At 37.9% G+C, this 60,948-nt stretch overlaps 3 protein-coding genes across 3 annotated transcripts; 1 reads left to right on the forward strand and 2 right to left on the reverse strand.

The window, feature by feature from the left end:
- Positions 1 to 24,696: 24,696 nt before the first annotated feature.
- On the reverse strand, positions 24,697 to 40,438 carry LOC140230452 (COP9 signalosome complex subunit 2-like). The gene is made up of 12 exons (XM_072310605.1): positions 40,268 to 40,438; positions 38,824 to 38,937; positions 38,039 to 38,116; positions 36,340 to 36,393; positions 35,520 to 35,681; positions 34,486 to 34,563; positions 33,729 to 33,903; positions 32,081 to 32,259; positions 30,379 to 30,529; positions 29,043 to 29,125; positions 28,016 to 28,074; positions 24,697 to 27,004 (listed from the first exon to the last, which is right to left on the reverse strand). Exons 1-12 carry the CDS (start codon positions 40,322 to 40,324, stop codon positions 26,860 to 26,862), a joined length of 1,335 nt encoding a protein of 444 aa, XP_072166706.1. The 5' UTR covers positions 40,325 to 40,438; the 3' UTR covers positions 24,697 to 26,859.
- Positions 40,439 to 40,757: 319 nt separating this feature from the next.
- LOC140230453 (ciliary microtubule associated protein 1A-like) lies at positions 40,758 to 44,120 on the forward strand. The gene is made up of 4 exons (XM_072310606.1): positions 40,758 to 41,085; positions 41,475 to 41,585; positions 42,143 to 42,256; positions 42,598 to 44,120. Exons 1-4 carry the CDS (start codon positions 40,962 to 40,964, stop codon positions 43,077 to 43,079), a joined length of 831 nt encoding a protein of 276 aa, XP_072166707.1. The 5' UTR covers positions 40,758 to 40,961; the 3' UTR covers positions 43,080 to 44,120.
- Positions 44,121 to 45,209: 1,089 nt separating this feature from the next.
- LOC140231008 (cyclin-dependent kinases regulatory subunit-like) lies at positions 45,210 to 57,017 on the reverse strand. The gene is made up of 3 exons (XM_072311159.1): positions 56,774 to 57,017; positions 51,663 to 51,787; positions 45,210 to 48,246 (listed from the first exon to the last, which is right to left on the reverse strand). Exons 1-3 carry the CDS (start codon positions 56,830 to 56,832, stop codon positions 48,185 to 48,187), a joined length of 246 nt encoding a protein of 81 aa, XP_072167260.1. The 5' UTR covers positions 56,833 to 57,017; the 3' UTR covers positions 45,210 to 48,184.
- Between the last annotated feature and the right edge of the window lie 3,931 nt (positions 57,018 to 60,948).

The following is a 60,948-nucleotide window of genomic DNA, read 5'->3' on the forward strand; positions in this document are numbered from 1 at the left end:
ACGAAACAATAAGCCAGTTCGGGGTTCCACTTTGAGCATGAGCAGAAAAAGGTCATCTGTACCAGCAGAGCATGGTGGTTTTTTAAATTCACTGAGATAAGCATCTGTAATGTAATGATTATTCAACTGATCCCTATAAGTGGTGCTTGCCAGCACATCCACATGACAGCAAAAGCGGTGTCTGACAATATCAATAGAAAGAGATTGTTAATACATTCAATGCAAAATAATGAAATGGATGCTTTCCAAAATGTCAATGGAAGGATCATTCTGGTCACCTGGTCTATGCAAGTTCATCCTTTGTTTGAACATGACTGATGAATTCCATAAATTGTTACGTTGGGCAAGCTCATGCCTTCTGTCGCTTGAAACTAGTGGAGTGCCTAATCAACTGAGAAAGAAGAAAGGTCATTTGTACCCATGTGCCCATGAGCTAACCCCGAACTGGCTTATTGACATGGTCTTGAAAGACAATTTTTCAAAGTACAACACCTCCGTCGTCGTCATTACATACTATGATCGGTTTGACAAAGTCAGCCTGCAAAAGTTTGCAGCAGTCGAAGCAATGTGGTCTCCAACACAAAAAAGAGGGATATTGTGTGTGTGTGTGTGTGTGTGTGTGTGTGTGTAGGTGCGTTTATATACGAACTTGACTTCTACATGGACGAATATGTAATACACCATTGAAGAAAAAAAAGTAAAATAGCAAAGTATTTTGTTTCGTGATCTTGTGGGGTTCGAACCCGCACGTATGCAACCTCACTTCTCTGAGACTTCGCCTTTAATCACTCGGCCATACGTCTCGACGAGAAAATATGACGAACGTAAACTTATGTGTGTGAAAGATGAATCAGGAATCGTTTCGTCCACATTCCATTCTCATTTTCAGTTTTAAACTGCAAAATTGTCAACCTGATGAGGAGATTTCAAAGAATAAAATGCATGATTACTGCAGCTTATTGTCTCAGCTACAACATACTTTAGTTTCAGAGGAAACGAAGCAAAATCAGCTGAGATAAAGGTGCTTAAACGTTGTCAAGTCAATGCATGGTTTAAAAGAAAAATCACCTCCCATAGACATAACACGTAAACTTGTCCGATTTTGCGTCTTTACCTCTAATCACAATTTTCAGTGTGATGACGTCGTCAAAGTACAAAACAATGACATGGTCTTGAAAGACAATTGTTCAAAGTACAACACCTCCGTAGTCGTCATTACTTATACTATAATCGGTTTGATAAAGTCAGCCTGCAAAATTTTGCAGCAATCGAAGCAATGTGGTCTCCAACACAAGAAAGAGGGATATTGTGTGTGTGTGTGTATAGGTGCGTTTCTATACGAACGTGATTTCTACATGGACGAATATGCAATACACCACTGAAGAAAAAAAAAAAGTAAAATGGCTAAGTATTTTGTTTCGTGATCTTGTGGGGTTCGAACCCGCATGTGTCATGGTATACCCTACTGTAAAGTCATGTAATGTCGTTGTGTTTCTACTGTCTTGTTCTCTCCTGTCTTTGTGAAAAAAAAAAAAGTTTAATGTATTCACAAGAATCCTTTTGAGTGGTTCACAATTTACAAGCATGCTTTTCAGTGAACCTCTCAGTTCTTTTTTTTTTTTATCCTCCAAACATAACTTTGTATTTTGCCGGTATGCATGTATAATTTCGTATTTGTTAACCATTATCTACCATGTAAAGTCGAATACATGCCTATGTTATATCTTCTGATACATTTCGTGTTATGTTTGACGAAAAAGAAAGAAGGAATGAAATAAATGAAATGAAAATGAAAATGAATGAATGAATGAATGTGTGCAACCTCACGTCTCTGAGACGTCGCCTTTAACCACTCGGCCATACGTCTCGACGAGAAAATATGAGGAACGTAAACTTATGTATGTGAAAGATGAATCAGGAATCGTTTCGTCCACCTTCCATTCTCATTTTCAGTTTTAAGCTGCAAAATTGTCAACCTGATGAGAAGATTTGAAAAAAAATAAAATGTATGATTACTGCAGCTTATTGTCTCAGCTACAACATACTTAAGTTTCAGAGGAAATGAAGCAAAATCAAGTGAGGTAAAAGTGCTTGAGCGTTATCGTCTATGCATGGTTAAAAAAAAAAATCCCCCCATAGACATAACACATAATCTTCGCTGATTTTGATATCTTGCCTTTAATCACAACTTCTAGTATGATGACGTCATCAAATTAGAAAACATCGACATGGACTTGATAGACAATTGTTCAAAGTATAACATATTCAACGTATGTCGTCAGTTTGGTATTGACTGGACGATCAAACACAGGAACATGAGGCAGCGATTAGTAATCTTCGCTGATTTTGATATCTTGCCTTTAATCACAACTTCTAGTATGATGACGTCATCAAATTAGAAAACATCGACATGAACTTGATAGACAATTGAAGGGGTCGATGCAATATAGTGCTAACCCACACAATGTTCATTTTGAGATAATCGCTGTTGAATGTTTGGAAAGTCCATACATTGTATATTGATAAAACATGAATGCATGCATTTTTTACCATCTTATTGGTTGAATTCAAATATGATATTTTCACGGAGGTTAGAGTGAAGGATAAGGATTATGAAAATGCTTAATACCGTGTCATTAATTCCCAATCAATGACATCCCTACTATAGGCATATCATAATTTCTCATCTAAAATCAATGGTCTATAGGATTCATGCACCATTACTTGTATAGTGCATAAACTTTGCTTTTTAAGCTTTGAGTGAAACGTGTCATAGCATAATTCTGTAATTCCATCAGCAGTGATTCAAGTTCAATTTCAAGTTCAATCATAGTTTATTTCCAATCAAAGAAAATCAAAGCGTAATGCAAAGTATACATATCATAAAATGATATTGTCTACACTTTTACAAAAGGTTCATGTAATATACGAAATAAATTATATACATCAACATATGTACAATAATCAGAAGGAACGATGCGTATACATGTATACTTCGCGAGCTTTCAGAAAATAACTTCAATTTTGGAAAATAGCGATCCACAAAAAAGCAAAGCTTGTAGGACGTGGATCCCTAGATAATTGATGAGTAAGCAATATATTATTCAAGTTTGTTTTATTATTTTCTTACAGCATTTATATTAAATATAGATTACTTAAGTCGTTTGTAAAAATATAGCTATACGCTGGCTTCGACAATAATAGGAAATAAGTATCAATGCTAATGCCCAGACGGTGTTCATTGAACTGGTGTACCGGGAAAATATAAGAAGGACGACACACTCGTACAGACATTCAGTTACCCACACCCATATACGACGCGAGACAGTACCGAGAAGAGAGAAGACGGTGACAATACAAGTCTACGAGGAACAAAGACAGGAAGGAAGAGGAAAGAAGAATAAAGAGAGAAGAGAGGTCTGCATACAGAACACGCCAAGTGCTGCGACATCAGGACAGGTGAAACCTCAAGCATAAATTAAAACAATTAATTCAGATTATCTAGAATTATAAGTAGATAACAAATGTTTTCTGAATTTGTATTTAAATGTGAGGAATGAGGGTGAGTCTTTTAAGCTATTATCTAGATTATTCCAAAGTCTGGGTCCGGTATACAGAAATGTATTTTGGGCATGTACTGTTCTCATGAATGGAAGATGGAATTCGTTGGATTGACATAATGAAGAAGAAATATATATCACATTGAACGCTTAGAACCTAACGGGGGGGGGGGGGTATTATAGCATGATACTCGGTTTTTTACTGCCCAGCTAGATGCCAACAACATCCATCACTCACGGCTACGCATAGAGAAACAGCCATGGCGAAAATAAAACTTTGCTTTCTCATAGGCACAATGACACAGAACCCCGTCAAACACACTTTTCTTGGCAGGGATGGACATGAAAAAGTTCATTACTAATACTAAACAGCGTATGCATTCCATTCATGTGGAGCTAGATACCTCTATAGCAACATAAAGCCTGTCTTCAACTCCGTTGATAGAACAATGACAACCTGAAATTTCAAAGAGATGAGCGAGACGCTATATACACCTGGCCTAGAGTTAATTTATTCAGTTCTCATTCCTACTTCAAGTTGGGTTATGTTATTGTAATCATTCCCATCTGCAGTATAACAAAACCAAAGTGAGGGAAAAGGGGAGAGAAAAACGAGAGGTGGCAAAAGGAAAACTGCATGCACAACTGCAATCCATAGCATTGCGTGTGACAAGTGAAACAAATGTTTTAGTTGTTATAGCAGTGTTTTATGAGCATAAACAGACAAATAGACAGACAATGTCAAATTTAAAAACCATCAATTTAATGTCAGAGAAGATGGTAAACAAGATGCATTGAAACCGTAACTAAATCGAACATATTCAGATATAACATTCTTGAATTAAAAACAAGATAAAGAAAAATAATGTCCACGTCAGGATTAAAAAAAAAAAAAACGCTGCACGAACATGCATTATATTCTTGATGCAAAGTTCCAAGGATTGTCTCATTAATTTAAAAGCAATGATTCCCTTACCACCACCAGCACCACACCACAATGACGTCTCTAAAATCAATGGTAGCACATATCATTGTATCTTGCACTGAATTAGCTCCCTTTTCCTAAACTACCAGTGAAACGTGCCATATTATATGGTGTAATTCGATCAGTAGTGATTGACTTTAAAGAAGAAAGATAATGCAACAAATTGAATGCTTACCACATTGCTTATAGGGCTATTCCAGTTTGGTACTGATCTGTTCTATTCTCCCAGATGCCAACAACACATATCACCTATGGCTAAACTAGTGAAACAGCCATGACGAAAATAAACGACAGAGAACCCTGTCAAAATCACTACACTAATTGGAAAGGTATTGCCCGAAATTCCTCATATAATATGAAGCAATATCAAGTCACTTCCTTCCCTGCCTGTCTTTAACTCCGTTTTTGTCAAACAATAACAACCTGGAATTCTAAACAGATAAGCGAGACGCCATACACCTGGACTAGAGTTAATTAATTCAGTTCCCATTCCTGTTAGTTATGTAAACGTACACGTTCCTAAATATCCTGCTACAGTATAACAAGAACAAAATCTAAATGAAGAGAAAAGGAAAGAGAAAAAGAATGGTAGCAAGCGTGGCACTGTTTCAAGGGGCAATTTACAACATTACGCGTGACAAAATTAATGAAGCAAACCCAACCTCCAAACTCCAATACAAAACAAGGGAAATAGAGTAGCTGTGTTCATGACATCAGAGTGAAGCTGAACTGCTGAAAAAAAGAAAAGAAAAAAGAAATAAAAGGAAAAAGTCCTGCGGGACTCGATTAACTTCTCTCCTTCCGGTCGGGCATTATAAACACGCAGCGTGCTAAGCGATTCTGCCACACGGAAGATCCGAAGATCCTGTGCGAAACTTAAATCTATCTATGTATGCTATACACAACACAAATTTACATTGATATTCAGTTTTTTGGCGATATACGTCAAGTGACTGATAGCGCTGTTCAACTTCCCACGAGTGGCCGCGTGGATTCGATCAATATACAGTTACAAAATAAATCGGGAATCGTTTCGACCAGATTCCATTCTCATTTTCAGTGATCGACAACGAAAATAATGTTAAGTAGCGACTTGAAGTATAATATAATATTGAGAAATATTCGTGAAGTCCAATTCTTTATGCAGTCCTACATAATTCAGATGAAATTGTTTCTGTCATGCAACCAATTGAAAATTTCGTGTGGTGTCGGCGTGTCCAAGTAAGTTGATTGGAAAGGATATGTGAATGAATATTTACCAATAGGTCTTTATATTGTAAAAAAAAAAAAATCAAACATGGCCATGCCGTCTTTTAAGAGCCATCTTCACTTTAACATTTGTAATTTCAAGTCCAAGTTGCCAGTCAAAGCAATGTGGTCTCCAACACAAAACAAAGGGATATTGTGTGTGTGTGTGTGTGTGTGTGTGTGTGTGTGTACGTTTACATGAAAACGTGATTTCTACATGGACGAAGGTGAATACTCCATAAAAGAAAAAAAGCAAAAGATGTAAGTATTTTGTTTCGTGTTCTTATGGGGTTCGAACCCGTACGTGTGCAACCTCACGTATCTTGTGACGTCGCCTTTATCCTCTCGGCCATACGTCTCGACGAGAAAATATGAGGAATGTAAACTTATGTATGTGAAAGATGAATCAGGAATCGTTTCGTCCACATTCCATTCGCATTTTCAGTTTTTAGCTGCAAAATTATCAACCTGATGAGGAGATTTGAAAAAATAAAATGCATGATTACTGCAGCTTATTGTCTGAGCTACCACATACTTAAGTTTCAGAGGAAATGGAGCAAAATCAGCTGAAATAAAGGTGGTGAAACGTTGTCAAGTCAATGCATGGTTTAAAAAAAAAATCACCTCCCTTAGACATAACACGTCAACTTGTCTGATTTTGAGTCTTTACCTTTAATCACAATTTGAAGTATGATGGTAAGTCTTCTCGAACTAAGAGTGTGGAACGGAAGCTTCTACGTGAAAGATGAATCATGACGATCACCCGTGACCGACACATCTTTAAAGGGATCAGTTATTAGAGGTGGAAGACCTCGTGCCAAGATATTGTTTCAGCAATTCCAAAGCAATGATACCCTTACATTTAGGTATACCATAATTTCCCTCTGAAATCATTGGTATTATTCATGTACAATTGCTTGCCTTGTCCATAAACTTTGCTTTATAAACTTTCAGTGAAAGGTGTTATAACATAATTCTGTAACGCCATTAGCAGTGATTGACTACATACATAAAGATATATCAAATTGAACGCTTAGCGCGTATAAAAGGGGGATTTTAGCCTGATGTTGTGTTATTCACTGCTCAGATACCAACAACACTCATCACCTACGGTTACGTATAGAGAAATAGCCATGGCGAAAATAAGGTTTTCCTTTTCTTTGGCAGATAGACACACAACCCCTTTGAACACACTATAATTGACATGGAGGGACATGAAAAAGTTCATTACTACTACTAAACAGTGATGCCTTCTACTCATGTGGCACAAGATACCTCTATAGCAGCATAAAACCTGTCTACAATTCCGTTATTGGGTCAAACAATAGCAACCTGGAATTTCAAAGAGACGAGCGAGACGCCATACACCTGTCCTAGAGTTAATTTATTCAGTTGCCATTCCTGCTCCAGTTGAGTTATGTAAATTATTTTCCGACCTGTCTTGTGCAGTGTAACAGGAACAAACGTAGAGAAAAGGAAAGAGAAAACGAAAGGTGGCAAGCGGGGCACTGTATATCAAGGGCAATTTACAACATTACGTATGATAAATGAAGCAAATCCAACCTCCAGCCTCCGACAAAAAGAAAAAAAAAAGGGAACTTGAGTGACTGTGTGTCGTGGGGTAATGACATCGGAATGAGGCTGAACTGCCAAAAGAAAAACAAAGAAAGAGAGAGAGAGAAAAAAAAAATAATAGCGTCCTGCGGGTCCCGAACATCTCGTCCTAAGGTAGTGCATAATGACCATGCAGCGCGCTAAGCGACTATAAAGCCACACGGCTGTCCCGAAGATTGGATGTGAAATTCATATCTTTATATCATTTACAACATGAAAAAGTTCATTACTACTACTAAACAGTGATGCCTTCCATTCATGTGGCACAAGATACCTCTATAGCAACATAAAACCTGTCTACAACTCCGTTATTGGGTCAAACAATAACAACCTGGAATTTCAAAGAGACGAGCGAGACGCCATACACCTGGACTAGAGTTAATCAATTCAGCTCCCATTCCTGCCAGTTATCTAAACGTACATGTTCCTACCTATCCTGTTACAATATTACAAGAACCAATGAAGAGAAAAGGAAAGAGCAAACGAAAGGTGGCAAGCGGGACACTGTAACAAGGGGCAATTTACAACATTAAGTGTGACAAAATTAATGAAGCAAACCCAATCTCCAAACTCCAATACAAAACGAGGGAAATAGAGCAGCCGTGTTCACGGGTTACGTATACTTGGTAAAATAATACGATAAATGACATCGGAGTAAAGCTGAATTGCCGGAAAAAAAAAAAAAAAAAAAGAAAGAGAAAACTTCCGCGGGAGTCGAACTTCTCGCCTTCCGGTATGGCGTTATGAACACCCAGCGCGCTAAGCGATTACGCCATATGGCTGTCCTGGAGATTCTATGCGAAACTTAAATGTATGATTATACTGTCGTGACAGTGCTGACTGAGATGGCGCTATTCAACTTCCCACAAGTGGCCGCGTGGATTCGACCAATATACAGTTGCAAAGAACAATCGGGAATCATTCCGTACAGATTGCATTCTCATTTTCAGTTTTTAACTACAAAATTGTCGACCTGATGAGGAGATTTGAAAATATAAAATGCATGATGACTGCAGCTTATTGTCTCAGCTACAACATATTTATGTTTCAGAGGAAATGGAGCAAAATCAGATGAGGTAAAGGTGCTTAAACGTTGTCAAGTCAATGCATGGTTTGAAAAAAAAATCACCTCCCATAGACATAACACGTAAACTTGTCTGATTTTGAGTCTTTACCTTTAATCACAATTTCTAGTATGATGACGTCATCATATATCAAAACCATCACATGGACTTGAGAGGCAAATGTTCAAAGTACAACATATCTGAATTTGGGATAATATTGAGCTTAAACAACAGAGATACGAGCAAATGAATGTCAGAAACAGTACCTCAAAAAAATCAATTCCACTTTTTTTATATAAAATGACGATTTGATGACGTCATCGCGTTTCTCTGGCAATATTGATACTTGGAATGTTATTTACAATTCATATGCTTTTGTAATATGCTATAGAAATATAGGGTCAACGGACGATTTAAAGAGCTATGACGAAATAAACAAAGACATGTTTTTTCACTATATTTGCAGAAAGACGCGCGTGCGGAATTTCAACTTTGACGCCTGTGCATTCCTTTGTTATGGGTCGAAATCGATCGGAAATCAATGGATACTGTTACTCAAAGTATCAGGAATCCAAATCAGTCAAAAAAATTGCATTTCCATGTTTCTTAAGCGCTCTGCGCGCGAAATTGCGCGGACGGACGCGCACGCGAGAAAATGTTTGAAACGCTTATAATTGTCTGAAACTTCGAGATTTCCCATTGGGAAGTCGTTTTGAGCCTTTTAAAATTTTGACGCGCGCTTACGCGCGCCTAATGATGACCTGGGTAACTAGCGTTAGAAAGTAAGATAGAGCGTGACCTGAACTTTATGTCCAGCGAAAATGATACAGAAATGACATCTAGTTATGAAGTTATGATTGATCATGTGACAAGGTCCGAAAATCACAAAATGGCGCCTAGATGACGTCATAGATATGTTACTGTCATGAAAACCTTATTGTGGCTAGATATTGTTATGAGACATGTTGACTGAAAATGTCATGTCATTCCGTGATGTCATTGTTGAGATATTGACGACACAAAATGTGGCAGAAAGAAAGAAGAATAAAAAAAAGAGAAATTTTGACAATTACAATAGGTGATACGCTGATAGCGTATCACCTAAAAAGAGAAATTTTGACAATTACAATAGGTGATACGCTGATAGCGTATCACCTAAAAAGAGAAATTTTGACAATTACAATAGGTGATACGCTGATAGCGTATCACCTAAAAAGAGAAATTTTGACAATTACAATAGGTGATACGCTGATAGCGTATCACCTAATTATGATTGTTGTTAATAACTAAACTAACTGTTATATATCCTCAGGAAGTGATAATTATGTTTAATGAAACATTTTACAAGATCCCTCCTCTCCATTGCAGTCATCATTAATGTCGATACATTTATGAAACTGCCTTTCTAATGTCCAATTTCGTGTTACATAAAATCCTATGAGCGTTAATTACTCTCCTGATGGAAACAACGTACATCTTCTAAAGAGCTATGTAATCTATTTTAGACGACAGAATCGGTCCGTAGTCGATGGGCATCCCTGTATATTTGTGTGCATAGCGGCAGTTATTGTGGGCCTGTCACTTTTATCACTTTAGATATTATGGTCCCGTGTGATTAATATTGTAGAGAATTAGCTTTCTGAAGAATAAGAAAATATTCTGATCCAGACTCTTACGAGAAAATATATTTTTTCTTTTCTTCACCAGTCAGCATTTTCCCCGGCAGCTATGACCATTATGCCAACGTAAGTGCCACTTCAATATGAAATGTCTGCCATTTCATTTTCTTGGCATATAAAGTAGAAGACAACCATTTCACAACACAACAAGTCACATCCCCGGAGCCAAATCCCATAAAGCTCACACGCCCGGTAAACTGCATTAATTCATCATCATTATTATTATTTCTTCTCTATCATTGGGTGATGGCGGGGGGGGGGGGGGGGTCAAAAGTAATAGAAACACATCGAGGGAAAAAAAAAGACACTTTGGTTTAGACGTTATCAAACGTCATGATCCGTGCATCTGTTACTTCCTTTCCGTTACAATATTAAAGTTCTTCTCCTGCAATCTATACATTAAAAAAAAAAAAAAAACTTCAATGTCAAGTCCTTGGCTGATTACTGCATCCATTCCAGTCAAATATGACGAAATTCTGAGTGTAAATTTGTATAGCGAATTTATACAACCGCTCTTATGCTCTAAGCGTTAGCTTACGGCTCTTTGAATGTTGTGACTGTATTAATGTTATAGAGTACGTTTCTTTGAATGTTGTGACTGTATTAATGTTATAGAGTACGTTTAAGATGAAATATAAACGATATCAAATTGTGGTAATAAGTTTGTTATCCTATGTTAGATCCCTCACTCATGCTTTGAAGATAGGAATTTCATCTCGATCGATTTACCCGTTAAATTCACACATTTTTAACGTTGTTGGATTTTGGGTTTTGTTTTTTTTTTTTTTTTTGTTCTTTTGCTTGTTTTAGTCATTAGAAACAAATTATCTTAAGTCAAATCTGTACGGGAAATGACGTTTCAAAAAATTCGAGTTTGATTATTCGTTAAGCCCGACATTACTAACTATATAGACTGTTGACTCAAGAAACAATCTGTATGGCAGTGTTGTGTTCATCAAGCCGCCCGGACCGGCAGACGGTATTCCTCGGATTTACAGGTTGTGACGTCATCAAAGGGATGTTGTGTTTACGGCTGGTGATGAACTTTCTGACATTCATATAGGAATTATCCAAGTCTTCCCTTTTACCTAGCTCTAATGTCTTTGTTTATGCGTTTGGGGTTTTACAATACGTTCCACAATAAAAATCTTCTGAATTGTGTTTTAAATGTCAAGTGTCTCTGCAGCAACTTTGATTCCATTTCTCATTAGCGGATTGATACAATCTCACATGCTTTGATTTATCATATACCCCTTGCCGTTCTTACGTGATACTCCGCAGTGTCAATTTAGCATAGTTTGTTCGCCTTGTTTTTGCAATTTATCACATTTGGAGCCATTCCGACGATTAATAATCACATCCCTCTCTGCTGAAGCGTCTTCGGCTCGGATTCAAAGTTGTGTATTGATTACTTCTATGTTTGTGTGATTTAATTACTAAACCGCCATTAGAAGCTGGAGAGGCAAAATGATACCCCATGCATTGCTCATTAATCCCCAGACGGAGTGGCGCTGCGCGTGGATGCAGCGTGATGGGTGAACAAATCCAAGAGCCCTGAGGTTTTTTCTTGATGGTTTGTTTCTCTCTTCAAGGGCTCCACATACAAACACCTGATACGTACTCTATGTTCGCAAGCTACATGAGAGTGTAAAAGACTGAAAATTTAACGATTACATCCAGAACAGAGAGGCTCCAGATGGATAAAATCTTTGCATCCATGCAGTCTTCGTGAACGAGATTGAGATAGTAGATGGAACAAATTTACTTTTCAAGTTGTTGGTGTCGTATGTTGTCAGTGCATGTAGTACACAAATATAATGGTCGGTGTTAATATAATCTTTCCCCCTATTCGTAGTAATCATGATTTTAGTTATAGTAATTGTTTTTCTTCGACTATAGATAGCGTTGATAATCCAACTAAACACTATTAATCATTGATGAACTGCTACTATGATCGTTGTTACTATAATCGCCAGTGTCTCGTTTCGTTTCATTATTCGTATGATTTGGTCAGGATGAATACATTAAGAAACCATTATCATCTGTGTCATTGCACAATAAGCTTTAGTATTTCTTTTGTTATCATTATCACCATTCATAATGTTATGATAGATTTTTTCACTATATTGAGGACCATGTTAATGGTTCATACGTAGTTCCCTTTCAGAAATCAGGTGGAATGATATTACCTACATAACATAATAATTATGTAAAGTAGCAAGTCGATGGAATGCGTACTTTTCATATAAACGAATAACATTTTGTGGAATTCTCTTTACATTTTCGTTACATCGTTTTTCTGTCGTGACGTCACAAACTTTTGTAGTCTTATATATAGCGACGAGGGCACCGAAACTTGCCCACTTTTCCTCAAACTTCACTGATTTATTCTTCTAATATTGCTGTATTCACTATATATAAATAAATGAATGAATATATATATACATATATACATATATATACGTGTGTGTGTGTGTGTGTGTGTGTGTGTGTGTGTGTGTGTGTGTGTGTGTGTGTGTGTGTGTGTGTGTGTAGTCGAGACAATGTAATGATGACAAAAGATGTTGCAGGAAGCCGGCTGGTGGGAAGCTTTCGACCTTCGGTCTTCTTCAGCTTTATTGTCTGTTTATGAAATGAAATAGATATTTTGAGCATAACAGATCATATTATTGAGTAATGAACACAATACATCATCGCACTATATATATATATATATATATATCTATATATCTATATATATATATATATATATATATATATATCATATATATGTATATATGAATTCCATATATATGATATATATATATGTGAGATATGAGAAAGGAAGGAGAAAATCGGTGCGTAGCTTTGACATTATTATTCCTCTTACTGTTCCTCCTTTTCGGAAAAGCGTAAGAGTTGAAAAATTGAAGGGGTCGGTGCAATATAGTGCTAACCCACACTTTTGTCAAAATTGAGTTACATGCATTTTCATAATTCTTGTCCTTCACTCTAACCTCCGTGAAAATATCATATTTAAAGTTAACCAATAAGATGGTAAAAAATGCTTGCATTCATGTTTTATTAATGTACAATGTATGGACTTTCCGAACATTCAACAGCGATTATCTCAAAATGACTATTGTGTGGGTTAGCACTATATTGCACCGACCCCTTCAATTGGTCTCCGCCGGGACTCGAACCCGGGTCTTTGGCATGGAACGCCAACGCCTTAACCGCTCGGCCACGGAGACGTCATAGATATATATATATATATATATATATATACACATATATATAATATGTACATAATGATTATGCAAATTTCACGCTAACGTGGGATATCCAAAAAAAGGTCAAACCTGACTCTGAGAAAGAGTGGCCTGTGCAATCTCTGCCTCGATGAGAAGGTCATTATCATCCGAAAAAGAAACGAAAGATCCGAACTTATATCAAAATGTAGACACCGGAACATGCAAACCATCCATGCATCAAGCCGACCCACCGCGCCACATAAACACAGAAGCACATCACTTTGGATGTCAGTCTGCCTGAAGATCGCCACAGCGTGAAACCGCCGGTAACGGACAAGACGCCAAAGCACCGGGTACGCCTAATACGCTCTGCTTTACAGCATCGAGCACTTTTCATCAATCCTCAACAAACTATATATTCTTGACGGATATAAACCCTACGGATATATATATATATATATATATATATATATATATATATATATATATATATACATACATACATATATATATATATAAATATTCCCCTTTTAAGAAAAAAACAATGACGACAGACCATCAAGCGCATGGTGACTGAGAATGCATTCGTAAACAAAGCGTTGTAATGGAGAACATATTGTATAAATGAAAAGAAATCAATGGAAGCTGACTGACTAAATGCGAACGTTAACGGTACAAAAATAAAATATTTAAACAAAGGTTATTGGTCGAAAATGATGGAGTTACAAATCGACAACAAAACAACCAAACCAGGCGGGGAAAAAATAGGTTCGAGTGAATAGTGATCAATGCGACCTGAATGCTCTCGAGAATTTAATCGGAGTGAATCAACTTGTGTATCAAAATTATGGATTGTCTCAGAGGTTAGGGACGACTTCTGCACACAACACGCATCACAGTGTTAACACAGACGTGAGAAATCAATACTTAATCACAGTAATTAATTGCGGTGACCCGATATTCCAAATTGCCTAATTTAGGTCTAATTTGACCCCTTCGCCTACGAAGTGAACTATATTGTGTTCATAATTAATTGCTGCTGGACCACAATGGGGTTTTGTGGAAAGCGCTTTAAGTGCAACAAGGTGGTGGAAAGAATCCCGTGAGTGATCATATTGATACCGGCTCGTAATTCACAATGATAGATCAAGCTCCGGGCTACCAAAAATAGATGATGGGAAACCGCTTTTTAAGAAATGTTTTGGTGGTCCGATGTCGAGAAAAACAACATTTATGTACAGTATAATTATATTGTTTTTATGTGTTTTCCCATGCAGTGAAGTTGTTGTTGTTTTAAAGAAAGAAAGAAGAGAAGGAGCATGATTCGCGGATCAGTACTTGATAACTGCACGGTCAATTTAATTTAGTTGCCGCGCGACCAGGGTTGCAAGATTGAAGCTACAGTCTTTATGGACGAACTCATTGTCTATTTTACGGTCAAATTAGGCCAAACTATTTTTTCTTTTGGCCAAAGTTCACAACGACATTTTGGCTATTCAATTATACATTCGTACCCATATGTTAGATAGAATCATTTTATAAATATATAGTGTCATGGAAATTATGTTTGTGCCAAGATTCAATATTGAATTTGTACACTTTGAAACTTATGTGGCATTTAAAGCCCTTTGCTATTGTTATATACTTGATTAATTTTCACATAAATACCAAGGCTTTATAGTCATTTTATGTTTGACTGAATAATTTCATTAATTTTTTTTCCCACTTTTAGCTATAGTAATACGTAGTATTTGAAGCACTTTATTACACTTGTAAACTTTTTAGTTTATTGTAACATTTCGATGTTTGTCACACAATGTCTTTTTGATTGATTTATCATATTTTTCGGGCCACCACCACCACCACCACCACCACCATCAAAAAAAAAAATAGTGTTGAGCCTTGATTTACAAAATATTTTATATACAAATAGATATCTAAATGATATGATATGATATGATACATACATACATATATATATATATATATATATATATATATATATATATATATATATATATATATATATATATATATATATATAGGCCTCCTACAGTGTATTTCATTGCGAATTACAAGCCGGTATATGAATATGATCGCGCATGTAGTACAGTACGTCTATCGTCTATACTTTAAATATCAATCTGCGTAACATATACAGGGAGGAAGAAAAATGAAATGTATGATTACAGAGTGTAGGGAAGTCTCGAGCGGGATTAAGAACAAGACCTACGTGCCCCTTGGACCCTCTTACATAAACCAGATATTGCAAAGCACCAACGAAATTAATTATGGGCACGTTTGAATTATTGAGAACGCCTGCACGCGGGAGTGTTGGAACTCCCCAGAGGCATAGCCAGTGAGCTTCTCAATGTTTAGAAGAAGACGTTCGCAATAATCGTGTGCATCAGCGTGTGTCTATTATCCTCCCTGTCATTCGGAAGACAATTTTTCCTCTCTATAGTTCACAGTCCCTAACGACTCGTGATTAAAAAACAAAGGGCACCCGATATTCAGCGCCCTCGTATTTGTCATCTTTGAAGCAAAACATGACCAACTGGGTTTAACTGACTGGGTTACGGGCCCGGGTTACGGGGTGACGACAGTCTACCTGAAGAAGAAGATCTACTTAATTCCAATTAGGTTTTTGCGCTCGTACATCCCAAGGCATTGTCAAGGACTGAGTGCTCGCAGATGGCACGTCTACGATTCCCCCTGTGCGATCTAAGAACTGCGATGGAGTGGATAAGATTTCCGTGTCTAAAACGCGAGATCCGGAGTTCGAGTCCTGTCAGCGGTACATGTTCCTTCATGACTGTGAACAAGGTGTTTTACCGGGGTCATCCCACGAGACCGACACCCACGAGTCATGCGGCCTTCGAATTAGACATTGAATAAAAGTTCATGAGTCATACGACCCATATGAGTTCGACATTACATCATGGGGCTTTATGTATCGGTCTCGTGGGCCTTGCTTGCTTAGTGTCGAACTCTTGGGCCTTGTTTGCCTAGGGTGGGACTCGTCCATGGGCCTTATTTGCTTATAGTGTCGAATTTATGGGCTGCATGATTCGGGGTGTCGAACTCATGACGTACATCCGTTTTCTCTACGGTGTCCTACTGACATTGGCATCTGGCCATGATGGATTTATGATAATGAATGAGCTTTTGGAAGAGCGCCATTCACACCATGGATAATGGCCTCCTATTCTGGTCTCATTTTCTGGAATTGCCCACATCTTCATAGCACTTGAGGATGCTGACACTAGAACGATGCTGTCCCTCATAAGGACAACTGTACTGTTCGTGTTTACTTATAAAGTGTAGCCATGCACTATTATTTCAACGTATCTTATAATATTCACATGTATACCGATGATTTGATCCAATTCTGTGCCGTCACGGGTGATTTTTATGTTTGCAACAAACGGGAAAAACAATAAACTCGATTCTTGCATGAGTCAATATTCTAGAAAACTGCTTTTCTCAGGGGATGTTGCAAGAAAGTCAAGATGTAATCAATTGCAACTTTTTTGCAACACCCCCTAAAAGTTACTTCTGACGAAATGTTATTTGCATTTAACATGAAATTTAATGTAGGAAAGATTTTACACGCATTGCTTATCGCTTCTGTGCTTTTTCCTGTATAATTATGTTTTGTGGATTATTTCCTGTTAATGACACCTGGTGACTTACTGATAGGTCGTACAGAAAACTTTAAAAACCGATTCATGAATGTGCTACAAAAAGCACAGGGCACTTTGAACTATGTCCAACCACAAAATAACAAACAATACAAGATAGAGCAGAAACAGCAAAGAAAACTTAGTTTTAATTCCGTTTTAGAAACCGTGGTTGCCTAGAACAACTCTTATAAAACAACAACAACAAACCAATATCCGCGGACTCCCCCGACAACCCCCCCCCCCCCACACACACACACAGAGCTGATATCGTGCACATCTTGTTTATCACTTCTCATAACTACTGTAGCTCACCACCACTCAAGTCAGCAGACATTATCGGAACAACGCATATACATGTAGCTTCGGAGCAGTGGGAGCCAATGTATTTTCGTTTTGAAAGTTCGGATATTTTCGATGAGCGAGGTAACATCAAACAAGCAAATTTAGTATGATGGCTAAAGTAGTGCACGGCATAGTCTCCCGCCATGCACAATATACCCGCAGGGCAATTGCAGGATATTGTATCTCCTGAAAATTGCAGAAATGGTCAGTTCCTTGCCTGGATGTATCCTTTGTGAGATTTCCTTCTTTCCCCCCACCCCCTCCCCCCCCCCCCCCCCCCCATTAAGGTATCGTGGCTTGCACGGCACAAGGGCCCGAGCGTGAAATTTCGACCCAAATCGTATTTTGGTTGGTCACATAATTCGAGAGTTTTGAAAGCTATATCATAATAATTATGATCTAACATTCATTTTTTTTTGGGGGGGGGGGGGGGTTGGCTCATGGCGGGAAGAAAGTTAGTAAAGGGGGATTATGACGATGATGATGATGATGATGATGACGATTATTGCGATGACGACGATGATGACGTGATGATAATAATGATGATGGGGAGGAGGAGGAGAAAAAGAATGGTAAGAAGGAAAAAAGAAGTAGAACAGTAGTATACATGTAAAAACAGTAGTAGTGGTAGAGGTACTCGAAGTATGTGATAGTAGAGGTAGTAGTAGTAGTAGTAGTAGTAGTAGTAGTAGTAGTAGTAGTAGTAGTAGTAGTAGTAGTAGTAGTAGTAGTAGTAATACATAGTAGTCGTAGTTGTCGTAGTGTAGTAATAACTGGTGTTGTATAGTGTAGTAGTAGTTTAGGAAACCAAGGAGTAAAAAGTAGAGAGTGACGAGGAAAGAAAGAACGAAAACGAGAAAGTCATAAGAAATGAAGAACTAGAAAAAAAGAAGGAAAGAAAGACAGAAAATGGAAAAAGGTGAGGACAAAGAAGACGTGGAGAAAATGAGATGAAGCAGAAAGGAAGAAAAAGGCAAATCTTTGGAAATAAGCACGGAATATGTGGTAGAAAGAAGAAGAAAAGATAGAGGTATCTACGGAGAAATCGTCTTGAATGCATCGTCTGCCTAGACACTCTCCTCTGAACAATGGAGAGGTGTAAAATTTCAGCCGATCCGAGTAAGGTTAGGCTGTCCGCACTGGCGCGAAAAACTCAAATCAATGACAATATTTACTTATCAGTTAACTTCAGAAAACCATGGCACTCTTTTTTCTCTTTCTCTCTCCCTCTCTCTTTCCTCGACATAACCCTGGAATTTTTCCGATTACTCTATTCTGAATCATATTGTATTGTGTAATGCATTCACACCCCCCCACCCACCACAACCACCACAAAAACAAAAACACAAACAAACCAAAAAACAACAACAAACAAACAAACAAACAAAACTCGGGACAGTACTGATTTTTACCCGTGGGCTATATGCATTTAATCCTTTCCCCATTTCCTTCCCTCTTCCTCTCAACATTTTTCCGTTTTCCTTTCCTTCTTCATTTTTTTTTTTTTTTTTTGATTCGACATAGTATCAAATTTCAAGTCCGTGCGTAAACTCCATCCTCGGTGCTACTGCCATGATATAATCCCAGCTCTTTCCCGTTTTAACCATGAGGTTTGATTATCTGCCACAACTGCTGAATTAGTTGTGGTCTGGCTCAAAAAAAAAAAAATAGGTAAAATAAATACAGACTGTAAATAAATACCAGAAACATAAAAGGGAGTCCTGTAGTTACTTACCCGTATTCAGGGAGATGAGAACCGAAAGGACGTTGATCCCGCAGTCGGCACTAAACGTCAACTTCACGGCAATCTCTCGTTTTCAGCTGTATAACACCTCCCCTCCCACACATATCCCCCCCTTTTTTTTTTGCCTGAGCCTTTTCTTTTTATCGCTCACTCACTCGATTAACTCGTCCAATACTCCTAGTTTCTCCTCACTGTGCCTTTCCATCCATCCCCTCCAAGTTTCCTCGCTCACTCAATAAAGAAACTCCGTCTTTCTGATCATACATGTATTATTTAGGGCCAACATGATTCTTTTTTATACTGACCATCAAAGAGGAGAAATCAGTCACAGCCAGATGTGGGAGATCTGCTAATCTGCAGCACTTTGCATGGCCCGACAGTTTTGCAAATGTACACAGTAGTAAAAAATCTTTAATGATAAACTATGGACTGTACAGTATTTTGATTTGTTTTGTTTTGTTTTTTGGTTTTTTTGTGGGGGATGACCCTACGATACATTGCAAAACCCGTCACCCACTTTTCATGCATTAGTTATTGCTCATCTGATAAGCATCACATAAGCTGATTCTCATGAATATATCAGTAAAACAATGCAGTGAAACCTCGTGACAGTACAACCGAGTTTGGTTAGCGAGATCCCTGATAACGAGGCAATTCTCATTCCTTTTATATTCTTTGGTTTCATCCCTGATACAGTTGTATAACGAGATAGCCAATATAATGTGGGAACTTCGGGAGTCTAACAGCTCGCTGATAATGAGGTTCTGCTACACACCAGCCCCTTCATCTGTTGTCTTCAATAATGGCACTCTCTACATACTAACATATCACACATAATACATAAATATCTCATCTCAACACATCACAGATAAAAATAAGCCACACACAAAGGTCATTTCTACATGGCATGATACATTTTCTATTACTTCTCCTTTTTTTTTCATTATTTCCTCGATCATGCTGTATCATGTAAACATTTGATCAGATGAAATACAAATGATGTCCAGTCTTATATAATTTCTCTTCATGTATTATATTTATGGACATTTGCAAATTTTTTTAAATCCTAAAAGATCAAAGACATAAAGATCCTACAGAGATTTTTCTTTAACAAATGTTCACACTCATGTTGAGAAGAAAACAAATGCAGGATTCTTCATTTCTTTGTACATGCACATCATAAACCAGATATACACAGAGATTTGAATTATTCATGAACTCTCCTTATATGGATACACATACATATGCATGTTTTCAACAAAAGGGCAGCGTAATTTGCATCTACTCTCTCTCATACATTTCCGGTATTACACTTCACCACAAGAGGGCACTATGCAATGAAAATTCCAGACCGTTACCTTGTTGCTCTTAAATGCAGGACATTCTGCATCCCACTGCAACCAATTTATGTGACCAGGAAATTGGTTAATCACTTAAAATATAAATCATCAAATTAAAACTACTGGCTGCATTCTTATGGGGGGAAAAAAGAGGAAATTCTAGGGTAAAATACATGTGCAATATATGAGCTCTGAATTAATTTCCGTTTCTTAGAAATGTTGGGTTAATCCTACCAGCTCATGTTTTGCCCCGATATTTGAAATATGTTTTGCAGAAATACCATCTCTGACACATTTGAATACAAAACAAAAATGACAATTACAGAAAGAAAATAAATCACGTTACAACCGACAGTAATAAAAAGAAAAGAAGAAAAGTATACTCTTTATCAAGTGCCACCTTCAACGAGAATCAACTGGGTAGATGTGAAAGATGAATATAACCATCGACGTTTCACCAGCAGGGTATCAAATACAACATAATCAGAGTAAAAACTATTTTGCTCCCTTGGCATACAGACATACACAAGTGAAATGTTTTAGGGGGTCAATGTAATAAAGACCATCTTACTGTCCCAGGAGTTGGCAATGGTCAATCTATTGCCAACAGGAAGACCAATGAACACAATGCTTGCCTCCATGTGGTGCATCACAAACTGTTTGGCACCCTGTAGGGAAATGGACGCTGGCCGACACATTTTCTTTCTGTCCTCCGTGGCCACATGAAGTGGCAAATGACAACATGCGTCACCCGACAGTTTCATGAACGGAATAGATCTACTCCCGTCGATACACACAGACTACTGCAAAACAAGATATTTTTGCGGCATGACATTTTCGCAAATTGCCAGTGGCTTCAATGCATATAGCAGGAGGTGTAGACAAGAACTTTCGCATGCATTTTAATTTCGCCAATTTTGGCTCTTGCGAAGTTCAGGGAATTAAGATGCACACGAACATTTCTGGTTTTACAGTACATAGAAATAACATCTTTTGTAATCGTGAACATTATAAACAGTGAGCTATCATTACATAACATTTCTAGGAGGGGAAACTCAATTTTTCTTCACCTAGAGGACCTAAGAGGTATCAAGACGAGCAATACCCAGATTTCACACTAACCCATGTGCAATGCACTCCCTGTTGGTAGCCCGCTCACACACAGAGATCCGACACTTTCCAGCCATACTTCTGTGAAACCCGTTCAGGGCCTGTATTATCTACGGAGATACAAACAGATGCATAGATACACACCACTCTCCCTGAACTGTTCTTCAAGCTTTTAACCTGCTCCATTTGGAGATCACAGCATCCTTCCATCACACTAATTTCTTTTCGATTGTCTGCATGAAAAAAGCTTCACCTCATGAGTCCGGAGTCCTTCCTCGCTCAAAACTGCTCTCAAAGATTACACTCCCAGACTGAAACAAAAGCATCATCACCTTTCATGTACGCTAATTTTACATTTTTCTGTTCACTTGGCACATGAGAGAGAACAGTGAAATTATTTGGACTCTGCAATTTGACAAATAGGACAGCAAATAATGCAAGCTGATACCAGTGGCCCAATTTTGTCCATAACTGCAATCTGACTGCTCAAGCAAAGTGGTGTTTCTTTGTATTTGCATAATTATCTCTTAAATTCAGTTATTTGCTCATAAGGACACCATCTTTCCCTGACTTGAGGATATTCACCCTACATACAAGGAGTATTTTCCCCTCCAAAGAAATTTCAAGACAGTTGCATGAAGGAGTTACAACTCTACATATTGCAAATTAATAGTTTCTGAGACTACTCAGTCAGACCGCAACGTCCTGAAAAGCCTTCACATTTATCGTACGCGTATGCATGGACCTCGCGGACATGAATACGTAATGAGCTGGGAGACCACATGTTTAGAGTGTCTGTAAATCTAAACGACATTATCAATCTTCATGATTTATATATCGACAAAAAGCTGAAGAGTTGTACTTTGATGAAATTCGACCACTTGAAAGGTTATGACATATAAAATATACTGAACAAGGAAATTATAAAACACAAAATTTGCATATTTTTCATTCTTCTTAAGGGATACACTAGACCGACGAAATTAAGGTGGACCAAAATGGAAGAGGTATAAAATGAAAGAGGAAATATCATTCTATGAAAACATAATGACTTTATGTGGACTGATCCTATGAACGGGTCAGGTTGGCGAATAAATCATTGCGTTGTACAGTTAATTTTTGACGAGATTTCAGTTTGCCGCGAATACGCGTTTCTGATTGGTTAATTCCCTCCGAGTGGAGAGTTGAACGCACCTCGCGGAATGACAGTAAACGTGTACTCTACATAACAGTAATACACTGTGTGTAGATGACAGTGTAGGACCCTATATGGTGTGTGTGTGTGCGCGCGCGCACAATGTGTGTATACGCGCTCAGGTTCAGGCAACTGCAGCTGGTGTAAGATCTCCACGTAAACAAAAAGAACAACACTCCACTCTGATCGACAGCTCAACTTCGGCTTGAACTTTTTTCACAACTATATAAGAGCAGAGTGCATTAATAAGTAGCATACAAATCAATAATAAAAGATCTAGCACTGTGTTTGCACACATGAGTTCTTTGGGGCTCTCTTTTTGATATTAGAATAATTATTCCTTATTAATCCACTGTATACATCGCTGAGTAATTTATCTAATGATTCCCTGGGAGCGCATGTATCTCAAATTGCCACACTATGATTTTTACTCGACGAGACTTGCAATTTTTATTGTTTTCTAAGCGAGGGACCAATTCAGTTCTTAGTGTGCTATTATAACAGGTATATCTAAAACGTTGACTATCATTCATGTGGTGATTCAACCTATGAACGGGTCGGGTTGGCAATAAATAGAAAGCCTTGTTCTAATTTGTCTCAGGGTCGTTTGGAAAATATCGATATAATGCAGAGATATGAATAATGATATCATAAGCTCATTTTGTATAATGTAAGCGTTAAAAGGTGTGATTTATTTCAAATATTCACAAACCATGTCAATTAGTCACGGATAGTAGATCTTCATGTCGCCAATAAGTGAATCTCGTAGACCATGCACTTTGTCTCTGAATTATCTCGCAAAATCTCGGGTGCTGAGAAGGACATGCGCAAAAACCTGCGCGTACGATAAATTTTTGATTTGAGCTCATTAACAGCAGCGTTGCGGTCTGACTGTACTAGCTTCCTTCAACCAGAAATGTGGCCAACTAAATATGTGCTGGAAAAATGATCTGATGCAGTCTAATCACACACGTTTCATGTTATGATGTATCAAAAAAAAACATATTTTTGTCGACACAGAATTTGTACAATCTGCATGAAATGCAGCGAGTGCATGGCACATTAAACTTTGTGAGTCCTCCTCTCCTCTCTGTGAATAATTGCAATGCGTGAGTTATAGGGTGTGGCCTTACTTATTAGTCATTCACAAAATGTCATGGCAACAATGTACAGGGAAACCCTCTAATAACAAGATTGCCTGGACCGCCAATTTTACCTTGCTATAGCCAGTACCTCAGCGTAAACATTCTATATATATATAAAAAAAGAGACCAGTTAAATGCAGTAATGGAAAATTGGGACCACTGAATTCATCTCTTTAAAAGCTGCACCTCATAGCAAGAGTTTCCATGTATTTCGTTGTGATCATTGTCACTGTACTTTTTATGATCTTTCATAAAGCACTGTACCTACACAGATCATCTATCCACGTGAGAGTGAATTCTGCTTGATTTCACATGAAAATGAATATGAAGCATCTGTATTATGTATGATATTGAGCCTAAACGGTCACATGTGAGTAACCTGTGCAATTCATAATGAAAGTTTCACCCCCAATAGTCAAAGAAGGGAAGGGGCACCTTAAACATGACTCTCTTGGCACAAGCTGAGCTACTCTTTTAGGAAAGAGGGCAAGCTGCATATGTAAATATGTCTCGAACATTCAACTTCAGAATAAAGGACTACGAATATTGCTGGAGACTTGATATTCCTGACACAAGAAGTTGGTACTTTTCAAGAATGTTTTGAGAACACCTCAAAAACCTTGTGCATCGGTTATCAAATATGTGCATCAAATTGTACGCTCATCAGTAACAGCCAACTCTATTTAAGAGTTTTCAGCTGTGCGAGTACTTACACAGAGATCGGTGATAAAGCTGTACACAAATCGTTAAAAGGATTCTCAGATGTATCCAAGCTGGGCCAGCCTCCCCACTCCATGGTATCCCCACACTACTTGGTCCTTAAGACAAAAATATATGAAGTTCTTGCACTCGAGGAAGATGCGATGTAAGGAGATACTGTTAGTCCCCACTTAAAAATCACTGGGGTGGGATCTAGCACAGCTTTGGGCTTCTCAAATCACTGATGATTACTCAGGAAGTGAGCTTATTATACTTGCAGTTACAAAGTGACAGTTATCTGATAGATTTGTATCATTTCATTGACTGCCGACTGATAAAAGGGTGGCGGGGGTGAATAGAGATATTTTCCCTTTCTGCCACTAAGGCCGCAGGTAGTGAGCTACAATATGGCTCCTACTTTTACGACATCAAATACCCCCTCGCACAAAAATGTATGGTTGTCAATTAGATGTTTCAGAGATGCTTTACAAGATCTACCAAAGAAGGCAAATGTTCCTCAGAATAAGAACATACAAAAATTAATGAAGACGACAAAAATACAAGCAAAACAAAATCGAAGGACAAGTGGCAGCGAAATACCCATTCCTCAATTACAGAACAAAGTACTTCCTTGCTTTGGCAACTAACAAATGTATTCCTGGATTTTCCACTTTGTTTTTCCTACTACTGCTTCACAAATCTTTCAACCTATATGAGATATAAAGTTTCAAATTGATTGTTTCAATGTCACACTGCAACCATGTGTTGAAACGACGTAGCTTTGCAACTAATAGGCACATAATTTCTGTTGAGATGTGTCCTCAGTCCTAATGAGATAGGAATAAAAATAATTGTCTGTGCAATAAAGTGTTGCCACCCAGCTTCGTATGGCTAATGATGAAAGGGTAGAATACTACAGCATGAACAATTCACTCTTGCCTATGACTTTAGACTCACATACTCACTTCTCCAAGTAGGTTCATTCCAAATGAGTTTTCAACCAAGTTCCTCTCAAAGTTTCAAATTGTCTATTGCCACTCCTCGTCGTGCAACAGGGCCCCACTATTACACAGCACTGGCTCATACCGGCATACCTGTCGAGTGCGGCAACCTGTGAAGCTGCAATTCCATGCTGCCATCTGTCAATTCACTGGATTCACAACTCAGCACCACATTGCTTCCCCCTGTGGGAGATATCGTCTATGTAAGCCTAATCGCACGCCCATAAGATAGTTCAATATGATTCAAGCAAAGTATATGCTATGGGATTACAAATATTTCATACTTGGAAGCTAAGGAAAAATCCATGATCAGAATTTATTCTCCAAATCACTCAGTATTCCAGGTTTTTGTCATAGCTAGAAGCATACTGCACACAATACATAAGCATATGTGGGAATTGTGTTTGGAATGATCGCCTATTGCAATCACACTGTTTTGCATATTCCTCTGCTAGCTTTCTTCAACACTACATCCACCATTGACGTACATCTCATTAAATTTACTGCAAATTACCCTGTGACATTTTATATTATAAAATACTGCAGAGAGCTGTCCATGTAGCAAGGGAGCTTGAGTTCGTTGTTTAGTTTTGTAAGGCTGTTAATAGCTAGCTTCCTCTAAAAGTGACATGTAAAAAATGTGTGGTGTGTTTTAGAGGAGGAAAGGGGGATCACTCATTTACTATTGAGATTCAAGCTTGTAGAAAGGCCCAGGGGCTTGCATTATCTGAAGTAGAGAACTGAAGTTGTGTGTGTATAATTCTTCAGTGAACCAGGGGAGAATCTGATCGCAGGAAAAAAAAAATCTCATTACATGTTCCTTCTGTGCATACGAAAGAACAGCAGACAGCAATATCATCACATATAACTAAAGTCTTTTCCTCAGCCTGATTCACAACACCATCCTTTCCGTGCAGGCAAATTCTCTAGGAGACATCTAAAGGAGAAGAGATGACACAGCCCATCTGTGTTCTATCCTTCTCATTGTCCACCACCTTGCAGTTGGGATGATGCCCAAAGTCATCCAGGCTACATGCTTAAAAACTCTCTGTGCACCGAATAATGTCCTGCTTGAATCCTTCTTCGTATTTCTTTCTTTTTTTTCTTTTTTTCAAGCCGAGTACTCCTTTGAGGGGCAGGTAGGGCAGGCTAATCAAACTTTGGAAGGAGACAGAGAGAGAGAGAGAGAGAGACGGGGATGGACGTGGGCCCCCTCACGCCATCTTGTTCCCCACAGACTGTTGTAGCGATGCCAGCTGTATCGTCCATCTGTCGAGAGCGTGGTAGCGGGCTGCATCCTTTGACTTCTGGTCCAGTTCCAAGAGCTGGTTGACCTGGTCTATCCGACCGCATATTGTACTGTGGAGTGGCATCGGAGTCAAAGAGGCAGAGCATATGAAAATATGATGGAATGGAATGCCTCTGCATATTGAGAGAACTTTTAAGTCCTCACCACATTTAATACACAGGATTAGTGAACAGGTATTGTTACAGAAAAGTATTTTTGTTGTCCTGCAGATTCCTTATGAAGTTTGCTTTTTTCCATTGATATAAGAAAGACAAAGACATGAAACCCTACACAGCAGCATAATTTTCCATAGGACACTACACAGAAATAAACTTTTGCCTGAACCTATGAATCAGAGCTTTCATATCAGATCACTCTGATGCAACTGCAAGGTACAGATGTATAACAATATTTTTCTCTCCTGGTATCTCAATACATGTATGGGGGACTAAGGGATTGCTAATCCTCCGACACAGCATCTAAAAAGAAATTGCAGAAATACTAGGTATAATATAACAAAAGATCTGAGAAATTTAAAGGTACTGTTTACCCCTGGGGGCAGTGATTTAAAATATGTTTGAGATATCACATTTGATACATATGTGTAAGTCAGTAGTATCACAAAACAATCTACCATACAAAAATGTTGCAATAAAGCCTAAAATATAAGGAGATATCACTATTTTTCTCAATAAACCATAACTGCAGACGGTTTAATAAAAAACATTTTTATAATAACTATTGTTCACATTTTGCACATTTAACAATACTTAACATTGATTATACTGATCCAAATTTTGACATTGGTTGTTTCTATCCCTAACTCACATTTTAGAACTGTTTTTGAAGCACTAAAGCTGGGTTTTTTGTTTCACCTGGAAATGGTAAATAATGCCTTTAATCTGTGGCAAATCAACAATTTGCAGCACTGATATTAGTGCATACACTATGCTTATATGACACAATGCTAAATGAAAGTTGACTGTCACACAACAACCCTATATTTCTAAATTCTCAGAAAGAATGAAATACTATCTTGCCTTCATTAAGTTTAACCCATGTACAGAGTCATGCATACTCACTTGTCTAATATACACTGCACTAGTAAGCTTTCAACTTCAGCAACATCTATGTTAAGTTCCTGAAATGATAATATACAAATGGGAAAAATAGAAATAATGCATTTACAATCATGTAATACTCATACATATTTGTAGTCAACTGTAGTGGTGAAATAAACGGTACATGTTATACTCCAAGACAGCTGCAGCTCATTTGTACTTGTTCATTGTTTTATTTGACTTATGCACCTATCAACAGTAGTGTTCAATGTTCTGAAAGAAAATCTAATATTCAAATTATGATAAAAGTGTTTTCACAATTCATGAAAAATATCATATGGATGAAGATTGCTAGGGAAAGGAACACATAGACAATTTCATATAAAGAATATTAAATATTCATGGAATTGTAACCTCACAATCCTCCACTCCATACCCACAGGTAGGAAAATTGTGTTCATTCCTAACAACAGAGGTTATCTTCCCTTTTCATCAGTTTTGAGGTACTCTGAAGATTGTAAAATCTAAGTCTTTCTTTGCCCAAAAGACATTTGTACTATTGTTTGTCATTTCTTTACAAGAATGGGAGATATAACATACAGTATTGTTCTGCCCAGGGGCACACACACAAAAAATTGTCCACCATCATGCGATCATGCCCATGTACTGTATAAGCTGTTATTTTTGCGAGGGCTTAATTTTCACAAATTTCACATATCACTTTTAGTCCGTGAATTTAACAACACGTGTAAACGTTGTCATGCCCTAGGCTAACAGATCCCATTACATTAGCCCTTGATGTCAATTCAGAAAAACAACATCTCATGAAAAAGTCTGTGATCGGTTCAATCACAAAAATATCTGTACGCGAAAATAACAGCTGATACAGTAATTGCTGACTGGTATTTGACTTACCCATGTAACATTCTCATTTGACTGACTCGCGTACCACTACAAAAGTGGGAAATTCATACATATAGGAATGATGGTGAAATAGGAAAGTGAGAAGCAACGCAGCATGGACCACGATGAACATTTCTGTACTTACTCTAGAAATGAAAGGGATGTGGATTCTCGTGTATGGCTTAATGAGCTTGATTAACACCTGTGTCCTAATGTTCCTCAGCAGATCTGACAGAGTGGACAATGATACAAGAAAAATCCAACATTAGTAATCACATCATAGATTAAGGAGGAGAGGAAAAAATACCAACAATACATGACGAGTCTTCCATAATCACTGCAAAAGATCTTTCTCTCAGTTCAATCTATCAACCAGGATCCCTTTGTCTGTTGGGCATACCAAGGTCACAAGCTCAATCACTTGCATTTTTAGACATTTCTTCATGTTGATAGCATGGGAAATGTTTTGCTTCAGATGACATTGACAGTAAAATGCCATGGCACTACAATCTGACATTTCATACACAGCTTTGTTTGACAGCAACTGAACCAAAAAAAAAACTAGAAAAGCACTCCGAGAGCGCAGACCTCCGCCAAGCAGTTACTTTCCACCGATGATCTTGCTCTTCCATTGAGATCAGTGATTTCCACCTACTGAAAATCGCCCGATTTCCCAATATAAAAGCCTTTGTTACGTCATAAACCCTCAGATGCAAGGCGCGCCTCGCCCTAGCAGAAACTACATGTAGAGCACGCACTTTAGTGCGCACATGAAAACTTCAAAATGCACACCTTGAACTCCCAAGTTCATCAACCTACGTGGCAAAATATAGAAAATCCTTCATAAAACCCATAAAAATTTTTGGATCACTACCAACATTTAATCATTTGTTCCTTGTGTCATTCTCAACCTTTGCTGCAAGTTTCATCTCAATCCGTGCACAACTTTTTGAGTTATTTTGCACATGGACAAACAAACAAACAAACTAACTAACTAACTAACAAACCAACGGTAACGAAAACATAACCTCCTCCCTTGGCGGATGTAAAAAAAGTATGTTAGTCAACATGCTTGCTGATAAAAGAGCATCACATTGATGATGTCTGGTAATATCAAAATGCACTTAATGACTCAGGAACGAATGTATGAAATTGGGATACTAAATGCTCACATCATCCCTGCTGCTGACAAACACCCCAGGTGTTTACATCTCTCCATATAACAGCGCGTCCCAAGCCTATTTATTACACGTTATTGGAACCTGATGCACAGACTTGCAAGAATGCTATTACACATTGCACAAAAGCACAGTGGATATCTTGGAATAGTGTAACCAGTGTGTCAGGGCTATGTGTGTCGTATAATCCTATCTGCTCTTGGCACTCACAGATTCTTGGGAGCCATAACACAGCACCTGACATCACAACTCTGCACCATTTCAAAAGGATGCTTTTGCGATAAAGAACCGTGCAGCACGTACCTTCTATGTGCTCTCTTATAAAGGGATCATCCATGATGTTCCGCCGGTTGTTCTTGAGGATCTTCTCAAACTCGTTGATGTCGTTGTTCTGGTAGGCACTCACCAGGTTGGTCATGGCTAAGATCTCTGGGTCGTTTTTGTAAGGCTTGGCCTATGGCAACAAGACAAACCAAATTCTAGTGATGTCCTCAAGGACTGCATTCAATACAAGAATCTAGGGGATGGGATGTTCTTCTCATATTTGCCTTACATTAATACAAGAATAAACCAAAAATGAAGCCCATTGACAACATCATCCCAGATGATATTTACTCACACTATCAGGTTTGATGTGAACTTTCGTTATATCTTTTTATACTTTATCAATCAAGAACATTCATGGATGTTACATAATGGCGCAACAATTTACAATACTTGTTAAAACAAACACATCACATAAAGGCCTGCACATACTTTGATGAAGTGATAATTTGTTTGTGCAAAATAGGTCAATTCACAATTATAATACCAGAAGTGCAAATGATTTTCGTGTGCAATACGGAAGGTTCTCGTTTACAAACTCTAATATCATATGCAGAGCACCAGAATTATGGAATGTGTTACCTGAAAATATAAAACAATGCAGTGCTGTGAAAAATTTTAAAGTAAAGTTGAAAAAATATTTATTACAAAAGTTTATATCAGATAATTAGTTGTTGTTGTTGTTTTTGTTTTATATATAATCAGGCTGAGTTATTGTGATATGTGTGCGTGTATGTGTGCGTATGTACAAATGTCTCAATGTTCTTGATATGCATGTCAATGACAACTTATACTTTATATGATTGTTGTTGGATCTTCAAGTTATAAGTTATTTTATTACTTTCTGGAGATCCATCCATTTGCCATTCATATTGTCTCTATTTTTTTTTTTTTTTTTTTTTTGCAATTGTCTATGTAAATTGTACTTTTACTTGTGTGTTAATGATATGTATCATGTCTTTGTACTTGTTCATGTTGTTCATGTTGACATGGAAATGGAAAATAAATTCAATTCAATTCAATTCAACCCTAGGGAATAGATCCCGTAGCACTACAAAACTACAAATTTCTTTCATCACTTTAGATTTCCTACAGTAAATGGGAAGAACAATCTTAAATCAATCACCTGTGCGCTCACCATGGTCATTTGTAAGCAAATCTCCAGGCATCACTGGATTGCATTCTCAAAAATAACATAGACCCCAGCCCCCCCCCCCCCAAAAAAAAAAAGAAAGAAAGAAGAAAAAGCACAAATACAAAACAAAACCAACCCCCCAAAAAACAACAAAAAAAACCCAAAAAATAAAAACAAAAAAACAAAAACAGGGAAGGCTGACTTTCCCCCACCCTGAGTATCAAAATAAATTCAAACTTTATGCAACCTCTTTTGCTCAACTGCAAACTATGGTGCATCTATCACATGAGAGTGGAAAGTAAGGAGTTAGTAATTTCAATTTCATGAAACTGTTTCACTCCAAGTAGCTGACGTCTTCGACAAAATGGGAGCAAGCAGACTCTCTAGGTGAACACAGCCACATGTACACTAGCCAAAATTTTTGCCTCGACATCCACTCTACGGACTCTAACAGCACCAGGGCCGTCGACACATGTCTACATATACAATGACATTTGCTAATGCAGATTTCCCCCTACATTAGAGAAAGGCTTGAAATTATCATACCTCTTGTGACTCAAAGGGGTTGATGTCAGACTTCATCAGCATGTTTGCCAGGACCAGATACTTGAGACAAGTGGTTCTCCTGGGGCTCCCAGACTCGTCGTAGTTCTTGAAGGCCTCGAAGAAGTCTGTGTGCGCCTTTTCGTACTCACACTCCCTTAAATGCATCTTGCCACCGCACTCTACACGTACAGACAGACAGGAAAAAACAAGAAATAAAAGAAAAACAAAAGACAGGTGTTATTTCCCCTATACGGTTATTCCTAGAAATGCAATGTGAGTACCTTTCATAGTGGCAGAAAAACATCTTCGGAGGGAAGACTTTAGTCCCGGTACCATGACACTAAAGCAGTATTGTATAGGAATTGCATTTTCTGCATTTGCAGGGAAAATATAGAATATTAAGGCCGTCATAACACTGAATAATCATCCCTCACTGTGCTTCTGCATTGTGTTTCATAATGGCATATTCTCAAACCATTGCAGTATCAAAGTGTGGAATAAGTTGCTTCTGCATGAGGTCATAAAGGAATACTGGATGCTAGAGTAAAGTTATGTTTTGCACATGAGCAAAAAATAGGTGCCATGCACTAATGTTGTGTAAAACTAAATTACTCCCTCGGCACCCTAAGTCCTTGTTCCTTTTCTCCTCCTGTTCCTTTAAGTGAAATATTACAATACTCTCAGGTCATGCCAATTCAGGAGTGAAATTATCAAATTCTTTCTCTTTAATCAATGGAAGCTGAAGTATGTGCGTATGTGACCCTGCACCACAAAACACACAAAAAGTCGCCAGACATGGATTTTTAGTTAAGGGCGGATTCTGAAAGAGCAGACTCTAAGCTTTAAAATGATGTATAACTCGATTCAAATGGATTCTCCTAACCTACATAAATATTGGAAAGGAAGCGTACACTCTGGAAAAGTTTGAACTGATAAAAAAGAGGCTGTGAAGTACAGGGTCTATTCAAGTGCCTAATCTTTACTAAGGCGTGCTGCCCGTGCCATGAATGGGACAAAAAACTTGATGTAAACCATTGTAGCAACAACAATGAAGGGATTATCAGATTAAGCTGAAATTGAGCATGCTTAATTAACACATTCTGTTCATAATAAATCTCAACTTTCAAAGCAGTAGCATTATCTTTTCGAAAGTTATAAGAGTTGAAAGTGAAGAGTGTGCAAAGGATTTTCAAGAAATTACAAGGGGCCTCTAACAAATACCTGATCACACTACTTTACCAAAAAAGGGGTTGTAGAAAAACTGCTGAAAACCCACTTTCACATTCAATTTATGATTCCAAACTTAGGGATAATGTAGAAGAAGAATAGCTCTTTCAGAAAATATGGATAACTCAAAACTGACTCGGTTGACCTGTTTCACCTTTCTTAAGTCCTCACATAAAATCAAGGGGTGCGACTTTTTGTTTGTTTTGTGGTGCACGGTCACATATATAAAGCAAGTTCGAACAAATTTCAAGCAATGGTACAGGTGTACGAACTGTTTCAGAGCATTCACAGAATATGAGCAGTCCCTAAACAGATGCTTGAGCATTCTTTCTTGGACCCCACCATGCAAACCTAAAAATAACTCCCACTTCAAATGGGGCTGTGACGGTGAAGCGTGACACTTTCACTTAATGTCACTGACCTCTGATGACACCCATGATGAGTGGATGAGGTATTGCTGACTTGATTTGTAACGACTGCTCGTAAAGCGCCTTCAGCTTCTTGTTATTCTTCTGTGCTGTGTACATCTGGATCTCCAGGGCGTAGATTTCTAATAACTGCGTGCCCTTCTTCAGGTCGTCTGTGCCATCCTGATTCTGCAAAGGAAATAACAATGAAAAGTGCACTCTTCACACTTTTTTAAACAAAATTCAGCACAGAAGAAAGAAACACTAAAAATTGCTGAACAAAGCTTGCTTTGTGATATTTGTAATAAAAAGAGACCTGCGGGTCTAGCGTTCACCGGAGCAAAGCACTTTGCCTTCGTGGTTTGGTCAAAATCCACCTTCTGGTTTTCAAGAAGAAGATGAAAGTGCAAATATGAAAAGGTCGAGCACTCAAATGAGCATTGCACTTTGCCTTCATGGCAGTCTGCAAACTAGGCAATCTATTTCAAAAATTGAGATTTGGGGATTGCTGCAGGCCAATGCGCAACATCCTCCTGATATTAGGTATTTGGGCCCAACCCTCGGCTCCCCGGGCACCACTCCCATTTATACTTATTTTAGGACTTGTAATAATTTCTGAGCTTATTCAGAGAAAAAAAATGGCCTCTCAAAGATTGAAATCAACACACAACACACCCAATGTACAAGTACAATAAGTTTTACCTTAGTCTTACAGCACTTTGCATGATATCGTACTGTAGTAAATTCACATTTCATTAAATCTCCACTTACCTTACATGACTGATGTAGCTGTTTAAGGATCTTTGCCAACTTATTGAACTCTTCTCTGTCATAGTACAGTTTACCAAGCTGAAAAGAGAGATAAAGAAACACACAGGTAACATTAACAAAAAGTGTGCATGAGTGATTTGAAATATTGGCACTCATACATAGAGTTATTTGTGATATCTGAATGCAAATTAGCAATTCTTTAATTGGAAAAACAAATTACTGGTACATAATTTTCCATTTTTGTTTTCCTTTGAGACAAACTCAGCTACTTCTTTTCCAGGTTCATATAGATACTGGGTACATCATTAACAAAATCATTATTGGGTGCATCATTAACAAAATCATTAAGTACTGTAGGTACATCATTAACATACTCATTTTGTTGGAATGAATAATGGAATCAAATGATCCCATAAACAACAGGATTTTTTTTTTTCATATATTCACTACAAAATCTTAAATGATTGATTATTCATTTTATTGGAAACACAGCCAATGCACATCATCCTTAAGCATCATAAGCACTGGCTTATCTACACTCCATATGCTGACATCAAATAAATAGGAAATTGCATGGGTAATCATTCATTTCAAGACCAGACTCATCACCTTTTTTTTCTCAGTGTCTTTCATTGATACTGATCTTTTGCTGTTTCAAAATTAATCTAAAAAAGAATGTTTCAAGCCAGCTAATAAAAACAATGATAAGTACAGCACATATTATTAGCCACTGATGTTGTGGCCAATACAGAGGTGGAGAGGAACATATAAAGCGCATTACTAGCTAATGACATAAAATGAGACAGTGCATGCCTGTTTTGAAGGTCAACACCACTTACCATAGGACAAACTATGCACAGCTAAAAAAACAAAAACAAACAAAGAAAAACATAACAGAAAGCATCCAAAATAAAAATGAGAGGGGGAAAAAAGTGCCATGAACCATGATGAAAGCAACCATTGCAATATCTAGGGTCTAAGGAACTGGGGGTTAAAGGAATTGGGGGATCAAAGATCAGAGGGGCTGCACTTACCTTTGTGTTTGTCTTGAACCACAGCCTGTCGTTCTTGGCGTCTTTGAGCGCCATCAGCGTCGTCTCGTAGAACTCTTGAAGGAGAGCCATGTTTTTGGAAGTAGAGATGTAGTCTAGGATGCTGTTGATTGACTTCTCTGAGTAGTTTCTTGTAACGGCACTCTGCATGTGTCAAACATACAAGAAAACAGAAACAAAAAAATTGTAACAGTCTGCTAACGAACTAATTCAGGAAGGGGTGATGTGAATATGCCATGATCTCAGCAACAGTATAAATTCCTCTAACACGATATCAATACTGGAGTAGCACTTTAAGCAATCTTATGGTCACAAAATGTATGGCATATAAAATCAAGTTTCTTCACAATACTCTCTGTACAGTATGGATAAAGGATTTCACAGCAATTATAGCACTCCCCTGCAACATATTCTATACCACTTCAACATTAATCCTCTTTCTACAATTTGTCCCATTGCAATCTGCTTTTATCACGGTATATCTTTCTTTTTTTTTCTATGAAAACGAAAAATTCAACTTACTGTTTGATACATTCATTTGCTTTAGCTTTAAACTGTACCTCACTGCAATAATCACATCATTTGTGTTCTGCCAAACATCTAGATCATATGAGCGAGTTCACAGCTGGGAAGTGAAGGCTGCATCCACATTGAATTATTATATTACAGTCATAATTACAATCACAGATCATCACTAATGACTAAAATATGATTGGTGCCATCTAAAACATGCACGTACATGCAGCACTGAAAAAGTGACCTTGGTAAATGACATAATAATACTGCAGTTTACTGTACTCACCTTAATGTATGTTAATAATAACTTGTACTTTGTCATCATTTCATCATAGTTTCCCTGAAAAGAGACAATGAAAAAAAAAAAAGACAGACATATGTTGAGGTGTATTTTGGCTATTTTCATATTTCCCACTGACCTTTTATAGCTTTAACATGTACATGCACTTGATGTACATGACATTTGATTGGTGAAATCCATGAAAGTGAAATAGGAATCACAAAGTACTTGATACAAATATCAGTATGACAGGTACAATATGTGATAATGATTTACTCCAGTACTGATGGTACATGCCAGGCTATTTCAGACCACAATGCTCAGTGAGGAACAAATTAAACAATGAATGACACTTCGAAGGGAGTAACATATCGCTGATAGATCATACATTTCAGTGTTTTTAGGGTACTGCAAATTTCACACAGCGACAAACATACAATGCACAACATACAAAAATATGGTCTCCTCTCACAGAAGCATACTGGTTTGAGCGGTTAGAAATTGATCAATTTTTTTCCCTTGAAAATGGAAAACAAACACTTATTTCTTATTCCATCACTGTGTATCTTGATCACAATTTAAACCAATCACAAAACTGTCTACATCTAAGTCTACATTTGCACGATACAATGTATATGGCATATATATAGTACATAATTCTACACATTTATAGAATGACTGACGTGACACAAATGTTTTGCAAAAATTCAATATGCATTACAATGATTTTTCTTAAAAATGAAGTGTCTTGAGTAACACTCAGAATAATGCAAAAAACATAGAAAACTCTTCTTCTTTTTTCCAGCAAGGCTGTGTATCATGTTTACATAGTATGTTGAACTGTATACACCATATATCTTTGCAGTGATTTATTTGTAGAAATATCTTGGATTAACTGATATTATGTGAACTCAAGGACATACCAAAGTATTGCCTTTCATACCCAAATTATGCAATGTACAGTCTCCAGGAATGGAAATCACTGAACATACATGTAGACTATTAAAAATGGATAATTTTTCACTTTGTTATTTCGCTGCTGTGGTTTCCAATCACAAATTTGACTACTTATGGAACTATCTCAGTTCCTAATTTTATGATACACCTGGTACTATGCTCCCCACTTACATTATGTATTTGATGTAAGCTGTATTTGTATTTAAAAAAAAAAAAAAGGAACAAAAGAACCAAGCCGACTTCAAAGTCATTCACATACACAAAAAGTGACAATTTCAAATTAATTCTTCATTAAATGTTGAATTTCACAATTATAATGATAATAATGATAATAATAATAATAATAATAATAATAATAATAATAATAATAATAATAATAATTACGTCTTATTCACCCAGGATACCCTCTTCAGTGTTAACACTGCTCTACCAGAGGGCCCTGCTATCATTATTACCCTAGCGTTGCCAGGTACCCATTTATACACCTGGGTCGAGAGGGACAGAGTGGGTAAAAACATCTTGTCCAAGGACGTAAGCACTGGGCGGGATTCGAACTCGGGTCCTCCGATCGGGAGTCGCGAGTCTTATCCACTATACCACAGTGCCCCCACAGTGCCCCCACAATTGAAGTAAAGATTATGTGTGCCATGAGGCTTGCTTGTTGTTGCTAAAATCTCTCATATATCATGTGATGCAGCAGTCTCAGTAATTGGAATCAGTCTCAGTAATTGGAATCCAACCAACTCACCAGTTGAAAGTTGATTTTGATCATCTGCTTGAGAGCCTTGAAACCCCAGTCTCCTTTTTCATCTTCCAGTTCTAAAACCTGCATTTGCGAACAAATTTGGTGAAAATGCATTCAACCAATCTGTGAATAGCTCTGCTTTGCTCTACTTGCCACAAAGCTTGACTTGTGGGTTTTTGTTGGTTTTTTTTTTTTCTGATACAACAGGTTATGTATCACACTTACACATAATGCTTCCTTCATGGACTCAGTAACATGCTATGTCATCTCAGTACAATGTACATGTACACTCTATAAATTTCAATAGTTGGAATGCACTTTGCGAGCATTGGTTGTTGCTATGCCAGGCAAGCCTCAGGCAAACCTTGGGCAAACACACTTGTGGTCAGGAACAGTTTTGTTGGAAAGATATACATTGTACATAACACCGTTTTTGTTTTAATTTGTTATAATATCATTTGTGCATATGTTTTATATTGTGTTCAATAGACTGTCCTTATCAGTTGGATGAAAGTCAAATTGACATATTATATGTACCACTTTGAATCACTTTTTTTTTTTTTGATGGAAATAAATAAACTATTGAACTATTGAAAGCTGAATATATAGAAAATAAGCTAGTATCCATAATACTGTAAACAGGGTGGCATTTAATATACAGACAAGAAGAAAACAACCAATATCATGTGCATCAACACACGAGAGATCTTTAAGCCTGCTCTCCTGGCATGGTAAAGACAGATGATAATGATGATGAAGACATGATACAAAATGCGATCTGCTCTCACCTTTTGAAAACTTTCTAGTGCTGTCTTGGGGTCCTCTTCTTTCAGTGCCTTGGAGTTGTAGTACTGGTTCTCGAGATCCACATCTGGCTCAGAGTTTGTGTCCTCAGAGTACTCCTGTCAATAATCAACAATGAAAGTCAACAATTGTTCCCCTCTTTCTTGACACATTTGGATAATTTATGAAAAGAAAAGATACTATCAGGCACTGAACAATCTTATCGCATGTACTGTAGAATGAGAAACAATCAGTACTAGAACTAGTCTGAATGCTGCCAAAAGTTCTTGACTAAGGTGTGGAGATAATGAAGTGAGTGAGTGATTGGACAAAGACCAGTATAACTGTACATTTGTGAAGTATATATTCACACTCCCATACCAATTCATTTGTCTTGGATGACAAACTCATGTTTTTTGGATTATGAGCATTAGTTTGCATGAACAGCTTAGGAGAACAGCTAGGCCCTACATGTAACTATTGCTTGTAACTACTTCAGTGAATTAGTTAGTGCTACATTCTAATGGAATTTCTATGCAATCAATGAATTTGCAATCAATGAATTTCTATGCAATCAATGTAAATCTATTTCATTGGGAAATGTATTGTATTGTTACAATCCCCAAATACAAGGATTTAATTGATTTACCTAAAACATATGATAATGGCAAACCAGCTTAAAGGCTTACCCTGACACTATAAGTATAACGAGATGGATATCACTGGTCCAAAGTATCCATTAAATTGTCTATGAATTGTATTCAAGTCAATCATATCAAGCAATAACGGATGTGACACATAAATTAATGATTAGATGTGAATAAAACAACTAGAATTCTGAATGCTTAGACCCTACTGCAAAAGTGCAAATTTTGCACAAGAAACCAGCTTGAAAATAAAGCACACAAATATTTCAGCATGTGGCCCATTGTGGGATAGAACCTACTTGCTGTAACCGTTAGGCCCTATGACGCTATGTTCCATTATTGAAATGCATGTCTTGATTCAGTGGAATTAAAAACATGCAAAATTCATCTTACCCAGCCGAGCACGAAAAATTATTTGTGCTAACGTTACATTGTTGTAGACATAACAGGTAGACCTTGCGAAGTCAAACTGTCAAGGTTTCTAACGCAACATGCAGGTTTTGCACCATCCCTCCCCCAGGCCCACCATTTCACCAACTTCAAGTACAGGAAAGATGTTCTTGTAGGGGGAATCTAGAATAGGCCTACACACCCTACTCGAAAATTTCCTAGGCACGGCACATTAATGAATCGGGAAGCTGGATGAGACATTCCAAAACATACTAGATATTATTTCAACTTCTTTCTGAGCCTCTGTCACTGACAGTGTGCTGTGTGTGCGAGCCGTTTCATTTGGAGTAGGCTATAATGTTCCCACGTGGGGCAGATGGCTAAAAAGTACTGTTATTCGATTCTAACTCACCAGATTGTAGTCATCGCTATCATTGTCAGCCATGAAATCATCATCTCCGTCAGACATCTTGACAGTTTCACGTAATATACACGGTAATCAACTTCTAATCACAGCTACCTCACCCCGAGTCAGTTCCTATTTCACCCTTGTTTTGTACGTAGGGAGCCTAGCTTGCTTGGTGGATAGTAGTTTTCTGTGCTTTATGATGCTGCGGTGATCAGTGCAGCGACAGAGCCTTCGGCGGCGCCTTACGTTTGGTACACACATACGTACACTACCCACGTATACTGCTATGTATGTATTGCAGCAGCAGCATTTTGCAGCGCGGCGAATCGGTGAGCAAAGTCATTCAACTTATTTGTCGCCATCTGCGACAATATCACACTCAACTGTACAAACTTTTGTCGTAAGTGGCAGCATATACTACTGGGGCGCCATCATGTGCTGGGTATCAAATATGTTCCGCGTCGATAGCAACGTACAGCTGACTGATGCGAAGCGTGTGTTTACACTGTTTGTTGTGGAGCTCGGCGTTGTCTCTCACGACGACGGACACGTACACAAAAGCACGACACGCCTCGCTCGCCTGCACGACCCAACCGACTGACCGACACTTGGTCAGTGTTTTGACGGAACTCAACGGGATAATACGTGACAGAAATTTCTCTCCTCTGAAACAAGATATCTGCTGCAATCAACCATCATGTCGCAAAAGGAGAAGACGAAACAAAGGAAAGTTTCCATGAGCGATTCTCCATACGCTCAACCACTTTCAGCCAAATCGAAAAAAGAAGCAGAAAAGCCGATCATTGCTGCTCGTGAACGTGGTAAGTTTGTCATCAGAAAAGTTAGAACCACGTTTTCTAGACCGATGGTATCTGTCTCGTTTGGACATCTATGGATATGGTCTCCAAGCACTGACACTAATAATAATATTATGCTTGTAATGTCTAAAGTTTCTAGACGTTGCTAGACACTTTATTATCAACCCCAATTCATAGCAACAAAAAATCTTTAGTTTCCTCTTCAGTTTTCCTGCACTAGTGCTACATGTACATTTTGTATGCTTCCCTTGTGTTTGGCATGCTACGCAGTACGTGCCATATTTTGTTCTACAGTTTATGGGGCCTAGACTCTACCAATTATTTCATTTCATTTGCACCAAATATTATAAACGTAATGACCAAGTATATAATTCATTGTTTGTCTGTCATAGGTCCTGGACCAGGAAGATATGGGCTTCCTTCAACCTGTGGCTACATCAAACATGACTTCAGCAAGCATATGAAGCCAGCTCATTCCTTTGGACATCGACTGGAAAACTCAAGTAAGTGAAAGAAACTTCTCTCTCTCTCTCTCTCTCTCTGACAGATTCCAACCTTAGTACAATTACTGCAAAAATATGGATAGCAGTAACAATGTTAACATTCACATTCGGACTTGGTCTTCATATTGCAAGTCAGCATTATTGTATACCAGTGCAGTCTACAGTTACTACAGGTGTATCTTGTTGGCAGTCATTTCTCAGTGCATCCCAAATCTAACTTGGATGAGACCTTGTATCAGTTTAAGGCAATATCAAACTCATTCAGTCCTTTTCTTCATCACTTACGTATGCTATTCCTGACACATATCAGTTGCCCACTCACTCTCCTACTACAAGCAGCAAAGAGTTGAATGAAATGCAAATGTTATATCCACAACCGCAACTGTTCACCTGTTATAACATAAGTGGCAATTGTTTAACATCATAAAATAAACAATGATAACCCTATTAAATAATATTCATGGTTTCTATGACACATTTGTGTGATGTATACTGACATACTTGTACGTAGACATGAGGTCCAAGAGCTTGATTGCATTCTCTTTTCTTTTCTACAGTGTTCCGCAAAGATTTCAGCCCTGGTCCTGGATACTTCATCAATGCTGAAATGACAAGGGTTGGGAAAGATGGTACTCCAGCATATTCAATCTTAGGAAGGCAAAAAGACCCGAGTAAGTATAGTTGAATCATTGTTTAATGTATTACAGTAGTTTTATCTTTTACTTGCTTGATTTCAGAGTCTTGATTACCTTTGCCTCATGTTGCATATAATTAAACAAAGTGCACATATAAAAACCCTAGATAATTATTTTTATTTTTTTTTTTAAAGGGGAAGGGGAGGGATATACATTGTACATGTATCACCAATTTCAAATTTTAGCAAATAATTATGTCCTTGAGCACTTCTGATGGATATACATGTGTGTGCAGTTTTGCAGATGCAATGTAACACCTTGTACCACTCTAGCCCAGATGTATTGATAAGTGTTTTTACCTCATACTTTTCTAACAGACACCTTCATCACACCATCACCATATGCATATTCCCCGGAGAAGGTCCATCCTCAAGGTGAAAGGCATGCTCCTGTATACTCCATGGGGGCGAGGACCCGCTTCAGGAAGCGTGACCAAGCACCAGCACCAAATAACTACACCGTGCCTATCCTAATCGGCAGCAATATCCCCAATAAGTACTCAAGTGCAAGCTATTCCATGACCGGCCGACCACACGTAGGCAGTTACCTGGAGGATCATGCAAAGTGCCCAGGGCCAGGCAGTCACGACGCTGTCCATCCCGACTACACACGGGTCAAGAAGCCGAGCTACTCCATGCTTGGTCGCCATGAACTGTCCAACGATTCACATCTGAAACCCGGCCCCGGTGCCCACAGCCCAGAGAAAGTGACTGTCAACAAGCGCAAATACCCCAGCCACTCTTTGGGAATCAGGCATTCAGAGTTTGTGTGTCCACTGATTGTAGAGGTGAAGGATTGAATAAACTTTTACAAAGATGCTGCTCTTGCAAGACTTAAAATGGAATCCACTTTACTGCTGTCACAACAAAAGTGAGCAATGCTTGCTCAATGCAACGTCTCAAGTAGTAAGACAATTAGTGGTTAGCACTTTGTACATTTTGGAGGCAAGTGTACTGAAATGTGTCACTGAATTGAGATATAATGATGAACAAATACCTTTGCATAACTATTGAATTGCACTGTTTTTGTTATATCACTCCGTAATTTTGTATTGTCATCTGAGCTTCTTTATGCCTGTTCAAGTTTAAACAGCAGCTTTGCTGCACAGCACAAATTTGATCTCGCCTCTGGGCAGTTATCATTGCCAATTACACTACATGTACCTGGTATGCAAGTGTCCCATTGCATTTTGCGAATAAAGATTGACAAAGTAAAACTCAATCTCACCTTCTAGCCTCATGCAGGGTTTGATACGGCGTCACTGTTTGTGACACTTATTTTGTGTGCTTACTTTACATGGGACTGTAGAGCTTGCAGCAGATGAGTCAACTGCTTTGTTTGTAACTTATTTTCTGTCACTTCCGTCCATAGATCATTCCACTTCTGGAAGAGGGTGCTTATATTTGTGTTTGCGATTGCAATGGCTATTTCATGGCAGTATGAGAGATTAACTAGATGTGCAGTACTTTTTGCCATTTTCAAATTGGAAATACCAGTATGTACGTAGTGATTATATAGAGATACAATACATGTACAATGGTATATCACAATGAAAAAACAAAAAATGGTACATACATTGAATTTGAATTTATGAACTTTGTAATAGTGCAGATCATAAATTGTGTACACATCAGTCATTGAGATCATGTTGGGATTACTATATTCTTTTCATTGATTGCAATCATATCTAGTGTGTATAACGCCGTGTACTATGCAATACCTATATATCTATTGTCATACAATTTGTATGTCTTTTTGTGTGCAAGACTTTGCCATATTTGTGTATATACGGTCAGCTTCTGCTGCAAATATGCTTTTATAATCATTAAAATGAAATTGAAACTGAACAATTTGTATCCATTATTTTTCATATTTGTTTTGTGTGACTTGCTTTTAATTGCACTGCTGCATATTTATAAGACAGGCTTTTTACAGTGTACACAGTTTGCATGATAGAAGGGAAAGAATTGCCTGTGAACTTTATTGCCAATGTTGTGGCAACTAATCATGCAATTTACAATGATTGCAAACCCCTTCATGAAATAGGCCCCACATGTGTTTGAGCTTACTGAAAGTAAAAACAAAACAACGCCAACTATCATTTCATAAAAAATGTGTATCTACATGTACATATGTGTAAAGTGTACAAGGTTGCAAGTTGATTGGTCATGCACATTCATGCACATGCCCATACACACACACACGACTAATATGCTTACAACACAAGTCATCCATCCTAAGTCTTTCTTTAGCAATGTAGGAAATGTGATACATGTAGTATGTATAAGTATGTACATGTACAGTGTATTTGACCAAGGAACTTGCAAAAACAAAAAACAAAACAAAACAAAACACGAGATAATTCAACCATATCTTTATCTCATGCAGCGGTGACAAGTATATATGTTACTTACTAATCACTAGCCTGTGTGCAGATACTTGTAGAATGTGCATTGTTGTGTATAACCTTTGATAATTACTGTATGTCTGTACAGCTGTATAGAGTACCGAGGCATGGCATCATAGCCATTCATCGCCATGGGAAGTGGTACACTGTTAAATGTGAACGCAACAGTTGCTAACCATGCTCATACCTGCATGGTTCCAACCCACTGCTGGATGCCTTGTGCAAGGATTTATTTTGTTTTCAACCACCACCAAGCTACATGTACAAGGGTTGCAAACATATGACAAAAAACTGTGACATCATCACTTTGTTATTCTATTGGGAGGTAACCTGCACAGTTGTACAACGTACATGTAGATTGTATGTGTACATGTACATCCCTCTTATCATGTGACATAGTGCCCGTTCTCAGAATAAAGTGTATGAACATGTAGTGTAACAGTACTTTAGCTGCAAGCTCATTCATGAAACACAGCAAACACACTGTTGGGAAGTACACATAAAACAATATCAGTAAACCTGTTTTCTCTTTTCACAATGAAAATAATCTTGGGATTTTAATATGTAACATTTGACACTGTGCATATCTTTCTTCATGAAAAAATAAAGTGACAAATTTTACGGCTCATTTCACCTTTCATAACAACATGTACCTAGTAATACAAATCCATCCATACACCAAAATCACAAGTTTTACACTTTGACTACCACAACCATTGACAAAGTTAGTAGATGCAATACAAAGCATAACAACAATGTGCAAGCATATAGACCAAGTACATGTACATGTATTCAAGGCTCTGCAGTGGCATGGTACATGGAAAGAAAAGTTGATGTAGTTTTGAAAATGAAATTAATATACAATAACAAAGGAAGAAATCCTGAGATTAATTCAGAGATTATTCAGATTTGATAACCTTGTTACAGTGCTCTGAAGGGGAAGTGATCTCAACACAGCATCACACACTTTCCCTTTCTTTTCAAGAATGCATTGTTCAGTGCCCATGTGAAGGTAACATGTGGAGAGAAACTAATGACATAATCAAATTGCGGACAAGCTCCACTGCAACACAATGTTCCACATTCTGGCATTTCAGAGGACATGTTTATGCTTTCCGCAAGTTTGTCTATTGCATCGACAGTAATACATGTCATAAATACGTACAGCTTGTTAAGTACTGGTACATTCACTGCTTAGTCTCTTGTAAAACTACAGTGTCTTTCTGTTTCTACATGTAAGTTGAGATTTACTCTATGCAAGATGCCTGTGAAAATATTGGCAAAGACATTGCATTAAATGTTCATTATGTGATGATCAATAAATCAAAACTTTATTTCTGCTCTTTATGGCTAAGCTGAAAGTACAGTTGCACTTAAAATGACTGAATCTTGCTTTTATAGCATTAAACACTGATGCTACATGTACCTGTATCAACACACATAAACTTGCACCGGTATACTGTGTGTATGTGATGGGGAACATACAATGTACTTGTACTATGCATGAAATTTGTTCCGGGGATGTTTTGTTGATAAATAGGTGTTGGTCATTTGATAACGAAATGTAAGTCTGTGAGATATTTGGTCATGACCTCCAGACCTTTGGATATCATAAAGTCTTCTCTAACATGATCATGAAAAAAAAAAAAACAAACAAACAAACCAAAAACAGATACTTAGCTGATTATTTTTTAAGGCAGGAAGAAAAGGGCATTGCCTCTTAATATTTTACAGGTATTTTCATAAACATTTCCTCATATGAAGAATACAAACTTCAGTCCAACAAATGAGGAAAAAAAAAGAAGAAAAAAATGTAGTCCTTCACATACAGAACTGTAACCAGTTACATACCTGTACTATCATGTTACAGTGCTATTCAACGTAAATATGTACAGTACATGTTTCTAGTATTAACAATAAATACACAAGCATGCAGCAGAGTTCAATGAATGCACATGCAATGTGAAACTACTCTACAAATATCTATAGATGTCTCATGGCTTGGAGCAACTTAAAAAAAAAAAAAAAATCAACTTGTCAGGATTCACATACACATATTTTTGCACCGGGTGTCATGAACTACAAATTGTACATTATTACTAAAGAGAATCTGTTCTGCAGGGGAGTAGCTGTAGGTTTTCTCTTTTGCTGCTACATGTACTCTCCATGAATGATACTGAATACTACACTTTGTACATATCAAGTAAACAATCTTATTAACAGAGAATTACAGCGAAAGCTACCTTCTCCGCAGAACAGTTCCCTTCAGTGTTAATGTATAATTTGTAGTTCATGACCCCTGGTGCAAACATACAGATAATGTATGTATACGATCTTATTCACACAGAGTTACAAACATGAACCCAATTTGGGATTGAAAATTATCACTGAAGAGCCGCATTGCAATTTGAAATCCTGTATCAAAATGCATTTTGAATCCAAGTTTGCAACCTAATTGTAAAAATTATTTATACATTGAAGAAAAAAAAAGAATCCAAATTATAATCATCACAAACATAGGAAACTCAACATAAAAGACACATTTCAGGCTTATATTACACAAAAAGAAGTGGAAAATAGGAGCGGAAGTGAACATATATGGGGGATTTGACTAGTTTGTCTGTATGTTTCATAAGATTCATAAACTTTTACTGTGCATTTACAGCTGACTTCTCTTTGTATACACTTTAATGACTGCAAACCTCCAACATTATAATTTGTGTGCAATACAGCCTGACATGCAAATGGCATGATAATCTTCATAAATCACATACATGTAGTAGTACAACATTCTCCTTATATTGGTTTTTCCTGTTAAAACATGTTTCATATTCACTTTACTTAGTGACTGGTGGCACATTGGGAGAAACTAAATTTCTACATCCTGAATACAAGAGAACAGTCAGAGGTACATGAGTAGCAATAGGAAACAAATTCATACTAACCATCAATAGCACCCAAATATAGATTACAAATTTTGTAGTTAGCGATCAGAAAGTCTGTGATACTCATCAGAACAAAGCGAGAGTGCATGTGGAGGAGGGGTGGATAGTGAGAGAAAATGAATGGATCTTTCCAGCACATACAAGAAAATATCCTTTGTGAAAGAAGAAAGACAGCACTTGAGGGCTTTGTTCAAGTTTCTCCTTATGACTTGCTAGTACATCTAATGTCTTCTGTGAGTGCAACTGAATAGAAGACATAAGAGGCTCTAGCAATGTATCAAACATTATGAATATACACTACAAGGCAATTTACGCAAGAAATTAGTCATATATGTACAAACTAGCTGCAATGCGTCTGCAGTCCCGCTCATTTTGACAGAACTTGAAACAAGAGGCAGCCATGTCTTGGAATTGCTGAGGTGTGGCGAATGTGGCATCTAAACACAATATGAAGCACAAATTGTTCCTTCTTTTCACCCAGTTCATTACTTATTGATGTTTCCATACAAGTTGTAACACTGGTTGGTCAGGTGGATTTAAGACAGAGTGACATCACTTGTTGTGTTCTCCAAGTGGCTTTGTGAGTGGTCGCCTGAAGAGTAGAATGTGAGGCTCTGTTCAAAGGGTACAAGCGAACAACAAAATAGATTTAGTTGGTATTAAAGAACATTGTTGCTGGTCACAAGTGATTAAAACATGAATCAAACAAACATTTGGCCTACACATTTTTCTCTCTAATTTCTAAAATATATAAAGTTTAGTTCACAAGACATGCTTAAAGGACAAGTTCACCTTCATAAACATAAGGATTGAGAGAATGTAGCAATATTAGTAGAACACATCATTGAAAGTTTGAGGAAAATCGGACAATCCTTTCAAAAGTTATGAATTTTTGAAGTTTTTGTACAGTAACCGCTGGATGAGAAGACTACTGCAGTGTGTGAATAACTTAGATGTCACATGCGTACAACAATATAAGGAAAATATGAAGAGAATTTCACAAAATTTCATCTTTTGAGAAAAGTACACATTCCCCCGACTCGTTACCGACAAATGTTATGGGTAATATTATTCCCCCTGCCTTTAGAAAGAGGTAAGTTAAGTGCTCTTTTATTATGCGAAAAAAAGTGAAAATATGTTGAATTTTCTTTACATTTTCTTTATACTGTTGTACGCATATGACTTACAAGCTGTAGTAGTCTCCTCATCCAGCAGTTACTGCACAAAAACTTCAAAAATTCACAACTTTTGAACAGATTGTCCAATTTTCCTCAAACTTTCACTGATGTGTTCTACTAATGTTGTTGCATTCTCTCAATCCTTATGTTTATGAAGGTGAACTTGTCCTTTAAATATTAATTTGGCCTGGTGTTGGAAAATTAATATGGCAACATATCATTGTGATAACAAAAGAGTAGAAATAAAAATGTAGGATCATATTATTCTGATTAGAATTAGCACTTAGAAAAAAGATTTCATTCATTTTATTTTCATTGTACATTATGCACAGCAGTTTTACTTACACTGTATAACAGTGTAGCACTGTGCTTCACACACTAGTTATTTCATGTGATGTTACTGTTAAAGTGGAAATTTTCGCAGTGTTGAAATTTTCGCGCATTTCGCGCAACCCGAAACTAGCGTGAAAATAAAAGCACGCAAATATTTTTGCTTGCCGTATGTTCCAGTAGTTGATGTCTTGATTCCGCGGAATTAAAATCACACGAAACTCTTCTTACCCCGCCAAGCATGAAAAATTAGTCGCGCGAAAATATCCACTTTTACAGTACGGCATTCTTATTTGAAGAACAGGAATGTTGTCAGTTTATAAAGGTGAATGGAACCCCAAAATACTAGTATGCTTTTCCTTTCTTTTCTACAGCCTAGTACCATAATGAAGCATTTCATTCCCCTGTTCCTTCAAATTAAAGGACAAGTCCACCTTCATATACATAAGGATTGAGAGAATGCAGCAATATTAGTAGAACACATCAAGTTTGAGGAAAACCGGACAATCTGTTCAAAAGTTATGAATATTTTAAGTATCTGTGCAGTCACTGCTGGATGAGAAGACTACTGCAGTGTATGATGTCACATGCGTACAACTATATAAGGAAAATAAAAAGAGAATTTCACAAAACTTTACTTTTTGAATAAAGTGCACATTTCTTCAACTTGCTACTGACGTATGTTACGGGTATTATTACAATGTATACCCCCTGCCTTCTGAAAGAGAGAAGTCGAGTGTTCTTTTGTTATGCAAGAAAAATGGAAATATGTTGAATTTTCTTTATTCTTTCTTTATATCGTTGTACTCATGTGACATCACAAGCTTACTTAGTCTTCTCATCCAGCCGTGACTGAGCAGAAACTTCAAAAATTCATAACTTTTGAACGGATTGTCCGATTTTCCTCAAACTCTCACTGATGTGTTCTACTAATATTGCTGCATTCACTCAACCCACATGTCTATGAAGGTGAACTTGTCCTTTACGTTCTTTAGCCGGGAGTTTGCTTACTGTAGTTGTTGCTACATGTAGATACTAGATAAGGCAAGCCTTCGGCAAGCGCTGTGGTTTTAAGGGCAACTTTTGTGTACAAATCATACATAGAATTTAAATACATTATGTAACGATACCAAAAATGGCCTAATGAGTGAATGCAACAATACAAAAACATGTCAGCAAAGTTTGAAAGGTTATGGCAGGCCTGTGTACTAACCTCTTTTTTTTTCTTTCTTTCTTTTTTTTCTACTTGTCTGACCAGTGCCTGTTGGATCAGTAGATACCAAGTTCTTTTTGTGTGTGTGTGTGTGTTTTTTTTTTCCATTTTCACTGGTCAGATCCTAAAATTTACTGGTCCTGTCCTTTTTTCGACTGGCCCCGACAATGTTATTATCTTTTTTAAACTGTCGTGTCGGACCAGTAAATTTGGCAATCCCTGATAAGTTAATGGCCAGACAATGATTTTTACTGGTCTTTAATCGTCGGACCGTGTCAGTGTTAAGCATTGGTTATGGAATTTTAAGGTATTGCTGCAAATATCACTGGATGAGAAGACTACTACAGTTTGAGATGTCATGTACAAGTACATGTCCAATGCTACAAAGAAAATATGAAGAGAATTCCTCAATACATGTATTTCATATTTTATGAAAATACACATTTCCTTGACTTCTCGCTGACATGTTAAAGAGTAATAATAGTCCCCCTGTTTTCTGAAAGAGGTACACTGTAAATCCAGTGCTCTTTCATTATGTTAGAAAACTGAAAATATGTTGAATATTCTTTTATTAAATATTGTTGGTCATACAAGATGTCAGTGTTGCAATCTTCTCATTCAGTTACAGCTCAAAATTCATTATTTTTAAATGGATTGTCCAATTTTCCTCAAAACATCACTGATGTGTTCTATTCATATTGCTGCATTCCCTCAATAGACTGATTTACTGATACATTCAATACCCCCTGGTACAATTGTACTTGGACTCCAATATTCATGCATTTGGTTGTTACTACATCGAGCAAACCTCAGGACAAACTTTCGGGTCGCCAATAAGAACACTTTTGCAGGAGGCATGCATATCAAAATTTGAATGTCATGTACACGTAAAATTTTAGTAAACCAGCCTATTCACACATTGTTGGGTCTCATTCTCCTTTAAATTTATCAAAAACATGATTTGTTGAAGCATAGAAAGGATCAGATTTTTCACATTTTGAAATTGAAATCAAGGGACCATGATTAACATCAGTTGTTATGTATGGTAGCCCTTGCAGTCTTGTAAGTTGTACTGTGTGTGCGTGCACATTAATCTTCCATTGTCATATAAGATCTCTTCAATCAAGCAGTATTGCTGATAATGCTTTTGAGTCGAAAATAAAGGGGGACCTGAAAATGAGCATACATGCCATACTTTCCTTTTCTGAAAATCAACCAAAGAGGCCATTACAAATTATACAGAGACCAAGTGTAAGTGGCAAAGAATAACAATCTTCTAGAATGTGATCAGAACAGATTTTCTGCTTACCTGGACTATGGCACATATAGTGAACCCATCCTTGACTCTGCTGAACTCCAATTTGTCTCCATTCTGTCTCTGTCATGAGATGATTTGGAACCAGCTTTGCTATATCCTTGGGCAGCATTACATGTCTGTACACACAAGGGGGGAAAAGTACAACATGGCCAACTGTTAGGAAATTACTTGTACATTGTAAGTTAAAGAAAATTTTGTTTTTGTTGATTCACCCCTCCACCATGAAATGAGAATGATTTTAATTCGAAAGAAAAAGTGTACTTTTTCTTTCGAAAAAGGGGCTGACTGGGGCCTTATACAGTAAGACAAACAGTTACCGTACTGTACTCACCTTTAGATAGTCATGTGACTGTGAGTAAAAGTCCTTTTGATGAGACCAAGTACTCTACTTGCCTTGGCAGTAACTTTGTGTCATAATACAATACAACAATTCCCATGAAGAGTGAAATTGAGTTAAGGAGAAAAATACACTCTTTGATCATCTCAATAACCCCCAGATTATCATTCTAATCATCTAAATGCATCTGAGGTTCTCTGCGACCATGGACCATGGAGCATTTGTGACATTTTCATGATTAAATTTGAGCTGCCATATTCAGGACCAGTGCTCAAGTTTGTGGATGCATGGTTTGCTGCAGTAACTGTACAATCATTGTAACTGTGTTCAAGTGTATCACCAGGATCACCCTACGTTAATTGACCGTCAGCATTTGGCATCGCCATTGATTGTTTGCAAACAGTCTCACGTAACAAGAGTCCACCAAACAAGAGTCCAGATGCAGATTCATTGCTCTAGGATACAACCACATGTGTGTGGCTGCAGCTGGGTGGTAAACTGGAAGTTCCATACTGAGTCACTGCCTTGAAAGGAATAGTCTTTGTGCTGATACTGTTGAGGCAATCGCACTTCAAATCTGTAACTTTAACAAAGGTATGTTAGGACCCTAAACAGTAAATTAAATAAACACAATGACCAGATGACCACTGGAAACAGAAGCATAAATGCCATAATAAATTCAGATTTAGTCCCTGACCCTGGCCTGTTTTTTGTTTGTTTGTTTGTTTATTTTTTTACACAATTTCTGTTGATGTTAAATGTCTAAATCCAGAATAGCAGATTACAGTTGTACATAAATTGACTACCCTGTGGAGTGTGGATAGGGCCTTCATCACGATGATTACATTCCAGGCCCAGGATTGGATCTGTTGGAAGGCCAGCTCCAACACAAACAGTTAACACTAGCTGTCGCCCATAATTTAACCATACAACGCCGTCCAAAATTTGCTACATGTTGAATCCTAAACAGAAAAATCCATCTGTCTGGAGGAGTGTTTTATCATATTACTATCATTATTATTATTTTTTTTTTTAAATACTTTTATGGCTCTCCTCCTGGATTCTGTGAAGCCAGACGCAGTCTCCGCGGAACATATCCCCAATGACCAAATAAATCACAGACCGATCTTTCAGTCAAGTTGAACCCCGACGTTCATTTTGGACTCTTAACATTATGCTTTTGCCCATGGTTAGATTTACTGACTGGTTATCGGCACCCGCACCAAGGTTTCCTTTGAACATGTTTCTACTGACTGGGCCCTGAGCGTCTTGTTAGACTGACTCTGAGTGAAATTGTCTGACATCCACACCCATGCTTGTTAGACACAAAGACTATTGGTCATGCACCAAGCACCGACAACCAGTGGACCGACCTACTCTACTCTACAACACTAGGCCTACTTTGTGCACTCCCATAGAGATGATGATGATGATGAGAGTGGGGGTTGGACAACTCAACCGTGGGATAGCGCGACCCCTGGACAGCTCGACCAGGTCGAGTTGTCCAGGGTCGGGTTTGCGATTGGACAACTCGATCCCGTTCTACTCTTTACAACACTAGGCCTACTTTGTACACTCCCATAGAGATGGTAATGATGATGAGAGTGGGGGTTGAACAACTCGACCGAGGGACAGCTCGACCAGGTCGAGTTGTCCAGGGTCGGGTTTGCGATTGGACAACTCGATCCAGTTCTATTTGTTACAGATTTTTCAGAATGAAACATTTTTTTGCCACATAAATGGCATAGATTCAAGAGTTGAGTGATACAATGTAAGAAAAAAAAACCTATTTAATTCTACAAGCAATTTCTTTTTATTTTCAGATGCTGCAAAGCATTATTTCACAGTATTTCCCTGCTCTAAAAATCTTGGTGACCAAGCTTTTTCTTGTGATGACAGCCTGTATGTTAGGTGCACTTTGTTGAGAAATTTCTGTGAAATGATATTATCAAAAGCAAACAACAAAAGATAATCTTTCATATTATATACAAATGTAAATTCATGCATTTTCTATCCTTGGTGAAAATTTTCATGAGCAGAGGAATCATTAAATTAAAAAAATCATGTCTACTTGGAATTCCCTTCGCTCATACTTTGTGGCGCGCTCAGGGTGGCGCTTGCTCCCACCGATATCAGCACAATGGGATGCGAACAGGATACAGCACCATGGGGCCCCCTCCCCTGTAGGGCTGGCTGTTGTGCAGCTTGATGAGTGGAGCAGGCTGTTTTGCTGCGCAGTTATGAAGTTGGCTTTTTTTATAGAGCAGAGAAAATACAGTGAAATATTGTTTCACAGCATCAGAAAACAGAAAGGAATTGCTTTTGAAATATGATTTTTCATACATCATTTGACTAATTTATGCCATTTGTATGACAAAAATGTGTTTACTGTAAAAATCTAATAAATAAAGTTGGGCCGAGTTGTCCAATTACAAACCCGACCCTGGACAACTTGACCCGGTTGAGCTGTCCAGGGTCGGCCTTTCTCAGTCCGTGAAATCCACTCATGAATGGGCTCCGTCTCACAAGGCACTCTCCCCCTCATGGGACTCCTCTTCACTTCTCATCCATCTCACATCTGATAATTTTATTATTATAGATGGATATATTGTAAATCAGAAAAAATTCTGATTTGATTAAAACTCGATTTTTGTCAAAACAAATCTAGATCAGAATTTTTTTCTTCTTCTCATCATGGCGAGTGGACATGTGTGTGTAACAAAAATTCACAGTGCAAACTCGCAACCATTTGACTTTAAATATACATATCAGATGTGAGATGGGTGAGAAGTGAAGAGGAGACCTCATGAACACTGCGGGGAGGGAGCCTCTTTGAATAGGGAGTTTTCGATTGGGTGAACGAGAAGGACGTGCCGCCGAGCGCAACTGTACGTCAAGGCGTCACGTCTGTACGTTGACCCGCTGCTAAAACACATTTCGATTTTGGGCGCTGGCGTCACGTCTCGTGGCGTGTGCAGGAGGCAACCAGGCCCTGTGCCTTGCGTGCATATAAGCGGAATTTGTGACTCGTTTCTGTACTTGTAATATTTATTTTTTTATTCTTTGACTAGATGCGTATCCTGGGAGGAATTATGTGGATTTTAAAACATGATGCATGGTAAGACTACTAGGCAAATGCACTGCTGCACTAGCTAGGCCAAAAGCACCAAAATCTGTTTGCTTACAGCATTACGTGTAAATGCATGTGTGGGACTACGGTAGGCAGTTGCAAAGTGCGAAACAGTGAAAACGGGCAAATAAAGTAGGTACCAGAGGCTGTAGTTTGTATGTCAGCGCTGCTGCTGTGACGTATCGAGATCATAAGCTTTCATGTAATTAGAATATAAATATTCTCTCGAAAGAAAAAGGAAAACAGGTGAACTGAGCACGGATTTCCCGAGAGTCATCGTGCTCTTTAGCACGATACCCGAGAGGAGCGTGACGTCATAGCAAGGGTGGGTTGAGCACGGCGCAACCGATTTGGGTGGACGGTGATAACCGGGGTTAACGCGTTCGAAATTTGTGCGATAAGCCGAGGGTCGACACTCGCGCATGCGCAGTACGTAAAAACTACGTCATAACAGGGTGACGCCTGGCTCAACGTGCAAATCGAAAAGTCCCTAATATAGTAAGTCTACTACTCATGCATGGGATGTGGCGTAATACGCTGCAACATTCGAACATGAATACAAATTAAAAAATATTAGGGGTATACAGGTAAATAACCTGAGGAAACAGGAGGAAATAGAATTGAAGAAAATCCTCCTTTAATAGTGATAGGGCCTAGGCTCCTACACGTAATTTGTTACACATATTTGCCCATTCACTGGATTTATACTCGTGTAGGCCCTACGTGCTTGTCAATTATATGGGAAAACGGGCAGCCAATTAAAATGATGAGCTTGCGCCGGTATACAGTGAAAAATGTCACTTGTGTACGTCGCCGAGAACTCTGTGCGTATGGTACGACTATCGAGTCAACAATCTGAGCCCCGGATTATGAATCTGTGTGGTATTTTCTGCCTCGGGTGGAATGAAATTCAAAGGTGAAAATTAGAGATATTTTCTAAGATACTGTACAAGGTATTCATTCAAAAAGTGGTCGATGACATGAGTGGTAACCGTCCTGTCAGGTCTAACTTTACCCCAGAGCCAGAGCAGAGGTGCTCATTTATGAGCACGATGAGGGGCCCACCAGGGCAGCAGGGCCGGGGAGAGTGCCTTGTGTGTGAGACGGAACCCCCCTCGGCCCTCTTCATGATGAGCGCAATGCAATGGTCATACAGGTAGGCCTACAGATGTAAATTCAGGTTTCTAACAGTTTAGACTCTCATCCTCATGATTCTAGAAGATATTGCCTTGCCAGGCATGGAGCAACCTGTTGACGCTGTACCGCCTGTAACCTTGGCCGTTACTGTACACTGACTTGTGGTTAACTAATAAAGAGGGTAGTTACTTGTTGTAGACAAGTGAAGTGTAGGACTAAAACTGGTCGTTACGAGTGCAAACCATATCCATGATTTAGACCCCGTCTAGAACATACTAGATGCTAACGTAGAACTATAGAACAGTTCTAAAATTTACTTCATTATCTACAGTAAAGGACCCCCTACTTCAGTACTTGTATTGAATTAACTGATTACTAATGAGAAGTTGTTCAGACTGTAACCACGATTGTATCAACTTTAGGCCTACTCACTTCACGTTGCGGTGGGGTTAATTCTAGTGTGACTTGAAATTTGAATTCTCCAGGGTTTTGACTTACCTATACTCGTATTTGTCGTCAAAATATTTATCTGAATAGTAAATATTCTTGGCACCCATTGTTGAAAAGTATTAAATGCTGCAGATGCTTCCTGAAATGAGCTTGAGGGACGACAAACAGAACAGGCAAGAATAAGAATTAAGATGACCAACGCCAACGTCAAAGGGCCAGGGTAAAGCACGTCCGTCTGCACTGCGCGAGAGTTTCAATTTAAAATACAGGTAGGATACACAGCACGTATCCTGCATTGTGCTATGCTATGTGTGCAAGGTGAGTATCGTATGCACACAGCACAAAAATCGTCTTTCGAACCGCCCGCTGCACAAATTGATTGGACGGAAATGTATCACGTGACTTAAAACCCCACAGCTCGATTGTGCATATATTTGTCACTAGATGGCAGCAAAGCATTATGTATAGAAGGCTCTGCTGTGTACCCATGTGTGTACCAGAGCCTTCTGAAGGCTCTGATGTGTACCGTCGGCGAACTTCGCAGCTGATGTTATACATTATATGTACATACATGTACGTATGAATTCTATTTTTTTTTTAATCCCCCTGATTTTTTCCAAAATACATCCGTGAAATGCATGTGAGATTCGAAAGCCTTCGTGTTTGATATCTATCCATCTGTTTTTCTTGTTACATTTCAATAATACATCTTTTGAACTTTTTACTTTTGCTCCCCAACAAAATATGATGCAAAAATACAGACCACAGACTCATTTGCTATTCTTTTTTCACTCAATACACTGGAGCACCTTGCACTGGCATTGTGATTCTCCGCCCCAAAAAAAAAAAAAAGAAAAGAAAAGAAGAAGAAATAAATGAAAAAAAAAAATAGAATAAAAAAAAAAAATCCCTCGTAAATTGACATTAACCTCATTGGGGTACATTTATAATTGATTACACCCGCAACCCCACCAACCCACACCCTCACTCAGCATCTTTAGTATACGGTTACGTGAAACCCGCAGGCTCAATGACGTTTTGTGACAGACGTAGACACTATTCTATCACTCTACAGGGGCGTCGATCCTGGAAGGGGGGGGGGGGTGTCCCCCCTAAAAATATGGGGCGTGTACTATTATCATTTGTCCCTCCCCCAAATAATTCTAGAGATGTAGAAAGTGTTTTTAATTCTTTTTTCTTTCCTTTCTTTCTTTTTTTTTTTTTGATAGAAAACTGTCTAATTATTTCACCGAAAATGTGCACCAGATTGTTGAATTTCAATTCTGAAAAATGCAAAATTTCCCTTGCGTCAAATGCCCTCCCCCTCGGCTCGGTCCATTCCCATTTTTTATTGTACTTCTAGATTGACAATTTCCGAATTATTTCATCGAAAGACAGTGTTCACCAGATGTGTCACTTCAGTTCTAGAACGCAAAAGTACCCTCCCCCTGCTATAAGCCTCCACTATATCCATTGATTATTCCTTCACCTTGGGGATTGACAATTTTCCAAATATTCCACCAAAAGTGTGCACCATGCAGATCGCTGAATTGCAATCATAAAAAAAAAAATGCAAACGCTCCCTCATAGGGGTGCCTCCTCCCACATCCTTCCCCACGCTTGGTCTCCCTTCTTAGTTGCATATAGTGGATAAGACTCCCGACTCCCGATCGGAGGACCCGAGTTCGAATCCCGCCCAGTGCTTACGTCCTTGGACAAGATGTTTTTACCCACTATGTCCCTCTCGACCCAGGTGTATAAATGGGTACCTGGCAATGCTAGGGTAATAATAATAGCAGGGCCCTCTGTAGAGCAGTGGCAACACTGAAGAGGCTACCCTGGGTAAATAAGACCTTATTATTATTTTGTTATTATTATTATTATTATTATTATTATTATTATTATTATTATTATTATTATTATTATTATTATTATCATTATTATTATTATTATTATTATTATTATTATTATTATCATTATTATTATTATTATCATTATTATTATTATTATCATTATTATTACTATTATAGATGACAGACTTATGTCACACTTCTCTGATACAAATTTCCAGAAATTCCACCAAAGTTGTGCTCTAGATCGTTGAATTTCAATTCTAAAAATGCAAAAGCTTCCTTAAGATGGGGGGGGGGGGGGGAATACCCCATCACCCTCTGACCCTCCCTTTGCTCGGTCCCTCTCCACAATAGACTCGGTACTTTTTTGGATTTTTTTTTATTTTGGCATTTATGAGCAGCAACGGCACCAGTACTTTTGTTATCTATAACACATTGATGAAGGGAGGGAGGGGATAAGGTGAAAGATTAACATATAATATGTTGAAATTTATTACGCAGACAGACTTTTAGCTATCCACCTTAAATCTCCCTCCATCCCCGATCCCCATGTAAGATGGGGAAACAATATTGAACTCTGATTCATGTTAAGTTAGCTTTGATTCGCAGTATTTTCATCCTATCGTCAGGTTTATATAATTCATCTTTATGTGGAATACAAATAGTATAAAGAAGCGTATTTAATTTCTGTATCTTGGTAGAAACATTATAGTAATTGGAAATTGCCCTTAACTCTCTGTCTGCCATTGCACGGCTCGGGCGCCCGACTTAGCCGACGGCTTGCCAATTAACTTCGCATAATATTATTTTGCCAAAAATGCACAACCGCGCACAAACCAATCGATAAATCGCAATATATATGGTAAATTGGCACCTCGTCTACACCCACCCTGTCCACTATCCACCTAGTCTAATGCCATCTCGTCTAAACCCACTTCGTCTACTACCAACTCGTCTACCAACCATTTTGTCTATATGCCAATTAGTCTAATTGTCATTTCGTCTACTAGCCATTTTATCTAATGTCCAATTTGTCTAAGTCACATTTCGTCTAACACCCATTATGTCTATTGACCATTTCGTCTAGTAATCATAAGGTCTATGAATAGAATAGTCTACAGCTCATTTTGTCTAATACCCAATTGGTCTACAACTCATTGTCTAATAGTCAATTATAGTCTAATAACCAGTCAGTCTGCTGCCAACTAGTCTACTGCCAACTGGTCTACTCCCAACTCGTCTACTCCCAATTGGTCTACACCCAATTGGTCTACTCCCAACTCGTCTACTCCCAATTGGTCTACTCCCAACTCGTCTACACCCAAGTGGTCTACTCCCAACTCGTCTACTCCCAACTAGTCTACACCCAACTTGTCTACTGCCAACTCGTCTACTCCCAACTCGTCTACTCCCAATTGGTCTACACCCAACTCGTCTACTGCCAACCCATATCTACTGCCAACTCGTCTACTGCCAACTAGTCTACTCCCAACTGGTCTAATACTAGTTATATATATATATATATATATATATATATATATATATATATATATATATATAACTCTTCTTTTCACACAGTATATATATATATTTTTTTTTAAATATTTTTTTATTTAAGTTTACTTCATCCATTTTCTTTTTTCCCAATTAAATAGGTTGAACACACTTGGTGCCCTATTTGGTTTAAATTTTTATGTTCTAATTATGACAATTTTTTAGGAAAAAAAGATAATGTCACAGTGTGAAAAACTTGCTGTGTTATTTTTGTGTTGGATGTGTAATTTATATCAGAAGCAATCATGCAGCATTTATATGTCCAAACTTCAACACTCCATCCATTCAACTTTGATACACAATCATAAGTATGGTAAAAATGAAAAGGAACACATTAGAAGTACATTATCAGTATTCTTTATTCTGTGTGCCACATACTGATGTATGTAAATGGTTAAATGCACAAAAAAGGTTGAAACATATACACAAAAATATGATTCATGCCAATATATAGCTACTACTAAGATGAATAATTTACTTGCCTGCAATGTACTCAATACACGTTTCGCGAGGAACCCTAAATAAGCATTTATGTCCAAACTTCAACACTCCATCCATTCAACTTTGATACACAATCATAAGAATAATAATCCATCCAACTACACGCCCACATCGTAACAACTAGAATAGTCTAATATTCCTAGCGAAACGTGTATTGAGTACATTGCAGGCAAGTAAATTATTCATCTTAGTAGTAGCTATATATTGGCATGAATCATATTTTTGTGTATATGTTTCAACCTTTTTTGGTGCATTTAACCGTTTACATACATCAGTACGTGCCAGACAATAATAAATACTGATAGTGTACTTATA

This window comes from Diadema setosum, chromosome 7 (assembly GCF_964275005.1).
Source record: "Diadema setosum chromosome 7, eeDiaSeto1, whole genome shotgun sequence".
Lineage (NCBI taxonomy): Eukaryota > Metazoa > Echinodermata > Echinoidea > Diadematoida > Diadematidae > Diadema > Diadema setosum.

Bases quoted from the DNA above. Each gene is read 5' to 3' on its own strand.
- LOC140230453 (XM_072310606.1), top strand. From the start codon at position 40,962: ATGTCGCAAAAGGAGAAGACGAAACAAAGGAAAGTTTCCATGAGCGAT. The intron at 41,586-42,142 runs GTAAGTGAAAGA...TCTTTTCTACAG, and splicing joins ACATCGACTGGAAAACTCAA to TGTTCCGCAAAGATTTCAGC. The intron at 42,257-42,597 runs GTAAGTATAGTT...CTTTTCTAACAG, and splicing joins AGGAAGGCAAAAAGACCCGA to ACACCTTCATCACACCATCA.
- LOC140230452 (XM_072310605.1), bottom strand. From the start codon at position 40,324: ATGTCTGACGGAGATGATGATTTCATGGCTGACAATGATAGCGATGAC. The intron at 30,530-32,080 runs GTATGATAATTT...TTGTTGCCATAG, and splicing joins ACCCCTTTGAGTCACAAGAG to GCCAAGCCTTACAAAAACGA. The intron at 29,126-30,378 runs GTACGTGCTGCA...CCACTCTGTCAG, and splicing joins TATAAGAGAGCACATAGAAG to ATCTGCTGAGGAACATTAGG.
- LOC140231008 (XM_072311159.1), bottom strand. From the start codon at position 56,832: ATGGGTGCCAAGAATATTTACTATTCAGATAAATATTTTGACGACAAA. The intron at 51,788-56,773 runs GTAAGTCAAAAC...TTGTGTGTACAG, and splicing joins GACGACAAATACGAGTATAG to ACATGTAATGCTGCCCAAGG. The intron at 48,247-51,662 runs GTAAGCAGAAAA...CCCTTTGAACAG, and splicing joins CTATATGTGCCATAGTCCAG to AGCCTCACATTCTACTCTTC.